The 64,963-nt window shown below is 43.4% G+C and overlaps 3 protein-coding genes across 3 annotated transcripts; 1 reads left to right on the top strand and 2 right to left on the bottom strand.

The window, feature by feature from the left end:
- Positions 1-12,345: 12,345 nt before the first annotated feature.
- Positions 12,346-15,900, bottom strand: ZBTB2 (zinc finger and BTB domain containing 2; the record flags this gene model as incomplete). Its single annotated transcript, XM_081997646.1, has 2 exons — positions 15,695-15,900; positions 12,346-13,708 (listed from the first exon to the last, which is right to left on the bottom strand). The coding sequence occupies exons 1-2, from the start codon at positions 15,865-15,867 to the stop codon at positions 12,346-12,348; spliced, it is 1,536 nt and encodes a 511-aa protein (XP_081853772.1). The 5' UTR covers positions 15,868-15,900.
- A 12,785-nt stretch (positions 15,901-28,685) lies between these two features.
- On the bottom strand, positions 28,686-48,508 carry RMND1 (required for meiotic nuclear division 1 homolog; the record flags this gene model as incomplete). The annotated part of the gene is made up of 11 exons (XM_081998284.1): positions 28,686-29,183; positions 29,432-29,548; positions 30,331-30,451; positions 31,613-31,689; positions 32,581-32,645; positions 34,745-34,851; positions 36,106-36,206; positions 39,696-39,735; positions 40,084-40,159; positions 43,136-43,244; positions 47,966-48,508. 11 exons carry the CDS (start codon positions 48,506-48,508, stop codon positions 29,151-29,153), a joined length of 1,389 nt encoding a protein of 462 aa, XP_081854410.1. The 3' UTR covers positions 28,686-29,150.
- Positions 48,509-51,533: 3,025 nt separating this feature from the next.
- ARMT1 (acidic residue methyltransferase 1) lies at positions 51,534-57,505 on the top strand (the record flags this gene model as incomplete). The annotated part of the gene is made up of 5 exons (XM_081998096.1): positions 51,534-51,583; positions 52,585-52,690; positions 53,331-53,572; positions 55,064-55,229; positions 56,738-57,505. 5 exons carry the CDS (start codon positions 51,534-51,536, stop codon positions 57,503-57,505), a joined length of 1,332 nt encoding a protein of 443 aa, XP_081854222.1.
- Positions 57,506-64,963: the final 7,458 nt, after the last annotated feature.

The raw sequence follows: 64,963 nt of genomic DNA, 5'->3' as shown, positions 1-64,963 counted from the left end.
CCACATTGTAAGTTCCCTCCTGATGCCATCCATCCTCTTACTGAATTGACAAAACAGGCAAAAAACCAGGAATCATTGGCAGGTGTCCTCCCCCTACAAGTCTCCTCTATGGCCTCAAAAGAAGCCTAATGGCAAGTGGCGACTAACAGCAGATCATGGAAGCCTAACCGTTGCTGCCAAACCACTCACTGCGGCTGTTCCCAGTACACCTGATACAGTCAATCTTCTTAATGATGGATGGCAGCTATCAAAAAACCGAAAGATGCGTTTTTTATGATCTCAGCACCGGAGGCAGAGAGGATGAGGTTTGCTTTCATCTGGCAGGGACTCCAGTATACATTTACTTGCCTATCGCAAGGCTTAAACCATAGTCCCACCACCCGTGTAGCTCATGCTACACTGGCTAAAGAGTGGTAATGTTAAAATTTCCACAAGAGGTCACTGTGGGGCAGCGCATCGGTGATGTCTTAAAAGGTGGCCACTTGGCAAAATCTGTAAAGCGCTACGGACACTTGCTGCAACACACCCACAGTCAACTGGGGTAGAGATACCAGCAGAACAGGAACAAGGGCCCAGTCCCTAATTATTCTTTTGGGGAGTCAGATGAATAGGTGGGAGAAAAACAGCCCCCGACGAGGTGCTACAAGAATCCAATGGTTAGCCCTGACCCAGATATAAGGAAGAAGTTACGTGCCGTGCTGGGGACTTTAGGATCTCAAAGGGCACATACTCCAGGTTTTAGTATAATACCCTAACCATTCCATAAGTTACTAAAGGAAAATGCAATTTGGGAATGGACCACACAACATAACAAAGTCCCCAGAGCTGTTAAAGAAAACCATAAACGTCTACCAGGTCACTGGGACTCATCCACCCTATGTGGCCCCTCACTATAGGTCCAGGTGGGAGAGGAGGGATATTGGTGGGGACTAGAGCAACAGGGACTGCCTGGATCCACAGAAGACCCCATCGCTTTGGGCTCCAAATCACAGCAGAATTTTGTGTAAGAATGCGGTCATATATATAACAATAAGACTACTATTAAACAACTATGAAAAGAAAACCTAGTTTTGAATAGGAAACCAGAGATTACATATTTGCAGGAAGAGGGTGAAATTGGGCAGCGGCATCATCATGAGGGCAAATACATGTCCCCGCTAGTAAAGCTTTCTGAAAATCCGAAAGAGCGTGTGTGTTTCTTGGTAAGCATGGAGTGCTTCAATCACAAGGCTTTTTGCACTTCAGTGAAATCTGAATCAGAAAAGATGACAGGTATAGTCTTTCTCTAGACTGTTTACTGCACTTGCTTAACTGAGACCTTCATTATCTCCGTCTCTGAGAACTGCTTGGGAAAATAAGATGGTCTTGAAAGCTGTCATTAATAAGGCTTTTTAAATTGTCTTCTTTCTGACAGATGCGCTAAGCATTTGTGTGCCATTTGGAGAGATGACAGTCTTAGAGAACAACCAGCAAGGCTGCGGCAGAGCCAGGAGCTTTCTCCATGAGGATTAATTCAGGGATGCTGACAGTTGCTCTTCTGAAGACTTCATCTTTTTGTCACGGTCATTAAAAACCAATGCCTTTAATGCTCAGTGTAGCTACATGCGTGCTCCATGCAAAGGCCTGCACAACTGCCCCAAGATCCTGGCAGGTGTGCACAACCCGCTCCCCTCATGAAGTGGATAGCAAGGACTCCACTGCCTCCTTCTCCCCTTTCCTATGAGGAGACAGGGACAGAAATAGGGGTGCCTCCTGCACATGCTCTCAGGTGAAAGGGAAAACTGAAACTGAAATTAGGGAAGAAGGGGAGAAAAATGCCTTCTGTTTGGTGCTGCAAGGCTTGAAAGACTCGTTCCAGCTGAACAGGCAGCGTCCTGTGCCCGCACTCTCCACCAGTTGTTACACAGACTTTTTGCAGTTTCCCCCTTCCTTCAGCAGCTCCTTTGCAGCCCCACTCCAGTGAGAGGCTCCCACTCTGTTTCTCTCCCAATCCTAACCCTAATCCTAAACCTACACCCTGGTTACCAGTTGACCCTTGTCCAAAACCTCCAGCCCTGGCGCAAGGTAAAAACCTCTTTGTGAGGGCTGACTGTGGGCCCTCAGTCACACTGAGATTACTTGTTCCGAGTTGTGGCTTTTCCACATCAAAACTGCAGTCTAAGAGAGCACTGGAGTTGTGGCCTTCTTGGCAGGTCCAGGGTAGCTGGCTGCAGTGTGGGCCTTTGCCACAAACACCCCTGTCAGCTGGAGAGGCAGTGTCCTTCCTGGGCCTGTCTCTTCAGCAGGCGTTTGACTCGCTCGGGTTTTTCCCTGGAGCCTCTCTTGGGTTTCTGAATAGCCGGAGCAACTCGCTTGTGCAATCTTAATACATTCCTTACTGCAGAATGATACCAAGAAATGCACCCTCTTGGTCCTATCAGATATTGAAGAAGGATTTTAAAGACAAACTGAGGAACTGTCCTCTTCTATAGTGCTTGCAAGCTCCCGCTGCTGCAAAACTGCCTGCTTTAGTCAGAGCAATTGGGGTGCCTGGGGTGTTACTGTTTTGCAAATGACCTCTCTCCCTTATGCTCAGTGGCAGAGACATCAGTGCTAAGTGCCATGAGTATTGAATCCCTATTTCTTGATCCTCAGAGCCATGTTTAGTTGCGTTCCTGGACAGCAATAGGAAATAAATGTGCTCATTTTTCACATAAGACTCACCGCTGAGGTGTGGCACCACATGTGAGTACCGCTACCAGCAGCTACATGCCAGAGCAAATAAATCCTCTTGGCAGCAGCAGCTGTGCTTCTTTCCTCTCACCGTGCAAAATCTCAGCTCCTGTAAGCACTCTGGTGGAGAACATCAGCAGGGTATGCCCAGGCGCAGAGTAAGCCATCACCTCACACCCCCTTGCAGGAACATCAGAAGCAGCAAAATGCTTTCTATGACATTGCAACACTAGGTGACTTTCTCATGGATCTACCAAGGACTTGTGCTGAGACACAAATACAGGTCATGAGAACTTCTAATTTCTGTAGGACGACTTCTTTTTGGAGCAGAACGCAACTCCCTCAGGAGCAAGAGGATCCACCTCTCACAGTTTCTGAGGGGGGAAAAAGCATCAATACAACCATTGTCTCCAAATTCCTAGTATGGTCTTCTCTTTAAAGACATAGATACAAATCCCATGCGAAGAGATTTCTCACCCTTGAGCTAACGAGAACTAAAGGTGGCGCTCTTATTCTCTAGGGCAAGTAAATTGCATTTGGTAGCACCTTCTCTTGCCCAGCTGGCAGGGGCAAGGGGAAAGCACCAGCCCTAAGAGGAGCACTGTCACTGGAGTGCTGCTACCCCTACACTGGCAGAGCAGAAGCAGAAGAGTAATTCCATCTGTGAAAGACGTTCAAAGGCAGAAGCTCCTGCTTCCACTCTTGCTTTAAGAGGGGGGCATGGTCCAACTGCATAGTGGAAACTGTTGTCATTGCAGGCTGCCCAAGTGGCATACCTGCTTTGCAAGGTTATCGCAGAAACCTCTGCAATGTCAAAATCCTCTGTGAAATACCTCAGTGTTACTTCTGTGCCTTGTATGTTGTTCCCACCCTCTTAAAAGGAAACAGTTAATAGAATGTAAAAAAAACCCAAACCAAAACAGAAAACCACACCCCACCCCAAAACAGGAAAGGTGGTGTCCTTAGAGGCACGGTCACAGTTTAGGTGGCTGCTTCCTGAGTAACTGCTTCGCTGTCTTTCAGTCTCTCCCCGCTTAGCTTGAGCTGCTGTTCCACCACGGGCCGGCTCTCCCCTCTGGGCGGCACAGCTCTGCACGCAGCTGAAAACGGGTTCCAGATTCCAGCCGCTTCCTGCGGCTGATCTCTGCGTTTGTTTCGCTTGCGGCAGGTGGAGCTCAAGGGAAGACCGGTAACATCGCGGCCCTTTGCGCCGAGGCACACCTTTACCCCTAGGGACCCCCCAGGGCAGCTGTACTCTGGCCTCAAAACCACTCTGGCCTGTGGGAAGGATGATACATTGCCCCACTCAGTCCAGTTTTAACTAAAATCACGGTGTTACTAAACCAACTGGGAGGACTCAATTTCTGCTACCCGCGCCAGTAGCGAGCTTCGGGTGGGGCAAGCCCACGAAGCTCCTGAGACGCCCAGCGCCGGTGAACACACGTCCCTGCACTCACGCAAGCTGTGACACTGGCAGAAGGGGGGAACTCGCGTCAGGCGGCATGCGACTAACGGCCGCCGGCCACCGGCGCCAATGCCACAACCTCCAGCGGCTACCTCCCGCCCCGCGCATGCGCAGCGCGCTCGCCCCGCGGCTCCGCCCCGCTCGCGCGCTACCCCGGAGGCGGTTGCCGCGGCTCTGACGGCCGTTACCGCCCCCCCTACCTACCCCCCCCGGACCCGCCCGGCGGCCGCGGGCCAGAGCCGCCTGCGACCTGACGGTCCGCATCGCTCCCTACGGCTACTGCGGCGGCCCCACGTCCTGCCCGCCCGCGGTACCGAGCGCCGCCGGACGCCGCCGAGCCGTGAGTGCCAACTTCCCTCCCGGGCCCGCCGCTGCCCGTTGTGCCTCGCCCCCCGCTCCCGGGCGGCGGTTCTCGCTGCCCTTCCCGGGGGAGGGGGGTCCCCGTCGCCTTGCCGGCAGGTGGGACGCGCCGTCTTCACTGGCCGTTGTTTCGGGTGAACCCGGACGCTCTGGCCTCTCGGAGCTGAAATTGCTGCTCTGTCACCACAACTACCGGTGCTTGTCGCTGCAGGGAGAAGGAACGTGTTCCTTACACAGACCTCATGTGTGACGGGAGAGCGGTGCGCGGCGACGCTTAGAACCCTTCAAGTCATACCTGTGGTATGTTTTTTTAAAAATGCAGATTGTAATACAGCTTTATTGAAAAAACAATGAGTAGGACAGGAAACCTTTTAACTTTAATAAACTCAGCAAACAAGGGTGAAGTTTCTCCGAAGGTTCTTTTTCAGTTCTTCTATGCAAATCAGGACTTGTCCTGGGTCTCTTTCCTTTATCAATATTGCCAAAGATGTCTCATGTATGCCTCAAAATGAGATTAAAAAAAAAATTCTGCGTAAGAATGCAGTCATAGCAAAGAATAAGATTACTGTTGAACAATTATGACTCGGTATTGTGTGTACATGTCTCTGTGTGGAAGCCTCGGTGCCAGCAACTGGAGCGGTGGTGGTCTGCTGATGGGTCGTCACCTTCCTTTCCTCATCAGTGCATGCAATCACATGCTTTGAGTGACTATTTCCCTTCATATCACCCAAGTACTGCAGCTGGGGTGGGAGAACCTGACCCAGTGTATGTGTAGCCCTCCCTGTTTTACAGGCTTTACCCTTTCGTAGGGCAGTCAGGAAAGACCTGCTACAGGTGGGATGGGAGGCTCACGCTGGCGGTTTAACACCAGCACAGAGGCTGTGACCAGTGTCAAGTGATCAGCACGTGCGTCTCCTCATCCAGGGCTGCACCTGCAGATACTGACTAACTATGGCACTGCAAAAGTGGCCCAATTTGGCATAAACGCCTTTTGAGGGGAAGTGGTCTTGGTCAGTCCTGAATGGCAGATGCGATGGTATAATAATATATTTATGAAAAATGTAAAATGAAATTATAGGTGCGAAAAGGTCCCCCCTTTTGTACTTGAAGCTGCAAGCCTGGGGGCTTCGTGCTTTGGAGAGCTCTGCAGCCCCCTGTGCAAAGGGCTCTGCTCCGTGCTGCAGGGCAGGGCTGCGAGGGTTCTTCTGCCCCCTTTGGCTTCCAGCGCAGCCCCTTGGTGATGCATGTGCACAAAATGCACACAGAATCATAGACTCATAGATTGGTCTGGGTTGAAAGGGACCTTTGAAGGCCATCTAGTCTAACCCCCCTGCCATGAGCAGGGACATCTTCAGCTAGACCAGGTTGCTCAGAGCCCCGTCCAACCTGATCTTGAATGTTTCCAAGGATGGGGCATCTACCACCTCTCTGGGCAGCCTGTGCCAGGGTTTCACCACCCTCACTGTGAAACATTTCTTCCTTAGATCTAGTCTAATCTACCCTCATTTAGTATAAAACCATTACCCCTTGTCCTATAGCTACAGGCCCTGCTAAAATGTCTGTCCCCATCTTCTAAGCCCCCTTTAAGTACTGGAAGGCTGCAGTAAGGTCTCCCTGGAGCCTCCTCTTCTCCAGGCTGCACAACCCCAACTCTCTCAGCCTGTCCTCACAGGAGAGGTGTTCTGATCATTTTGGCGGCCCTCCTCTGGACCTGCTCCGACAGGTCCATGTCTTTCCTGTGCGGAGGACTCCAGAGCTGGATGCAGCACTGTAGGTGGGGTCTTACCAGAGCAGAGTAGAGGGGCGAAATGCTAAGATGCTTTAGTGGGCTCCAAAGGGAAAATGCAGACTCTGCTCTAGGTCGCTAGCTGTGTGCAGTGCCAACCTGAAGCAAGCCAGGAAACGAGATGGCAGCAGCGGAAACAGGGCCCAGGCTGACAGCAGCTGCTCACTCTGCTCTTGCCCAGGTGCTGCCCTCGGGCATGGCCCCCGCCCCGGCCTGATGTGCGCAGGCAGCAGCACCGGGCAGCTGCAGGCAGAGCGGCGCGGGCGCTGGCTGCCCTGGCCAGGGAGAGATAAGGCCTGCTGTCTCTGCGGCCTTGCAGAAGTAACTGGTAGTTTCTGATAAGCCCGACAGTCTTCAGAACTAACTGCAACAAGCCACAGGAGAGGTGTAGACCAAACTTCCAAGCTGGAAGGCAGGATTATGCCAGCTCACCCCAAAATTCCCTTGAGCAGCGGATCCAGCAGCAGCCTGGGCTGCTGCGTCTCCCCAGCTTCCTGGGGCGATAGAGGGGACAGCTGCAGCGTGATGGAGGAGGAAGGATGAGCACCCTCGCCCTTGGCCAGGCAACTCCTTTGCTCATATGCATGTGGGTTAGTGACTTTGTGAGTTAATGAGCATGTGAATTGTTGAAGCAATATATTAGAGAATTGAGAATTTAAACTAGTTTGTCGAAAGGGGATTGAGCCCTCATTTGATTTTTACCTAATGAGCTCATCAAATAAAGCTTGTTTCATGGAGTACATTGCTCTGTGAATTTGAGAGACCCAAATGAATGGTGACAATCCACAAAATAATTCACTGCTGAAACTGGAATTATACAATACGCTAGTAACAAAACGGAAAATGCTTTAGCCATGTGGTTGAGATATTAAGGAACACGATTGAAGGAAACATGCGATTTATCAGGAAGGTCTCTTAGAAAGCGTAGGGATTGCTTCAAAGCCAGGCCTGACAGAATCAGCATGTTGGAGACACGCTGTGGATCTGTGTTGAGGCATGCTGCAGCGGTGGGGTACCTCCTCCACACGCCACAGAACAGTACAGTAAGTGTATGTTTGCGTTAACTTGCCTTTTGTGGCTCTGCTTCTCTCTGGGTCGATTTCCTAAGGTTTCAGGAGAGCTTCGGTTTTGGCCGAGGCAACAGACATGGACTGAATAGGAGAGAGTCCTGCTGGCAGCTCCTTTGGCACAAAGGCTAAAACAGTGGCACTGCACGGAGTGGGGACAGTTACTGACAGCTGCTCAAAGACCATGCCAAGCTCTGCATCTTGGCACCCATGATCTGTTCAAAAGCCTGGGATGCATAGACAGCATGGCAGCAAGGCTGTACTGCGGGCAAAGTATGTTTTATGGTTTTAGCTAAATTTCATTAAAATATGTCCTTTTTAATGGCAGGCTTGATAGAACCCATATTTAAGGAGAGTGAGTTTCTCTTCTTGGAGATGATCTTGGATCATCTGGCAAATACACTTTAACAAAGTGTGCTGCAAAAGACTTATTGCTTCTTTCTGTGTTTTGTTCTGGTTTTGGTATGAGTGGGATCTCATTATCCAGTGACAACAACAGACATTTTTACAAACAAAAACAAATAAACAAAACAAGAGCTGTAGAAATGGAAACATACCACCTGAGGCAGGACAACAGCTGGCCATTTTAAACAGCCAGGCTTTATCACCGCTGGTAGTGTATCACCTAGATTTCATTATGAAGGTATGCTGCTCTAACTAACAGTGTAATATTTACAGCGTTGAAGTCGGAACGTTAAATGGAATTTGTTTTCAGTAGCCTAAATACTCCTAATCATTCACAGCTATGAAGTCTCTTGCCACATGGAAACATTTGTTGACTTTTAGGAAGCAATAAATAAGAGTCAATGACAGACCTCTGAAAGGTACTCTCCCTTAGTTCTGTTTACCTTTTAAGGTTAAAAGGTGTGGAAATACAGCCAAGGAAAAATACTTTTAACTTGGTTGAGAATGAATTGATTTGGTCTTCAATTGTTTGGGCTGAACATAACTGAAGAACTATATTACTCCCCAGAAAGGCAAAGTATCTAAAAAAAGGTAATCCTGCTGTTAAGCAGATTGGGAGAAAACAGTGCAAGGGATTGTGATGCCACCAGGCACCACAGAACATGCTCTTGTCTAACCAGGTTTCCTTTAATTAATGTTAAAAGTTTCTGTAATGTCAAAGAAGTTGCTTAAAGCAAACAAAGAGAAATCTACTTTTTTTTTCTTGTGACTGAAGCTATTATTTTATGGGATTTGGAGCTGAAGAGCCAGAAAGCAGATTTTCTAAACATCAAGATAGCAACTTAAGGTTCTGCAGTGTAAACAGCAGCACAGTTTCAACTATTCAATGTTTCTAACACTAGCATCTTCTAATAAATTCTACCCCAGCAGAAGCAGAATGATTGCCAGACCAGTGACCAAGAAAATACTTGATACAAAGTTGACAAAAAATATTGGTTGCCTGCAGAGAACTTCAGTCTTCACTTTGAGAAGTGATAATGCACTATTATTTCTATTGAGCAGATAGATTTGTAGGCGTTTGGTATTTCTGAAGTCAAGGCAGAGGTGTCCTGTCAAGTGATGGGCCAGGGAAATTAACTTTGCAGATACTCCTTTGGAAAAATCCTGGGACTGAAGGTCCAGCCCACAGCCTTGAATGATGGCAGATTTTCGCTGATCATTCAGTCGTTCCTGCAAAGCTGTCTTCTGTGATTTGGTGGAAAATTCACAACTTCAGCAGGTGAGCAGACTGAAGGAGTAACGAGCAACTTGGTCACAAACTTGAGTCAAAAGTTTAACGACAAAACGTGAAGTTATCCCTAACTGTAATAATAATTCAGATGGGATTTAACAAAGAAGCTTGAACAAAACTGTGCTGTAATTACCCAAATTCTTGATGCAGCTCTTAATAACCAGAATATACTGTTTCTAATTTGTTGCAGAGGAACAAAACTGCTCAGTGAGAGGCAATGACTTAAACATCACTATGGAGTGTCAGACAATAAAGGGTATTTAAAATAAACCATTATGATAGTTGAACACATATAAAAATAATCTCTTTATTGTGATTTTTTTTCTCTTTACCTGACAGTGTTATTTCTCAAGAATAAATATTAACAGGTGAAAGTATCTCTGCTGAGCCTGCCATTTCATGTTTCTTGCAGCAGCAGTGCTGTCATAACCAACTTCTTCCCCTGGCTGCTTGTCCCCTGCCCTACACCCCCCCTTCTTCCTGGGCCGTACATCAGCTGGCGAGGCCGCACCACACACCAGATGAGGGACCTGCCCAAGCAGGAGTCACCGCTTCCCACCCTCTTCACCCTGGATGTTGCCAGCAGGCCTCCTCCCTGCTCACTTCTGCCCTTGCACAATCCGTGAGTCATCTGAAACCCTCTGCAGAGCTAAAATAGGCAACAGGTTTGACAGAAAAATAGCATTTTTTAGGACCGGTTGTTTTTCAGTGGAATCAGTTTATGTGAGCTCATTCAACAGGTAACTGAGCAAACATCATGTTCTCCAAACAGTGGAGAAGGAGAGTTGGGGGCAGGAATAAGGTAAAGACCTGGGGCTGCTGAATGTCTCACAAAAACTGGTGTGGCTGTGCATACCCTTCTGATACAGCCAGCTACCTGAGGAGTTGAGCTAAACTGTTGTACTCTGCACTGGAGCAGAGCTGGAGCTCTGAAAAAAAAAAAGAGCACCTGACTAAGCAGTAACTAACAGCTGAGGTGGCAGCACCTTTAGCAGCTGTCGTCATTTTGGAAATGAACTTGTGACTATCCCTGAAACCACAGCTACCTCAAAAGCTGACCTTACCCTGAATTAGGAAAGATTTATTCTTTTTTTTTTCCTGCTCTGAGAGCATTTCAGATTAAGTGAGATGAAATAAAACACACATTTAAAGAAATTACATTGGTAGATGAAGATCCTAAAGAAGTTTTAAAATGGGCAACACTAAAATAATTCTGTAAGCTGTTACTTCTTTTTTAACCTCAAAACACTTTTATACTTTGAAGTAAAATCAATTGACTTTAGATCTATTACTCTAATACAAGAGAGATAATAAACTCAACACCACTCACAATAAACTTTACAATAATTGTCATGTTACAATAAACCGGAAAAAAAGGGCTACGTAGTGACCCTTTGTGCCAAATCCACTGTTTCAAGCTTTAGTAAGCCATTTGTTCATCTGCATGACGGAGGTTTTAGTCTGACACACAGAACACATTCCTTGGCTTTTAAACCGACTCAGTAAGAGCTCTTTCAGGAAGATCGAAACCCAACAACCTTTCACCTTCAACTCAATAAATCATATCCCATTTAATTCAGTTTTTATTCAATGAAATGATGTATAAAAACTTACAAATCTGAGAACTTAACTATACACAAAAAGATGATACTCAGTTTAAACGTATACACAGAGAAGAGCTGTGGTTTGTGACTTGCCCTCTCCCACCCCTCCCCCCCAAAACACACACTGTCTCCATTTACGATGGGGCACTTACTCTGTCCGCTTATGCCTTCTGTTGGCCCAGCCATTGCTCGGCGGGCTTCATTGCTGCTGTCAGTTTAGGTTTTTAGGCTACCAGAAAAAAATCTGGGCATCTATATAAAAGAATAAGAATCAGCAACTTGATTTTTAACACAAAGATGCAGTGCTACCATCAGCAGTAACTAAAACTACAGAATTCACCCTTTCAGTTTTTGCAGACTTTGGGCTTTGAAAATAACGGGACTCTCACAGAGCAGAATTGCCAGCCAGCACTACAGATTCACTTTAGAACAACCATGATCCCCTGTTGCTAGAACGTCTCTGCACCGCTCTTTCTTCCTCTTAACTCATGCCATCAGACCAAATGAAATCATGGACACTCCTTGCCTAAGCAAGGCAGTAAAGCTTTTCTCTCTCCCTTTGTCCAGAATGACCCAAACCTATAGCTAGTAACACATGCCTGTGCTGCACTAATGATGGTACAGTGCTCACCAGTATGCCACTTCTCTAGTTTCCTTTGTAGCTTGGGTGACAACACTTACCTATTGGCTTCTCTTCAACAGGCCAATAAAAATGCACACAGCTCAGGACGTTTTAAATTTGATTAAAAATAACCTGTGCAATGACTAGTTTTGTCAAACAACTAAAAGGCTTTCTGGGCTGAATCTGAGAGTAGACGGCCAGTTACTTAAAAAGGATGTGTGCATTTATTTACCTGTACCAAATATACACACAAACACTTTCTATATATATATATATAAAAATCTTTATACATATACGGTATTTTTTATATATATATATATATAAAGATTGCCATCACATTATTATTACAGCTACTTAAGTCAAAATTTGACTAAGTAACTACTTTGCTTGACTCAATGATGCTATCTGAAACAGATACCCAAAGGCATACTTGAAGGAAAACGTAAGGCTAAAAGAAACCCAACACCCTCAGCTCTTTTTAACTCGATGAACAGAGATTTTTGCATTCTTTGAGAAAAGTTCTGAGGGTTTTAAGTTAGAACCTTAATCAACTTGCATGTGGACTTCTAAAAAGCATGGTGTTTAATTTGCCAGATCTTCTCGAAATGCCTTTTACCAGGGAAACTAATATATATATATATTCTTTGCTTACCAAACTGATACTCTGTTTCTCATTACACTCATCATTTTATCTAAATACACTTTTAAGCAATCTAAATTTTGTTTAAAATCTATTAAATTTGGATTAACTAATACTATCAACATAGCTGGATTATTTTTTTCACACGTTCCTTTGTATTAAAATCAATTATGTTGTGGTTTGATGCAAGAGCTTTTTGTTTGTTTTGGTGGGAGAGGCAAAGTCCAATTTCCTAACATGCCAGTACAGTTCTGGTTGCTGAAGACAAAGGGCGGGAAGGAGGCTGGTGGGAAAGGTGGCAGGGGTAAGTGAAGTAAGAGGTGGGGGGAGGAAAAAATTGATTTAATAAAAAATGAGTAAAGAAACTTTAAAAAATTGATATAGGTTTCACATTCAGTCTAACAACACTGCTTCCTGCTCCTTTTTGATGGAGGCTAACACTGCGTTATCAGTCTCTGTGGCTTCTGTGTCCCCACCGCCTAGCAGAATGGAGCGATCTTCTTCTAGTGTAAAGACAGAGTTTTGATTTTGGCACGAATGTTTGACTACTTCATTGGGAGTTGAAAACGTTTTGTCGCACAAGTTGCATTTGTAGGGCTTGTTGGTCTGTACTAGCATGTTGTCCATTTGACTGCCTTCCTCAAAAGTACAGAGTTCCAGAGTCTGTTTGTCCACCATCGTGTACGTGTCCATGCTCTGGTTTAGGCACACATGTCTGGCAGCCTGGTTAGCCCTACAAAAGCTTTTGTCACAAGTGCTGCACTTGAAGGGCTTGCCAGTGTGTATGTACATGTGCTCCCTCCAGTGGCTTTTCTGAATAAATTTGCGACCACAGATGGAACATTCGTATTTCCGTCTTTTTACTTCCCTCTCTTGATCTGCCTGCTCCAGGTTGTCTATGTCTGCAATATCGGAGGGGGGCGGTGTCTCTGACTGCTGCTGCCCATCAATTATGGGGGAGTCTGAGATCTGCTGCAGCTCGCTGTCGCTAATCATCCCTGCTTCAGGCACTTCCACGGCATCTTTATCAGCTGTGTTGTTACAGAGAGACAAAGAAATATTACTTTCTCCCTGCTGGCTGGATGTGAAGGGAACTCCCGTGTGGATCTGCAGGTGCTCACGCAAACTACTTCGCAAATTGAACCGGCGACCACAGAGGTGGCAGGCATAGTACTTTGGGAAGCTTCCATTCCTTTTCATAATGCTTGGCTTGACATGCGCTATTGTGAGTGAGGCAGGCTGTTCATCTGAAGAAGATGCTTCCATATTGGCCTCTTCTCCTGCAGGTGAATTATTACCAGCAGCAGATACCAATTCTGGAGATAAAGAAGATGGCAACGGGTCAGAAGTGGACATATTTGTCCGGGTCACTTGTGGCAGAGTTGTAGCTAACTGTGAGAGCTGTGAGCCTTCAGAAACCTGCTCTTGGTTCATCCGTGATGTCTGTGGCCTTGGTTCTCGCCCAAGTTTGTCGGTCGCTGATGGAACCTTAGTGGGATGTCTTATCTGGTGATCTGCAATTTGAATGCCATATAATGAAGATGCTAATGGAAAAACTTGATCCGGGTGAGAAAAAGTTCCCTGACTTGCAAGGCTGGCCTCTTGAATTAGTGGATATGCATGCAGAAACTTTATTCCCTGTTCTAGTCGAACTGGGTCAATGAGTTGCGGTGCCATCTTCCCAGTGTACATCAAATGCAAGAGATAACTGAAGATATCTGGCTGTATGTCTGTCGCTTTCAAACGAACACATTCGCTGAAAGGTGAAACACAATGATGAATGAGAGATAAGGAAAATCTTTTTTACCAGATATAGGTTATTCAAGCATTGATAAAAATCAGAGGCATCTACTTAAATTCAAAAGACAGAATCTGGAATAAATATAGAGAAACCCTTCAACGTAAAACAGCTAATCTTATTGGCCACTTCAAAGATGCCTTTTTCTTCCTCAGGAAAGTAACCGGCTTGGAAGACAAAGCTGTCACATTGCTGTCTACACCTTTCTAAATTGCTGTTATGTTATAGATTTGTGGTCATGTATTAATACATTTTTGTAAACTGCAAACATATTTTCCCCCTTTTTTTTGGTTGAATTCAAACATGTCTGTAAGCTAAATGAAAACCTGCTCGCACTGGTGTCTAATTCACAGTCCATTAAACTTTTCTCGGTACATAGCTCCGAAAACACGTAAAATTCACCTGCCACTTGCCTGTTTGGCTTCTATGGCTTACTACTGTTTGCAGCTGCAGTTCTGCAAATGTGTGGTATCACCTTGTCTCAACTGCATTACGATCCAGAAACCATGCAGGACAGGGTGTAAATCCCCTGAGGATCTGATGCAACAGGTGTAGCCTGGGCACATCTAACTTGTAGCGGCCAGGCTCCTTACAGAGCAGAACGGTAGCTTCTTTCCTTGAATAGGGAGGAGGAAACGGCAGCACCAGTGGTATGCCTGGTCAGCCTAACAGTCCCTCAGTTAGAGCACTCAACAAAGGGAGACTATCTGGCTGTGATTCCCTCTTCCGCCTAACGGGACTGAAACCAAGACCATCCTCCAGCTGACAACACGTCCTATGCATCAACCTTTAGGATACTCTGGACTGAAACACCCACCACTCCTCCGGTTGAAGCTGGATCTCTGTGCAGAAAGAGAGGCAAGGTTCACAGAAGAAGAAAATCAGGAACATCTCGGTTAGGCCAGTTAGCTAACAGGAGAGGATCTGGGATTCTAATCATTTTTCAGAGTTACATGTAGCTCTTTTGTTAAACAAACATTAAATAAAAGACAGAAATCCAGAAATCGACATGACTGTGCATGGTGGTCTGAATGCTCTAACCACAGTAGGCCACCAAGCTGAGGAGGAAATGATAGCCAGTTCTTCCATTTCTTGAGATGCACCCTTCTTGAGCTCTCTCTCTGACTGCTTTTGAATTCAGAGAGATTACTCAACAGTAAACTTTGCAACACTTCTTCTGAAGATGACTGTGTGCTCTTGATGGAGTATCAAGACCGATACATCTGCCTGCAGTCCTGTCTCAGGAGTGCAAATGCACATCTGTCCTCGATGTTTACTTCTGGCTAAGAACTCTTAGCCAAAGACTTAAGAGTTTCACTCACTTAACATAAACTTTTTGAACAGTTCACATAATTGGGATAAAGAAAAGACCAAAAAAACCTTTAAAACAGTCTTACACTTCTGTTGTCTTTTCAATGCCTTCCATATAAGGCTGCCCCCCTGCCCCTCAAAAAAAGAAACACAAACTCCCTTATTTTCCACCACTACGTAGTATTTTAGTATTTAACTGACTTCGGTAAACTGTAAAAAAAGAAACATATTAACCTCTTTTACAAGTCCATTTCTCAAAATCTCAGCAAATATTTATTGGTTCATACATAATGTTATGGAAATGTCAAGAACAGTGCCAAGACAGAGTAGAGGATAGTGAGTGGGAGAAGGAAAGTGCAAGAGTGAAGGCAGGATCCTTTAAATATACAATTCTGGGAATTCTGTGCTTTTTTAAGGATAAAGAACTTAACACTACATTATAACATTAGTGTTAATGAATCAGAGTTCAACTTTAGTTAAACTGAGATTCTAGTTTGCAGTCAAGACCAGATTCCATATTCCTTATGTCATAGCAAGAAGCAAAAAGAACATTTACAGGTTTCAAAATGTTGCTAGACTTCCTTACCTCAGCTAACTGAACAACATTTAAACAGTGAACCTTTTTATAGTTACCTGGTTTGATGAACAAACAACATCTTGAAGTAGTTGGAGAAAGAAGCAAGGACTGATTTGTGGGCCTTGAAGTAGACATCACCAATGGCAACTGTGCAGTCACACAGGAAACCGAACTCTCTCTGAGCATTTAGTTGCTGCAGCAGAATAAGTCCATGGTTGGCCAAATCCATTTTTTAACACTCTGAAAAGCAAATGACTTCCATGTAAAACTTAACAGTAGATGTCTCTTAACAGGTATTTTCCTCTAATGTCCATATATCATGCTCCAGTAACACCTCTTAATCCCAAGCTACTGTATAGACGACACCTTACACGGAGGCAAGGATCTCTGTTTTGTGACGGGCAATGCGATTCACAAAGGTGCAGGCGATTTGCTGAGGCTTAAACAGCAAAGCAGAGCCAGGACTATAGAGTTCTGAAAAGGCACAGAAACATAAATAGCTAAAGGCGAGGAAGAAAACTTACTAAGTAGTAAAAACATCTATTTGTAATGGGAAGAACGAAGTATTTTGGCTAACCACTTGCCTGTTCAAACAGGAAAAATCAATATCCCTTCCAGTATCAGATACCCTCACCTAAGTGGGTGGTAGAGGCAAGAGCAGAATCCAATAAAAGATGTTAGAGAACTTTTATGTAAAAGACATATAAAGATACTGAAAATTCAGGTTAAAAGCATGCATCTATCCAGCTGAATCCAAACCCAACATTAAATAATGAGCATTTCCAATGGTTATGTCTTCCCCTAGGAAATACCAGATCCATACCCGAGTTTTCCCAGGCTGAAACAATTGATTAATTCCAGGTATTGACAAGCCCTCTGGACTATCGGAACAGGAGGGGCCAATCTTTTCACTCAACAACTATTTGTTTATTTATTGAGATCAGCTACAACAGCATTCTGTAAGGAGCCTGTGTGCCAGAGTGCCTTACGCTCGCCTAGCAAATGAAGAAACCCGAGCGGCAGGGGGTGCGGCTCCGTCCATCGGTGGCTGTCAGTGCAAGGCTGGATAACTAATGGAGAAACGTGGCACCGACCCGAGCCCCCCACAACCTCCCTGCACTTCCTTGTACCAGCTGCTGGAGGCTGCCCTCAAAGCACTACCTAAGGGCTACCAACTTTTTCCTCAAGGATTCGGGGGCAGCCTTGGAAACAAGAATTGGTAACTTTGGGAAAAAAATAGCCAGGGAAACACATTAGGGCAGTTGCATACGGTTGGATGGATGACTATATGGCTAGTAAGATCAACAAGTGGATATAAACTTATTCAAAACAAATAGAGCTTTGAAGTATGAAGTATGAAGTAATGTAGGTCTATATGTAGCCAGGTAAAACAGCAAGAGAAGTCAACAAAATCCCTGGGCACATTATGCCCAGAACAGTGCAGATGCTCTATGAACAGAAAAGAAACAGAAGTGGGTCAAAAGTGGTAGATTCACAAAAAGTCCTGGGTTTTTTACCTTCCAAAATTAATAGGAAGTTATTGTAATTTTAGGTAAGGTACAAACAACTTGTTTCTTCTATACAATAAGAGTGTGGCTTTTTGAGAAAGAGAATAAAAGTGTATTCCACATATGCCAATATATTTAGTCATTGGAGAAACAAGTATTTCTACTTGTTGGAGAGTAAAGAATTGCCCTCATATTAAACCAATAACCAGGCTGACCAAATGCATTCCTTTGCACTCACATGAGAACAGAACTTGTTTGAGTCAGGGGTGTAAGGGCAAAGAAAGAAATACAATTTAAGATACAGTTGATTATTTTCTTACAGTTAATAAGAGAAAAAAAAAAATAACCAGCCAGGTTCCAACCCTCTTCAGGTCCATCCTCTCCTCCCTAAATTACTGTTTGGATAATTGTGCTTGTACAAACAACATGCTAAAATCCTCTCCCTCTCACCAAAAGAGGGAATACTTGCTGTATTTGCTGTGATAAAAATCATGTTCATCATTATTTAATCCTGCAAGATGTTCCATGCAGGTAGACTTTGTGATGTTACAGAAAACATGCTAATTTTTTTTTTTTTTGTAGCTTTAATTTAGATTTTTCTGTGTGTGCTACATTTTTTAATGCATCAGCATTGAGTCTGGTTTGTACTTGGACAGTGAAGCTTGTTGGGCAGAGCAAACCATCGATGTGAGGCAACTGCAAGCCAGAAAGGCATTCTTTCTAGTTATTATCATCCCAAGTTTGTTTAGCTTATAGTTTCACCCTTATCCAAACACCAGTCACTGAGGCAGTTGAAGTGTGGCCCTTCAGAGACCTGAATTAATCTTTTCACAAAACAATACGGTGTTCTTACACGTGCGCAACACCAGGTTTTTGAGTGTATTTAAAAGATATTTAAATGCTTTGAACTGAAAGCGCGAGAAGAATTATGCTCTCAGGTAATTACATGGCAGAGAGTCAGGAAAGCACTTTATCTCATATATATGGAAGGGTACGCCACAGGTACGTGTGTATGTTCAGGAGGTTCACCCTTAGCTGAATAAAATGATGATTAACACCACCAAGGCCGTACTTTAGTAGTGTTGACCGATTCAACAACTATGTGAAATGTTTCTCATGCCCCGAAGCCCTGTCGGGACAGTCCCCAGTACGGCTGACAGGCTGGTCTGGCTCACAAGCTGTATCGCAACTTTTGAAATTACCTGATTTGCTCAGCGGTGGGTGAAAAACCACACGAGGCTGAGTCCTTTCGGAAAACGTACGTTTATTTCGGAGACCACAACGGGAAAAGCGGTGGGCACAAGCCACGGGCGAGACCCAGAAAGAGCCGGTCCCGCACCACGGAGGAGGAGAAACAGGCCGAGGGAGACCTGGGAGCGACGGGGAGGAGGAAGAGAGCGGAGACTGGGAGGCGTCCGGGCTGGGGAGGTCGGCCGCCTTGACAGGAAGGAGCTGCTGGCCCAGCTCAAGCGCGGACCGGCGCTTCCCGGCCTGCCCGCCCACCCCTCAGCGGACACCGGAGCTCCCACCCAGCCCCGACCCGCTGCAGCGGCCCAGGGCACCAGCCCGGCCCCAGCCGCTCACAAACGCGCGCCACCGCCTGCGAGATCCCGCGCCTCCGTAGCAACGGCCGCCGGCCGGCCGGCACAAGGCTCCCCTCGCCCCCAGCCCCGGGCGGCGGGCAGGCGGCTGCCGGAGATCCGCGCTGGGGCCCCGCCCGCCCCAACGGGCCCGGGCGCGCGCGCTGGCAGTGGAGGGGGTTGGGGGGGGGAGGGAAGGGGCGCGCGCCGCTATGGCGCTCCCGCCGCCTGCCGGCGCCGTAGCGCGCGGCGCGGAGGGGGCGTGGCCTGCCGCCCGCCCTCTCCCCCGCCCTCCTCCTCCCCGGAGTCACGCTCGGCCTCTGTGGCACAGGTGACGGCGCCCTCCCATTGGCCGCCGGGGCGGAAGGCCGGGTGGCCGCGCGCCGCTCTGACTGGCTGCGCCCCGCCCCTCCTCCCCTCTCTCCGCCCGCCTCCCCCCGGCGCCCCCCCCCCCGCGCACGCCACGCGCGCACGGACGGACGGAGACGGCGCGAGACGCTGCGCGAGCGGAGCCGCCAGGGCGCGCGAGACGGGAACCGCCGCCGCCGCCGCCGCCGCCAGGGCCGCCCAGCCTGCCGAGGAGAGACAGGCGGGGCCGCCCCCTCCCGCTCCGCGCGGCGCCCTCCTCCCCCGCCCTTCCCTGCGCCGGATGCCGCCGGAGGGGGGGCCACCCCGCCGCGGGCGGGCGGGCGCGCGGGTCCCAACCGGCCGAACCGAGCCCGGCGCCGGGCGACACCGGCCCCCCCCGCCCCCTGCCCCTGCCCCCTCCCCCCTCCCTCCCAGGCGCGGCCCACCCTCCCGGCTCGGCCCTCCCCTCCCCTCGGGCCCATCCCCCCCCGGGCTGTGTCCCGGATGGAGCCGCCCGGCCCGGCCCGGCCCGGCGGGGGTTTGTCAGGAGGCCAGGCAGCCCCGGCGGCGCCAGGCGCGGCCGTCCTTCGCGCCCCCCCCTCCCCCGCGGACCCGCCGCGGCGAGGCCGGACCCCGCGGCCGGGTACCCCTCGCACACAATGAGGAGGCTGGGCCGAGCAGGCCCCGCCGCGCCCCCGCGCCCGCCCGCCGCCGCCTCAGCCCGGGCCGCGGCCGGTGCGGCGGGGCCGGGCGCACGTGCGGGCGGCGCCGGGATCCCCCGCGGGGTGCGGCGCGGCCGGTGCTCACCTGGAGGGCGCGGGCCGCCGAGGCGCCTGGTGCCGCGCGGGCCGCCGCCGTCTCCGCGCCCAGCAGCAGCAGCAGCAGCAACAACGGAGTCAGCGCGGCGGCGGCGGCGGCGGCTTTTCCTGTCCGGTTACGTTAGGGTCACATGACCGAGAGCGGAGCACAGAGGCTGCAGCGAGGAGCCCCCGCCGGGGGGGAGGGGAGGCGGCGAGCGCTGTGGCGGCAGCAGCAGCAGCAGGAGCCACCCAGCCCCCGCCCGCCCCTCCCTCCCCCGCCCGCCGCGCGCAGCGCGGGCCGCACCGGCGGCACCGGCCCCGCCGCCCTTCTGCCGGGTACCCCGGCCGAAAGCGTCCGGCGGAGCGGGGCGCGGGGCCTGCGGCGGGCGCGCTGCACCTTTAAAACTCCCGGGGGTGGGGGCTGGTGCAGCCCCCTCTACCCCGCGCCGCTAGCCGCCGGGCGGGGGCGGCCCCTCCGCCGCCCGGGCTGCGGCATAACGGGCCGGGGCGCTGCCGGCTCCCCGGCGGGCCCAGCTGGGGGCCGCGGAGGCCTGCGGGGACGGGGCGGGGCGGTGCTGCTCTCGCCGCCGCCTTCCCGGCGCCCCGCCGGCCTCGCCGGTGCCGCCGGGGGCAGCGGGCGGCTCCCGCTGGGCAGCCAAGCGAGGCTGGGGGCGGCGGGCTGCCCTCGGCTTCCCCCACCGAGCCATTGGGGACAAACCGGCGGCTGTAGCAGACGGGACGCCGTGTCCCGCGTCCCCCCGGGGCTCCCGGGCGCGAACTTCGCGAGTGGGTGTGCTCCTCCGCGTCCCTCCGGCTTCTCTCCAGCTGTCACGTACAGCCGGGCCTTGGTCGGGTGCCCCGGTGAGGGGGCGCGCGGGGGTTTGGAGGGCCGGTCCCCGCGAAACGCTCCCGGGTTCGCTGGGGTCGAACTGTCAGAGGGGATGTTGCGACTTGGCTTGTCAGAAAGAGCAGTTCCGAGTACTGGCATCGGAAGTTTGGCTCCGCTTTTCGTCTGTTCGGGTGGTTGGTTGAACCACGTATTTTTAACTCGGCTTTTTAAGGGGGACATATAGTAGTCTGCCCCGAAAATCCCATCGGCAACTTTGCGCAGCGGCGGGTTTGGTTGTGGTGGCGTGCAGAGGGAAGGTGGCTGTAGCCAGGCCTCGTTTTAGCCAAATCTAAGGCGTGCTATAGAATTCATGGGTGCTTATAAAACTGCACAAATAAATGCACCAAAGGACGCTGCGATACACAGGAAAATTGTCAGTCTTGCGAAAGTTACTAACTCCGAGATGTGAGTGTGGAGCAGGGAGGCTGGGAGGTCCCTGAAGGAGTGGAAGGGTGAGCTCTGCATCCGGCTTGAGCGTGATTTCTCCGAGTTGGAGAATCGTCTGGGCACAGTCCGGATCTGCACCTTGTTGTAAGGGGGCATCTGCTGACTGGAGCAGTGGTGCAGGCAAAACCGTTTTTGGAGAGAAACTTTGTGGTTGTTGAAAAACTTGTAGGAAGTATTTGGCCAGCGGTGGTTAAAGAGGGCTCCTCTGCATGCATTCTTTTCCTTAGGAGCAGCATATACTACTGTGTCAATGATTTGAATGAGGTCCAGATTATTATTACCTTTTTTAAGGTAGTTACCTAAGCAAGCTTATAGAGGGCTAGCTGTAGCTGCGGTGATGTTTGCAACCATCATTAAATAAGATGGGCTGTGGAAAAAAGGCCCAGACTCTTTCAATTTAGTGTCTTGACAGCAAATGTGCTGAGAGAGGGAGGAGGAGCCTTGTATCTTGCCTGGATTGTAGATCAACAGATGATTTCAGTCATCCCAGGCTGTTGTTATTTTCACAGGATCTAGATTGATCAAGGTCTAGACCAGTTTTACGTGAGTCTGACTCTGCCATCTCCCAGTGAAGTTAATGGCAGTCCTGATAGACACAGCTTGAGTCAGTTTGCATTGTATAGCTCATGAATACTAATTTATTTATCTGAGTTAAGCTGTCCTTGAAAACTTAACTAGTTAAGTCCTAAAAAATAATAAAAAAAAAAACCAAAACCAACCTCAATTAATTTTAGTGGAGCTGACAGCTGATAGTCTGTTTGCTGCTGTTGCAGTATTTTACATAAAGCAACTGAACAGAACTGCAGCTTTGGGACCAGCTTTGAGTACCTGTGATGTGCTGAACTACAAGGGACGTGTTTTTAACAGCTCTCTGAGCGCATGGCAAAAGTTATATTTGTATTTAACCAGTCTACTTGACAGATTTTTTCCCTGTACATTTCACTTGCATTTCAGCTCCGCAAACTAAATACAACGGAGAGTAGATGGACATTTGAACTTAAGTTGTTTAGTAGCGGATGATTTGTCTCATTCTCATGGAAGATGGTGAAAGTGATGTAATTTTTAATTAAATTGAGTGGGCTACTTAGGAAAACCAGTGTGTTTCTGGCAGATATCTGGCAGGCTTTGTGGCCTGTTTTCTCTCTTCTGTGTTGTACTTGAGTACTTCTGTGTCGGCATTTGTGTGGGATTCTCCTCCGTGCTATCTCTGAAACTGGAGAACAAAATAACTTAGTTATGGTTTTGTTGGGATTTTTTTTATTAATAGCTCATACTTCAGCTTTAAAGTATGTTTGTTTGGACTGCAATACCTTAATCCAGCAATACCGCAATTCTTAATTTAAAAGTATCCCATCTGAAATCTGTAGGGAGATTTCTGTGTTGAGTTTAATGCTGATGAGCTTCACACCTTTGATGCTTACACCTGAGATATATCATCGTGTCACAGGGAATGATAAGCAGCTCATCTGTTGCATTTTGGAGACCTGACTGAAGATGTGAATCTAAAATTTTACTTCCATCTCATCTTTTGAGTTTGTTTTTTTTTTTTGACATGATTGCAACCCATGCAGCTGAAATGGTAATTAAAATGTATCCTTGTCTCATTAAGTGGTATTATTGTGATTTTAGGTTTTATATGCTGGTTCCCCCCCCTCCCCCCACCCTGTTTGTTGAGGTATTTGTTTAGGACTCCTTTCCTAGTTTTATGTCTTTTTGAAAGAACGGTTCAGACTGATTTAGATACTGCTGCACACCTGAGAGCATTCTCAGTTGTGTTGCTGTCAATGATATGATCAGTCCCTAGGTTTTTAGTATTGTTTTTGTCTGTGTGTACCCAGATTAAAGGCAGAATTTTGTCTGATTGCAAGATCATATTTTGCACTGTAAATGAGCATACTGCTGATGATTTAAGTGTTAATAGGATGGCAAAGCTGTCTGCTAATCTGAGTAAAAATTCACTTGAGCAGTGGGAGGAACTTGATCCAGAGAGACCCAAGTCCTGTTAATGTGTCTTTTTGGTAGAGTTCAGTTGAAATCTGACATGGAATAGTAGATTTTTATTGTTATAGTCAAAACCTCAACAGCTCGAGTGATGTTAATCAAGCTCAAACTGCTAAGATTTTCAGTAAGTTTTCAAACTTCTCAGCATCTTTGAAAAATCAAGAGAGCAGAATCCCTGTTCGCAGAACTCTTTGCTCGCCGCTCTCTGCGGCACTGCTGACCCGCTCCTGCAGGACCGCTGCTGGCTCTGCCGAAGCCGTGGGGTGCTGGGAGCGTGCGTCTGAGGCGATGGGTGGGAAGCCTTCCCTGAAGGTGTGGGGCACCACTTCCACGCTAGTACTACTCTAGTAGAAGGCGAGCTTGTATCAATGCTGTAAATCCATTTTATTAGCAGAGCTGCCATTTCTAACACTTCCACTTCTGATTTACATTGGTGGGAAGCGCAACAGCTGCAGGAGCTTCTTGCTAGATGAGTAAATATTGTACCTCTGATAGTCTTCAACCTTTTCATCCAGAGATATCCTCCCTCCCCCTTAGAATTTTTCACACACTCTGTCCAAATTTCGCTCGTCTTTGACACAGCGTTGGAAGCACGACGCATGTAAAAGCGAGCCCCAGGAAGAGCCCTGACGTACGGGTACAGCAGCAGTTGTGGAACCGCTCTGCTTGTCCTCGTGTTGGCTTCCTTGGCATGGGGAGGCTGTTGGGGTGGGTACCTTTGCGATAGGTGAGTGGCCAGCCCCCAGGTGGATCTGAGCTTGCACGTTTTTGTTGTGAGCAGGTCTGGCTGTCCTGGAGGCGAAGGAGGACTGTGGTGTGTAAGATACTTTTTGTGTATGCTGTACAAGGTGGAAAAATGAAGAAATAGACCTTTGTCATTCTGTGGGCTGAACTGTTTCTCTGGTATCAATATGTTAATTAGAAATTGTTTCTACACCCAGTGAACAAAGCTTTATCAACAGCTAGTGAGTAGCTACTGGTGGGGGGAGAATAATAAAAATAATCCTTTTGCTAGTACAACGTATGTCATCTAAAGAAATGGTTTAACTGTGAGTATAGAATTTTTCGTGTTAGGAGTCTCTTCTCCATCAGGAGTTGGTGTAACCAAGCTGACACAGCTTCTGCAGTGTAGATTAGCCCTCTACTTTCTGGCTTTGCCTTAGTCCCGGATTAGCTTGTGACATGGGCCCTGCCTGCTTTTAACTGGAAAAGTTCAAACATGACTATACATTCTTGGCTGGAGTGACATTTTTAGCGGGGCATGACTATGAAGTTACAGTAATATATGTACTTGCATTTCTTGTTTTCCTTGGAAAAAAGGATTCAAACTACGACTGTAGTGAGTGCATTTTTAAAGCCCATGCAGCTGCAGTATGCTGTAGAGAAAGATGCTCTAAGGGAAATAGCGTTTATACTATGTCTATCTTACTATGTAATGTCATCTAAATGCTGACTTTAAGCTCATGAGATACTTAATAAATAGTTTGTCGGTATTGACTCAAGCTTAGTTAGGAGAGTACGTGAGGGACAATCATAATTAGTGGTTACCATCGTTTAGTAATCATATCTCACCAGTTTGAAAAATCTATTTCTTGAATGGCTGGAGCCTGAAGACGGACATAAACATGCAATGACTGAGCACTAACGGAGAGAAACGGTGGTACCAGCTGTAGCTGCGATGCCTTCAACCGCTCAAAACAGAGTGAAGGAAAAAAATGCTTGTCCTTCTTTTAGGTTTGTTTAAAGAATCAGAAATAGGGGTCATTGTCATGCTATATGTGCGAGGAGAGGGGATTTTTTATTCTGCTTCCCCAGTGTGACTAGGTCTGTCCAACTCTTACTCTGTCAAAAACTTCAGAAGGCCCCAAAGTGTTTGGTTTGCTTAGTTTTCTGAGATTCAGCCACCTGATAGTACAGAGTACACAGGTGATGCCAAGATGTATGTCACTGGCAGGCACTTGGGGGATCGGGAGAAAGAGGCTACCTCACACTGTGTATAGCTACAGCAAAGTAATTTTCTAAGGCTAACAAAGATCTGTGCTTTCCTTCTGATTGTGCTTTCCTTCAGTCTCTTTAAAAATCCTTTTCTCAGCTGGCACTTTTTCTCCCTCCTAGATAGTTAAGATGGGTAGTTAAGCTTTCTTTCCCCCCGCCCAAGATGACAAGTGTTTGGGCAGTGGTTTTGGTTTTTAAACCCTGTGCATGTCACTTACTGCATCGAAGTACCCCAGACTCTGCCTTTCTTTTTGGTAGCTGCCACGCTAGCGTCATAAACCGGTCTGTAGACAAGGATAGTGAGACACGTGGCAGATGTTAAATGCCATCCGGTGCAGGAAGGTAGCACATCACGTATCGGTGGTTTCCAGCCTGTGGACTTCCCTTGGACAGTATCTTGAGGGTGTAGGGAAAGTGACTGAGAAAAGTAAACTGGCAAACTCAGTACACCCAGTGCCCTTTGCAGTTTCTAAATCAGGCTACAAATGAAGGGTCCGTAAATAGGAAAAGGTTCACCACAACCATTACCACTACCAAGGACCTCCATCTGTGTCTTAATGTCTGGTAAGTTCCTTTACAAGGCAACTTTGTTACTTAGCTATCAGTAAACAAACTCGCTTAGGTGGGCACAAAGTATCTGGCTTTTTCCCCTCCCTTAGGCAATTTCCAGCTGAGGTTTGTTCCGTTCCTAGGACTAAGGTGGGATGAGGAAGGAGAGGCTCCTTCTTACATGCCTGAGTGTTCTTGCATTTTTGTTTCAGGCAGGCGCTTGAAGTTGGCGAGAACGTCATCCCTCTCAGAGAAGCTGGTATGTGCTGGCTGGACTGGACTTACCTTATTTTTGCAGAGAGATACTCGAGGTGTTTGCAGGGAGGTGTCAGGTACGTGCAGCTGCTCATCCAGCCAGCAGGGCTGGTGTGCTGAACACTGCGACTGAGAAGAGGGACTGACTCTGCAGCCGGTACAGCTATGGTACAGCTATTACCCCACAAAAACGGGGCTGGAAGTCAGGCGTCCTGACCTGCAGCGTTCTGTGGCATTTTACAAATAGCTAGTCTTCTGACAACTTTCTGGCTGATCTGCCAAAGCCAATCATTTGTAGGTTGTCCTTTACCTCATCTGGTAGGGAAAAAAGCACAGACAGAAGCAGTCTGCACAGCTGGGATCCTTATTAAGGATGGTCTGACAAGGTTCCGTATGAACAGAATTTTGCCATTCAGTCCTAATTTCGTTAAAAAGGTTAACATTTTAGAGTTCTGGATATACCATGATTCCTCTCTGGTTTTGCTTGTATATTCTGTATTTATTGCTATTGCATCTTTACTTTTTTTCCCCCAGGTGGCCCTTACTGGTTAGAATAGACCCATTTTGTTGGAGGCTCGAACTGTGCAAACTGGGTAGTAAAGATGGTTCTTTTCAGTTACACTATGAAGGCGTGTGGTAGGCGAGGCAGACGAAAGACGGGTGTGTTCTTTGTAGCTAAGGCAGTTTTGTGTTGCTTCTGGAACTGGAGTCTCATCTTGCCTCTGCCATAAAACTTCCTCAAGTCAGGCCATGCGTACACTTGCACAGGGTCCCCGTGAGATCTCCAGGTTCAAGCAGAAACGAAGACTGCAGGCGGGGAGAGTCTCACAAGTGCTGTCTGGTCGCAGGAGGGCTCTGCTCTGTGCATATCATGCTGTGAAAGCTCAGGTTAGGTTCTTGAGGCACTCAATGTCCCAGCTTGGTGTTGGTTCTCCATGTTGAATATAGTGAGAATATTCTCACTTTGCAAGCGGCTGCAGGATTAGTTGTTAGAATAAAACCTGCTCACACTTTGATGCAGCTGCCACCGGGTACATTGTGAAAAAGATGGATACAAAGTTTTAATGTACAGTTAAGCATTAACTGAAGCTGCAAAACTGTGAACAGCCACTAACACAGTCAGTGGGGTCAGGGGCTTGGCAGGAAGAAGTGTATGATTTCATGGCTATGATTCTTTGTGCCAATATAAACGGATTCAGGGTTTCAAAAGTAACCATGCTTCTCTTGTTTTGAGGTGTTTGACTTGGTAACTCTTGAATATGGTCCCAAGACAGAACACTTGAGGTAATCAAGCCTAGACACTTTATGCTTTTAAAGAACAGGTCTAGGAGTCCTCAAATAACTTTGTTAAAAACACTCTTCCCAACAGATGCAGTTGGCCTGCAAATTAACATTTTAGCAATTTAGCTGAAATATTGAAACATTAAATATAAGATGAATGGGAACTTGTGTTCTTGAGCGTGTTATGCTCAAATGGGGGGGGGAGCCTATTTGTCTAAAGGGGTGAATAATGTTTGCTAGAAAAATTACAATTAAAATGTAACCTAAGGATCTCTGATACTGGAATTACGTGGTGCTTGGTAAATTTTTCTACTGCATAAAGGATCCAATGTACCATTTCTGTGATAACCCTGTGTCAGGCAGGAGAGTGGTGCTGGGGAGCAGTTCTGCAGTGTACTGTAAGGCTTTGTCACCAAGCCGTTCTGCTGACCGATTCGCTTCTGTGAGTGGGGCCGATGGTTCAGACCAGTGGTAGTTGAGCTGTTCCAGAACCAAGACCTCCAGGTGTGACCTGTTCTGAGGAGCAAGCCTACTCTTACGAGGAGCTTGCTGCTGCTTAAGAGGCTCCTGTGGCACTGATAACATAATTTATGGCAAAAGGAAGGGTTTGTTGTCAGATGTTTTTCCTAGGTCTGCCTGACTCTATTCGCTTTGCCGTTTATGTGTTTGATACGTTCAACAGAAGTCTGATATCACACTCTGAAATGGTACTGTTTTCAGGTGAAGAGAGAACAGTAAGCTACTGCAAACATAATCACACTTCTAGCCTGAGTTTAGTCATCATGGCTTGTTAATGATGCTTCAGGAGCTTTTAACAAAATTCTTAGGTTATGTTCCTGAGGCAATACACTGGACTAACCAGATTTTGAAGGAGGTGATAAAATAGCAGTTGTGTAGTAGTTCCTGAAAACATGTTTAGAAAGAGAAGTTGCCAGGGAAGAAACCCCCTCATCCTCTTGTAAGAGTAAGTGATAATGTTCTGGAGATAGGAATCTGCAGACTGTAGCTAGGAATAGATTAAAAAAAAAAACACCTTAGAGGAGTGCTAATTCACTCCTTGCAATTTGTACTGGCAAGAATGAGGTAACAGGATAAGGTGGACAGTCTAGTAATAAAGAAACTTTGTGACCCCTACTTTAGTTTCTCTTTCTGCTATGCTTCCTATGACCTCAGATGAAGTTCAGCTAGTTCCCCTTTCATATAAATACCTTCTAAATAAATGTATTCCCATACAAGTATGTAAATACCTTTTTGTTATGGGGTAGAACACAGCAGTAAATATAACTGCCAGATATATTAAAATCATACCAGCTAACTTAAGCAGAACAAACAGTAGTGCTTGTTTGTTTTCCAAGCTTGGGACAGTGTCATGGCTATCCAAGAAGGAGCTGGGGAAAATGAGGGAGGACTTCATCATCAGTCCAAAATGCACAAAGTAGGTAACTACTGAGCATCAGGGCACAGGGCAGTAGAGACCTTCACTAAATGACTACAGTGGGCACAGAAGGGATCCATCCTTCTGTCCTTGCTTATTAAGGAGACGCAGCTCCTTAGGAGACATCAGCCCTGCATGCATCTGGGCCTACTCCCTAGGAAGCTTCCCCCACAAATGCATCATTAGTATCCCAGCTAGTTACACTAACACAGCCATAGATTAAGACTTCTCTAACATCACTAGTACAGCAGTTGGGAATAAAGTTCACAAAGTGATTTTTTTTTTTATTTGAGTAAGAGATGTACATATTTATCAACAGACACAATTCCACTATTTTCCAGAAGTGTATGATAGACAGGAATTTTCTGGGCCATATGGTCTTTATGGTTTTATCAATCATCTTCTTCCTGAGTTTATTCTGTCATCAGAAAACTACCCTTGCAAGTTCAAACAGAACCTGTGGAATAGCAAACACATTGATATGAATTTTTATTTGATTTAATAATCCTTAAAACAGCTTACACTGTAAACAAGATAATCTGAAAAATAACTATAGCTGCAGTTCAAAAGTTTCTTGCTAAGAACTGAAGCCTAATCCCCTTGTACAGTACATTAATAAAATAATCTTGATTCTCAAAGTATGAAGCATATAAATTGTACTTGTTATTACATTTTCAGTGTGATAGTGGAAAAAAACCCACCAACCTCTATGGTAATGAGTATTACTATCATCCACTCGAGGCGCAGAGCATGCTTTTCATTCAGGTGATTTCGCATTAGGTCCGTCAACTCCATGCAGTGCTGAAGCTTTTCATTCATTACCTGCAAGAGATTCCAAATATGTGGCAAATCTGGATTCCATAAGGGGAATGAGATCACTAAATAAGGAAGACAATCCACAGAAGGGCTCACTGAACAGAACTAGAAAGGTGTTAACACTTCTGCAAAAGAATAGAACAGAAAGTCCTGTAAGGCAACATGCACAAGCAACAGAAGTTTCAATATAAATGAGTTTGTTATTCCAGTAGGTTCACAAAAATAATAGAAATTTAGATATGCATCTGCAGGTATTAAACCACCTCTGGGTGATAATCTACTCATGAAAACAGGCACAAGCAAAAGAAGATGCAGCTTATTGGAATGCCTCAAAAGTAACTAAATATTTAAGGTTGCTGTACCACCAGAAGAGGTAGTTTTTGTGCTTCTTATATTGGTTCAGCAGTAAGCATTGTGTCACCCTTCGACAAACTGACCTGAATGATCATGTCAATAAGAAGGCTGCTTCACATCTCAGTTTTTTTAAGTTGTTTTCTTGCATTTCAGAATAAGAATAAAATCTCCTCTTCTTATAACTATTTAAAGCCTAATTTAGTGGCTCAGGAAATATGCAATCCATTCATGTGAGGCAGAGTTGTTAACCTAAACTGGGTAAAAGAGGCGAGTGGGTTACGAACACGTAGAAAAGGGGATAGCGTACAGGAGCCTATTGTTCTGTGTTCAGTTTCTACAATTAAAACAGATATTCATGGAGCAGTCTGTAACCCTGCTGAGCCAAAGACAGCTGATCTGAGTGTGGAAAATTCTTATAACAGTAAGACACCTACCTTAACTCTACGATTAATGTTGAGGAACTGACAAGTCTTGTCATAAAGCTCTTCCAGTTTTTCTCTATCCCAGTAGAAGTCGGGTGTTATTAGCAGGTCTGAACTTAGATTTATACGGTGTCTAAAAGAATGGGTACAACAGTAGTTCAAACTTCCTTTTGGTGAATATAGGAGCAAATATTTACATAGCAGTTAAAAGAAACAGGAAAATTTTCCTACAATTTTAAGTAAAATATGAAAGTCTCCTTTCATAATAAAAATATGACTGTAATGATTGCATAAAATCAGTCGTATCTCCTTCAACTTTTCTGAGAATACCATACTGTGTAACAGTTTTGAGCATAAATGACTTTTGCCTTATGGCAACGTTGCCGCCTCGGCTAGTGACCTTCCTTAACTTTGGCATCTGCAGGGAAGTCCTTGACTAAGCTGCTAGCTTGCTGAAGCTGAAGTAGTTATTGGGGAGCTCCCCGACAGCTTGTTTCTCTCTCAGCACCGCCAAGCATGACTGGTACTGCATGCTGGCTGTGTGAGCATAGCACACCTTTCAGAACTAGGCTACTGTCTCGACATTATAAAAGCTAAGAGCTAAAATCTCCCACCCTCAACCTACTGCTCACATAAGTCTTTGGACACTTAAAACATCGTTGTTCATTACTGAGTAGTCCTTCAAGTAATGATATAAAATCCAATGTTTAAAACAGGAATTGCTTTTTTATTTACTTTTTTCTTCACTGATTTGGAGTTGTTTTGGTTTTTTGTAAGAGTATGTGTAATGCTCTGTATTCCCAATGGCCAAATTTCAATTGACAGGGACACCCCCCCCCCCCCCCTTAAATTCTTACAATGTAGCATTAGTTTCTGAATAAGTCAAGGGAAGAACAGAACTCAGAGAAAGTTTTACTAACTCTAGGCCATAGTTAACAGTTCTACCTATGCCTGTGCTTCCTCCTGGTATCCTTTGCATGTATCTACTATAATTACTGGTTACGAGACGTGTGCTGCTGGACCTAGGGAGGGAAAAGGGTGTGGAATTCGGCCATTTACAGTATGCTGCTTAATGCCTGTCTATAGTTGAGATGCCAGTGGTGAGATGGTGAGCCAGTGGGTCCTCTGACTAACGTAACAGTACACACAGTCTCCAGCCAAAAGAAGATTGAAGGAATCCCACACCCCAACCCACCCCCCGCCATTTAGCGTGTATTCTGGTCTTTGTATCATGTGTAACTTAAAAATTAAGTTCTGTGTAATACAATGTCTTGGTGTAAACAAAAAAAGTTACCTTAATGCAAAGAGTTCTCCAATTTTCTGCATTACATCTGCATGAGACAATTTCACCTTCCTTCGTGACTTCAGTATCTGTGAAGTAACAAGTTTTTCACTGCTTTGGTCAAGTAGCATGTACTAGGAGTTAAGAAGTCTGAAGTTCTACAGGCTGAAGTATATATATGAGTTAAAATCTGAATGCATATCATTCTCACTAACATTTGAGTTTTGTTTGCTGAGTGCCTTGCTTATCTAGCATTGTATGAGCATGCAACCGTTCATCCAGGTTTTTCAATAAATCACTGAGTATGCAATCAGTATCAATACAAAATCCTGGAGTGTTTTCTATGAATGATTTCCTGAACAAGAGATCATTTGTTTTTTTCTTCCTACTATTGTTATATTTAAGTCATGACAGTGTTCTTTTACCTTGCCACTACTTAGAGCATATTTATAGACTTTTTTTTCTTACTACAATGTATTACCATTTATTTCCTTCATTAAAAGAAATAAAATAAAAATTATTATTTCTCTTTTGAACCCTATGAACCTCATCTTTATATATGATGTCAGATGGACTCTGTAGTTTGTCTCATGAAAAACTGTGGTTTAAGTAATTCGCTCAAACTCTTCATTATATTCAAGTTAAAGCACATGATTTTCAGCCCAAGCTGCCACACACTGTGTTTGGCCAGGTTTTTAAGTGCTGCTTGTCCTGTTACACATACACATTCAACAGTGGCAGGTGACAGTGGCACAACATGGGACGCGTTATCCCAGTGCAGAACCCCATGCCCAAGCCTTTAAAGGCTGATGATTTCTTGTCTCACCACTTTGCAGGTGTTCTGAGCTTCTCTGTGTCAGTGGCTTTACCATCAATGTGTTAAGCATTCAGTTGCTTTTTCCATTTCCTTAGCTGTATCTGGACCGATCTTTTGTAAAGTACAGGAGGAAAGAAGGAGAGAGATACAAACAAGACCTCACCTCAGGAATTGACTGGATAGATTCCACAAAGTTATCCAATAATGATTCCCAAATAGCCAGCTTCACTGCAACACAGAGGTGACAGAGTGGAACACTGTGAGAGAGATATATGCTTTCTAGTAATCATAACTTTAAATCTGCCAACGTGCTGCTTGAAGACACGTTGACACATACAAACATTATTTGTAGCAAGTTACCGTTAGTATTGTACAATCCATGTTCGCACATCTACGGACAAACATGGGTTGGACACTGACACAGCTCTGCATGCAGAACCACCCTGAGTGCAGCACTCTCCTCCCAGTGATCAGTTCGGATCCTGGAGAGCTTTTGCTTCAGCTCAAAAGTTGTATGTTTCAGTGGTCTACTGTATGTATGAAGCCTGTGCAAACTACATTCCAAGGAGGCTGGAGACAATGAGCCGTGCTGGAGTCAGGCTGACATCATGTGGTGCCACTCCAGAGTCTCCACTGCATTTCTAGTGTCCTGTAGAACACTCATTCTCCATTTGTCCAGTATTTGATGCAGCATACTCAAACCATGGAGAGTTAGCTTGGATACGTTACAAGTACGCTGCCTGTACTTGCTGAAGCTAAATGCAGACTTAAGCAATCTCCCATTTTGTTTCTAGGTGAATATACTATTCACTAAAGATACAACTTCTCTTCTATGGAAGCTGTTCAACATAGGCAATGGCAACACAAATTCTACTATGCCTCAGCTCGAGCCTGGGAAGATGCTTCTACACAAAGATGATATAGCGCAGGTGGTGTTCTGTAGTCTGCAGATTCCCAGACAAGAATGAAGTAGTAACAGATGAAAAATTAACCCTATTCACTGAGAAAAATTAATCAGGGAAGATTTAATTGTCAAAATGAACTCTTTCATGGTAGTAATCGATAGTATCACCTAGTCAGGACCGGATAGTAAATCCAATGCTGAGCATTTTTCACGCTCATCTTTTGAATAGAGGCCTCATCCAAGTCAGTGACTTAAACGACATTTAATTTAGCCCCTGAAAAAAAGCCAATAGGCATTTCAGCTGTCACTGATTATTTGAAAGAGGTTGGTTTCTGCTGTGTCATAAATTTGACTCAAGACTAGACTTGCATCCTTTATTTTTATTGAACGTTATTGAACTGTTTTCCTTTATGAGGTGCATGTCTCACACTAACATAAATTGGTACCAATTACCTCCTGGGAATAAATCTCTTACCCCACTGTATGTGGCATCACTCTTCCATGCAGTGGCTTTATGAATAAGAAAACTACAGAGCACTAAAGGCTTTGTTTTCCTCAACAGCCCTTCCTTCGACAGTCAAGAACCATTTAGTTATACTGTACCCCTTGATCAAATGACGTATCAGTTCAAAAACATGCTTCTGTTTCTTGATGTCCCTTCTCTTTAAAGGTGCACTTCCCCAAGTGCTACAGGAATCCTGCAATTTACCCTAAAAGCAGTAGGGGTAGACAGACTAGATTTCCTCTGAAGGTCTTTTTGAGGACGGCCTTACTGCTGCTTACTTCTACTCTCACTTCCTACCTTGTTTGAGGTCTGAAGCAGCAGAGATGGGTATTTCCTCAAGCAGCAGCACCACTGCTGAGACTGACTCCTTCCCAGTGCCTCCCACTGCCTCCTGACAGAGATACCACCTGTGACACACAGCCAGGGCTAATAAGCCTGGAAAATCTTATCTGTGACTCTGGTCCACACCTTTGATACTGGTCTACCTCCCCAGCTGGGAATCCCTTCTTTAGCTGGCATCTAGCTTTTTCTGTTAGAGGAAATGATTTCAGGATGAATTCCCTAAGATTACTGCCAGGTTTCTAATACTGGACTCTATGCTCACTGCTATCCTAGAATAGTTCTCAAGGGTGGGGAACAGGATGGTCAGTAGAATGTGCATCTTTTGCAAAGTATGTTTCTTAACGTGCTTTGTTCATCTTTAAGAAGATTTACATTGGATAAGGTAATTCCAATTTACAGAAAAGGAGGCAAGAGCTTTGAAAATGAATCTTCCCACTAAAGCACAATCAATCCTTACACAGTTCACCTAAACCAGACACTGAGTCTGCTCCAACCTGTCACTGTACAAGTCCCACTTATAATGACATGTCACAAAATCTGTAGGATAGGCTGATTGTACAAACAATATTAACTCACCAGAAAGACAAAGGGCATTTGAAAAGGCAAATTTCTGCAGAACAACTTCATTGCTATCCAGCTCAGAATTTAACAAGATTTCTCCTTTATGAAGCTTTGACTGACCTCTGTTAAAACAGGATTGAAGCATCTTCATTGATTAAGCCACTAGCAAAGGCACATTTAAAGAACAATCAACAATGCAAGAAAGGCTGGTTGATTATTTTCATAAAGCATGCCATATCTATATGGATATCGCCCCCATTGTTGCATTTTACTCATGTTGAACCTGACAATAACCAAAACGAATCACAGAAAATTAGTTCCTCAGTCTAAGACTAATATTATGACCAAATTTTCTAGGTTGAAATGAAACTGCAGCAAGCTGTGATGGTAACTACAGCATTACTATATACACACAGATAATTCAGGGTAAGCAGGATGCTGGCCTCTCTCCTGCTCTCTATCTCCTGTATTATCTTTCTGTTTCCCTTTTCTTCTGTCACTTTTCTCAGTATCACTCCCTCCCTGCTATGCTGGTAACTTCCCTGAAACCTCTACTGCATAGAGTGCCAGCAGCAAGGAACAGGGGCCATGAGAGTCATTCAATTTATCATGTCAATCTCAATACGAAACTTGCATAAACACAAGGGAATATGTCAGGAATCACAAAATACACAACTGGATAGTACATACAGTTTTCAAATGGCCAGGAAAAATCAAAACCAAACCCCTGTCCTTTTATTAGGTTACCTTAAATATGCTCAACCTCATTAGCTCAGCTCCTAGTGTTATAGTGTTTTAGTTGTTTTATGGTGCTGTTGGAAAATTACAGATAATTTTTATAATCATTTACATTAAGAAATATTTCTGTAGAGATCATTTGCTCCCCATGATGAAAAAACATTATTTAACAAGGCAAGACAACTTGCCAAGTTTATCACTACACAGTATTCAAGCTACAACCTTCCTAGGAAGTGAAGTAGGTGCAGAATTACATCTTTATATATGAACCTAGATGGTACTAAGGAAAGCTTACACAGAAAATCCTTTCTAAGCTCAGATTTGTCTCAATAATGCATATTTTTTTTTTTTTCTATGAGCTACACAGTTTCTGTTTGAGATTGCTGAAGAACACGTTCACTTATGTGGGCATAGAGCTTCGTGATTTACAAAATCTAGTGCATAACCAAGTCACAAAGGCCATTACTTGCAAATTCAGCTGTTCAGGAAAATTTGTCAGTTTAGATTTACTGTTTTCTCCTTTCCTTATTTTACTCGTTTGAAAAAGAGTAAGAAGTATATTTCTACTAGCTGCTTTTGCTTGAATTTGTTTTAGATGTCTGTTAGCTTTTATATCAAGAGTGCCTGAAGATACTTACTCTCCTATTCTATAGTTCATCTCTTCATTCTCCCAGTGGACTAGTGCAACTTCATACGGCTGAATTTCATGCTGTTCTAGCACTTGCATGACATTCTTCATCTAAGAAAAAGACAATTGCATGCATAGGGACAATTACCATGCAGCATACTATCACTCTGCAAAGATCTAGCCTATAATAGGTTGATGAATGCAACTTTCATGCTGAAGTTATTTAAATAACAATGAATAGGTGTCCTAAGTAATGAAGTGATTATTAACAGTTTATTTCTGAAGCTATCTGTAGCTGTGTGGAAAAATTTGTGGCTATGAACAACTGCAAGGAATCTGTGACGAATAAAATGTCATTTAATGTCTGCATATATAAAACAAGGTAAGGATTAACCACAGCAGCAGTAAAGACAATGTGGATGTATTCAGTATTACAACAATACACTGTACAAGATTTTGGCACATGTCTGAGTGTGGGAACAAATCTTTAGGGTGAGCACATCGGGTGTCTGTTTCTGCCAAAATTACTAGTTTGCTGCTAAAATCAATAGTTTTGTTTCAGCTGCCAGAGGTTGGGTTATATTACAGAAATCCTTTACCACTACAGAAATCTGTAAAATTGGTTTCAGCTGCCCACATTCAACCCTGTAAACAGTTAAATGTGCAATTTAACTTGCGGAAGTAATCTCACTGTCATTTTATTCTCAAGTACCCTAAAACCTGATGCAGGAAGAAAGAGCCCTTTTCTCTCAAAACACTTTCTCCTCTGACATCTGACTTAGGATCCCTCATCCTTGTTCCTTTCTATGTGCTACAAGGCTCCCCTCAAAAATAATTCTGCAATTGGAACAAATTCTGAGCTAAAAAGAGCACTCACCTAGAGGTTTTTAAACGGCATTTAGCTACACAACAGCCAATAAAACAAAAATCCACCACAATACACTTTTGATGCCTAAATTCTTTAAAGGGATGAATCTTCTATTAAGTCATACTTAAACCACTCTCTTCAAAATAATAGATAAGTTAATGTTTTAGTGCAAAACTATATGCTAGCAAATTGTTCATGAAGCATATTCTCCAGGTTAAGTACTCTAAAAACAATCTGTTGGATCACCTGCAAGAGGGATTTTCTTTGCAGTGCTAGCTTTCCTCATGGCTTTCAAGAATTTTGGTGATACCATCTATTACATAAGAAATGGTAGCATTTTTCACTAAAAAACCCCCAGCCCTACAGCTGCAACTGCTTGTTTTACAACCCTGAATTTAATATTAGCATGACTAGTACCTGCTATATATTCCAAGAATTGTGGTAAAAAAGGGTATGAAAAACTATTTTCATTTTTTAAGGAAGGAAGCATCTGCTGTTAGGCCAGTCAGCTTGGCCACCCAGCTATGCTGTGTCCAGGGACAGTTCAGCAATGCAAACCTTGCTAAAACAATGCCAGAGTTAACAGCCAATCCACAATGTAGAATGCCAGATTTCAAGAGTATGTTCACTTGGATCCAGGTGCTCTAGCTGGCTTTGTGAAGTCACTGCTAATACAGTAATAATTATGCTGTTTATAATAGACTAACAGTCCCTTCCAGAACTACGACCGGCTCAGGCTTCCCAGGGCCAGTACAGAGCAAGATTTAACACAGCTTTACAGACCACAACCAATTCTGTGAAATTGATGTCTTGTAATATGCATACTTCCAAAGTTCTTCCATTGCTCTGGATAACGAGAAATTGTATTTCAGTGGCAGCTTTCTTTTATCTATTCAGAGTAATACAAAGGCTTCCACTGACTGATGTGATTCTTCTAGGCCCAGCCTAATTTTACGGAAGGGACTACCTGTGACACAGTACATTTAATGAGATGTTCTGGATTCACTGAATGCAAACTCTTGCTATTACAGGCACTCATGTCACACAATTTCCTCTTAAAAAAAGCAGATGAAACTCCACCTCAAAACTAGTTTTGCTTTTTGCCCTTGCTATTTTTGGTGGGGAAGCTGTTACACAACCTCCCTACTCAGGTATTTGAAAACGGTATTTTACATTTTAAATTTCTATTCATGATCAGTCTGTAGTTATTGCTGCTTCTGCTAAGCGTCCATTAATGTAAAGTAGTTTTTCTTCTCCTAATAGTCCTTCTGGAGTACTTTTAAAAAGCACTTTTGTCCATTCACAGAGATTCTCTACATTCTGTTTTACTGAATTACTTTCAGTTTCTGTTCTACAGACCAATCTGGCTGGTGGTTTTTTTGTGTGTGTTTCAGTTCATTAAAACATGTGCATAAAAATACCTCCTCTATTTGAGCAAGTTGCTTGGAAGTTAAAACTTTTACTATGATTTCAATAAGCAGAAAGAGGCAGTTTTCCTCTTCTGTTATAAATAAAGATAGCAAAGGACCAAATAAAGTTACTAATGCTGACAAGAAAAATGTGATATCAAATCTTCAATGGTACTTAAGCATGTACAACAAAACAAGATTTTTCAGAGTACTCCAGTACTCATAAAATCAACAGGAGTTAGTCAGCTAGTCTTCTGTAATACCTGTGAATCAGTAGCGTAGTTACAGCCATAGCATCCCAAGTGTGCTACAGGCAAGGTTTGAAGGGAGAACTAGTATCTTTTTGTAGGCCAGCTGATATACTGAAACCCCGCAAAACAGGCAGGGAATCAGGAACATTTCAGGTCCAAAACAGAAAAAGTGAACTCAAATCCAGAAAATGTTCACATCTGGAAACAACTGCTCTGTCTTTTCATTTACCTTAATGAAAATCCTCCTGTGAACTTCTGTGTGTCTCAGTATCATCTATTTAATACACCACGATTTCACATACTCTGCCTACAGGTAATATAGGTACTTTTTCTCTTTGCATGTAGAATCCAGTTTTATTTAACCACAGCAATAAAAATAAATATATTAAAAATTAAAATAACCATAAACATATTCATAAAAATAGATATGCCTGTGGCATACCCCTCTTGGTCAGCAAAGAGCACCAAATTATCATAAGGGGTATGTCATTTCAATATCAACATATTTTAACAATTATACCAATAAAAATATTCCTTCAAAAATTGCTAACAGTTAGAAACACAAAAGAGTATTAAAAAATTGCTTACCGATTTTATCTCTTTCAAAGTTATCCAAAAGTAAGTTTTGAATAGTTTTGACTTAAATGGCTCTAGAATGATCCTTTTCTTCTAACACCTTTTCTATTACATTAGTGCCTTTCAAACAACCATTCACAGGTCGATTTTTCTGATCTACTTCTTCAGTATGTATTGCTGCAAGAATTTTCTTTTTGTCAGTCTTACTAGATTAATGTTTCAGAATTTTGGCCTTAAGTAGAAAATGTAATCCACTTTGTATGTTACACATGTATTTGCTCCTTTTGTGCAGAAAGTCAAGTTTCAAAGGTGATGTATCAGCAACCCACACACTGGAGAGCAGCAGCAGGCAAGCACCTGCACTCATCAGAAGAATCAGTCCTTCTCTTTCATGGAGAGATCCAAGGTCCCAAACAAAGCCCAAGCATGCTGGGCTTTGTGGGATTGACAAAACATCCGTTTACAACATTTTAACAAACAGTTTCGCTTTACTTACACTTTTCTCTTCCACATTCCAAAACACAACAGCCCCTTCCCTGTGAATTCAAGGAGAAATGGAAGTGTAATTATACTGTTTCGAATGTATTTTGATGCAATACTCAAATTGTACAGTGGCAATTTTTGTCACTGTGAATCAAGAAACTTAATACCATCTTCAAGAACCTACATAATACTTGCTTTTTAACCATACTTTAATTAAAAAGAGAAGATAAGTTATTTTTTAACCATTTAAATAATTCTGATTTTTTTTTAATTGTTCTGATTTGACAGTTATTCCTTGAGTTTCATGAGGTGTTATGATGCAATGATTTAGCAAGCTGCACTACTTCTTTCACACCATTGCTTTTAATAAAATAATGTTTGGCGCATGTTTTATAACTTACCTGAAGAAAAAAATCATGCCAGGATCATCTTCTTTTGCAGACTTCTCAGTACCAATCACCAAAACGTTTGCAGCATCTAGTTTGAAAGAAATTAAAAAATTGAAGAATTATTCAAACTTCTAAACATGATAGCTATAAGCATAGAATTCCAGTTTAACAGTTACATGCTAACACATCAGTCAGTCCTGTATTTAATTTTTCTGATGGAAATGCCAGGAAGCAACCACAATATCAGACTACACTGATTCTCTGAAGCATCACACTCTAGACAGACTCAGACTCTATGTTGAACCTCACTGGAATCTTCAGTTAATGAAATGTAACAGTTTTGAGTAACAAAAGACTTAAGGGAAAGCTGATGCAGGGCATAGTAAATAACCAGAAACAGAATACAGCAGTGGACGGGCAATGTGAGGGAACGATGGAAGTTCACCCACAGTTGCAGAGAAATTACCCTTTAAATCTGCTTGCCCAGAAGATCTTTCTTTTTTCTATACAGCAAGGGACTAATCTGCACTCAAATTTTGCTGACTTTGCTTTGATAGTCAGAAACTTGACCGAGCGTACACCCAAGACAGGAGAGGGTACATCTGCATTCTCCTTCGGATCAGAAGGGTGCCTTTGAAACAAATCTTCCAGCCACCCTCATTTACCACACTTCTGGTGTACACTGCAGAACGGTGTCAGAGTACACAAAATGGATTTTGTTTTTTGGTTTTTTTGTTTTTTTTGCATTAAATGAAACTGGAAGAGGAGCTCCAAAAAATGCACCTATGGTACTCCCAACCACCTGCAGGACATTTGTTACAAAGGACTGGACTTGAGCTAATGTTAAGTAGAATGCCCCAAAACTTAAAAGATGCGGATGCTGGGTTCTCAAAACAGGGTTTTGGTTTTTCCCCATGCAGATCTGCTCCACTGTACTACTCACTAATATAGATAAAGTTTGAGAAGGCCTGATGTGGTTTTGACACGAAGAAGGTTACTTTCCAGCATGAGTCATTTTGTTGCAGAACTACTGGAAGCTAGACCAGCAAACCCCCTACTTCTATTATAAAGTGAGACTCCAGAAAGAGAAATTTGCAGGGCCTAATATAACACCTAAGCCTTAAAAAGTTCAACCCCTTTGCAGAAAGATCACAAGCCAAGCGACAAGGCATCAAATTCCACCTGTGTACGAATTCCACTCTCTGCTTTACTGCTCAAGCCACAGAGGCCAGGTAGACTAAGGCAGCAGAGAGAGATAACCAAGATACACTTTTGCTAATACCTGAGTTGAGACCACAGTTGGTCTGTACTAACTCTTTGAAAGACTTATCTTTCACTTGCTATTCCAGTTCAGAAGCACATGATTTGATGAATCGCTACAGCAAGTTTTGGGTGTGAAGTCTGAATTTACCATAGAGGAAACATTTGTCTGCATTTTCTCATTTGCCTTTTCAAATATCACCCTTATCTTTATTTATCCACTCCAGCCAAAACATGCACAATTGAAGATAATTTGGTCCATTGTAAGTGGAGGTACGGGATCTGCCTCTAAAATGTTTTTAAAGAGATTGAAAACAAGAGTAATGCTTAGGAGAACACTACAAAGCAACAAATCCACACAATAATTGCTGATTTAGATTTCTATGTGCTAATATTTTTCGATTTTCAAAGATTCAATGTTTGAGTTGGTGACCAACCACTGCTACATGCACAAGCCAACCACCACAAAACATCAGATCTGCTGGCACAATCCAACATCCTTTCATCATGACTTCCTCCAAATTTTTGATAAACAGAGTATCTATTGTGAGGAGTCAAAAACACACCATGAAAAAATGAAAGAACTGGCAAAACCCACGCTCCCAGGGTAAAGTACCAGCAACAGCAACACTTACCCTGCAATAACTCACAGTTATGCTGGGGATTGTACAAAGTTTCTATCATGAAGCTGTGAAACCTGTGCTGGTTTTAATACAAAGAAACTACAAACAAACACGAAGCCTATACTCTACAGCACCTTGTCTTTCCATGTTTGTCATTCTGTGCAACACAATCATTAGTAAAACTTGTGTTTAAAAGAGACCCACCAGAGTATTACTGCACTTGGATTATTAAGTGTTTGAGAGGCAGCCAGATATTTGATAACCTCTACTGAAATGCCCATAAACACTATCTGTCATTCTCTTAGCTTCATATAATCTCTTCCTTCAAAGAAGGAAAAAAAAAAAGCATACTACTGCCAACATATGAAAATCACAGCTGTTCTAGGGCATAAGGTTCCTTCAGCTATAAAAAGCTCCATTTGTTTTTCTCTTGTAGTATATTTCAGCTATTTCCAAGCCATACTTTCCCAAATCTTCAGAGATAATTGATTCTGGTTTCCATACAAAGTATTTTGCTGAAGTCTAAGTGAAGCATTCAACAATTGCTAGCATATATTTGGCCCAAGTAAAAAAAAAAAAAAAAAAAAAAAAAAAAAAAGTACCAATGCATTCTCTTTACTAGAACTAAGCATTTATGTGTAGATATTTTCATTTCACTTAGCTGGATTCTCTCTTGCATGCCTTCCCCTCCAACCCTCAGTGTTTTACATTAATAGAAGTGTGGGTATGGAAAGAAGATGCAAGACTTCAAATTACAAAATTACAAAATTGTTTTGACAGCTGAACCACTATGGTATCACCTTACTGAAAGATGAATTAAAATAAAGACAACTTCCAGAATTTTTTCAGTTAGCAAATTTCTATGGAAATTCTTTGTATCAGAAAATTTCCAAATTTATTTTTCTTGCATGCATCTAATTTTTCAATACTTTTAGTGTAATTGTAATTGTGCGGAAAAAAATTATCAAGAGGTAACAGCAAGTGCTAGTTATATTGCTATTTTGAAAGGTTGAGTTGTGGTTTTTTTAAGCAAAGCAGTATTTTTATAGGGAGTCTGATATATTCTAGGGTATTACACCAGAATAAGAATACACGAGTTATAAAAAAAAAAAACCATATACCTCACCCATATTTAGTTTCCCAAGGTGTAACATTGCTTTTAATACGTTTCAAAAATCTACCTCTAGGCAAACTTGTTATTTCAACATATCCATGTGAAGTCAGGTCATGACACAGATTACCAAGATGATACTCATCTGCTGTTGCAAAGGCTGTGCACTGCATCAGATTCTGTGCCAAAGGAATAAAGATTTGAGTTAGGGAAAGGCTAAAGCAAGATGTTCATAACAAAATCGTTTGCCTCAAATTTATCATGAGAGTGACATTTTTCCTTTATTCACTCCTTTCCACAATATCATTGCCATGCTGTCCACCTGGTATACAAACACTCACGAGATTACTTGCTCCCTCTGAGTGGGAAAGCAAATCACAGACTGAGATCAAACCAGCTGACCTGAGTAAGTCGCACCACAAAACTCTGTGATAGAGCCAAAACATGAACCCTTCTTCCCTGAATGCCAATCAAATGCTTTAACAGTAGAGCTACACTTGCTACTGCTCTCCCATCCTACAGCTTATGACATGCTCGGCTGACCACCGAAATAAAAAGCAAGACACTCCCAATATCAGCTTTAAGATCTATACTTTAAAGACAAATGGAATTCAACTGCGCCAGCCTGCTTATCAAACAGAAGCTCCAATGGCAAACATCATGTTCCTCCAAGCAGAAAGCTCACTGCCCAGGTAACCCACTGCCCAGGTAACCCCCAGGGTATGAGCCACTGTGGCACAGAAAGCCACAGCTCTTCAGGCCAGTTGTAGGTGCTGCAGATCTGCAGCGTCCCCCCGAGCTGAATCTGGCACTAACACCACGGTCTCTACTGACACTGCTGTCGAACAGTATACAACAGCCAGAGCTTGTCTCGATATTCCACAGTCGTAAATAACTAAAATGCCAAATTGAAATAAATGACTGGAAAAATCATACTGACTTGCAATGAGACTGACTCACGCATGGCAAAGAAATCTGTGTAAAGATTTTCTTGATTAATCAAACAAGGCACAATAAACCAATTTATGAATTCTACTACTCATTTTAAGTGGATTTCTTTGTTCTGATACCATGTATGTCCCATGATAATGTTTTTCAGTACAATGTAGTGGAAGATATCCAGAAAGCAACATGTCTCATTGTGGATCAGTCACTTTCCAGCTTTTTGTAACTAATACAAATGAGGATGTAACTAACAACAAATGAACAAAAGAACTGTACTCATCTGTAAGCATTTATACCCACAATACACTTCAACTTAAAATCCAAATTACATTCTTGCAGCATTCATACACTATCAAACAGCAAGGCTTAAAAAGGTGTTCTACTCCTTGGGGGGCCTGTTACCAGCCATCAGAATCACGGCCACACATTTAAACCTTCTTCACTTTTTTGATGTTAACATTCCGTTATCATTTCCAAAGCTTTGCTTTCACATCATCTTAATTCAGTTATCACTAGCAGAAAATAAACTTTAAAAGTAATTACAATGTTCAGTGAGCAATTTTGTAGGCTTATTTCCATGACTATGCTACGAGGTTGAGTTAACAGTGGAACAGAATTGTGTTTTCAGTCCCCTCGTTGCAGTACCTTTGAAAAGTTGCATTATCACAATTTCATCTGTATAGATCCATTCTCAATCTCTAAACTGCCAGTGCAAATTATATATTTCAGATTCTTCCAGAAAGCTCTGGTTATTAGAAGTACACATACTCTGCCACAAAACTCTTCTGTCAAGAGTTAAGGGAGCAAACTCTTCTAGCTAGTCTATAATCTGAAAACCTCTATCCTGCTCTATGCTTCCCACAGTTTATGACTTGTGCTATTGTTCATTTAAAGACAGATGCACTACAGGATAGACTTTCTGTCTTACTGCTGCAATTTTAGTTGCAACGTAAAGACTTTACACCAGAAGTTTGCTGGTAAGACTACATGCCTGAAATAGTACTTTGGATATGCACTAGTTTGTTTTCTTACAATGCACTGTTTCACTTAAATTTCCATTAAAATCTTGTTTGATGTGGAACATTCAGATTGGGTGTAATTTGAGACCAAGACACCTAAAATATATGTGTTCACAGGCTCTCTAGATGTCTACGGTCCCATGATAGTTGGAAATATAGCCAAAAAATCTGTACTCTAATGAGTGATGCAGCTAATCCTAAAATAGATGTGTTAACTGGCCGGTTGACCTTAATCCCACGGTTTCTACTATGTCACTTTCACCTGCAAACTTCAAAACAACAGAATACAATATCTGTACTGGTGCTAGAAAGAAACTCCAGCTACTCACCTCCCTCCTTTCTGCCTACAGCTGGGCCTTCATTGAGATTCTATTCAGAGCACAACAACCATCCGAGCAGCCATCCTAAGTACCTTAACAAGCCCTTTTCCATATCATCATGCCCTCAACAACTGCACAGGCTCATGGAACCATAATTCTCCTTAGCCCATCCCTTCTGCTTTTAAGTATAGAAAAATTTTTAAGAAAGAAAACTTGTAGGATGAACCTAAATCCTCACATCACCATAGGAATCAGTCTTTACCTTAAGGATAGTAAATACTACACCTTTACTTGATTTTCAAGCTTTTTCTAGGCTATGTGGCTATAGCATTAAAATTAGCTCAGTGGCTTTTCATGCTGCCACAGCATAAGTCATTGATATTGGGCACAATTTTATATGCTCTTGACTTGTAGCTTTTTGCCCAATTTGTAAGCCTGTTATTTGCATACTGATTAGAATAAACTAATTCTTATTTTCATTTAAAACTTGTCCTGTATTTAAAAAGCAACCCAGAAGACTTGACTTTACGAGATTAACTAAACTGAGCAGTGACTTAGTCACTAAGCCAGTTAAGCGCTTTCAAGTAACTCCTCCATCTACCCTGAAAAACTGGTCCTACGACCCTTTATCACTGCTGGTGCTCAGCACTCTGCCTGTAAACCACACAAGAAGACCAGTGCTGAGGAGAGGTGGGAAGGACATCATCCATGGACTGTTCTGCAAAACAAAGGTGGCAACTGTCAGGCCCTTCCAGACAGAGACCACCAGAGATCCTCCAGGTTCTTCATGATAACCTTAGGAGTGGGCCTAGAGCTAGTGTCTCAAGGGGCAGATGGGGACGGAGAAGAGGCAGCAACCTGCCCCTGCGTAACTGCCTGGGCAATAGAACCTGTGTTACTGGAGGGTTCTTGGTGACCTCCACCCACAAACAAGAAGGCAAGGTCAGCTTTTTCATGACACCAGGATTTAGGGAAAACCAATGGCATGCTGAGAAAACCCTCAAGAGTTCTCCATTTGCTCTACTTCTACTAGTCATCTTGCATAAATCAGCCACGTCTTTAAGTTATTTCTCTGTACTACATATCTATAAGGAAATACACAAACAGGTTAAAAAAAAAAGCTTATTCCCAAAATACTGTCAGCCTGCAGTCAAGGCAACAGCCTCTCCATACTGCTGTAGATGCGGCTATATATCTGACCAAACTGCATGGAGTTTATTCAAAAATAGCAGAAGTTTTTGTTAGGTCTGACTTTATGTGATTTCTGGCACAGCATTTTGCCATGTGGAAGCTTCCTCAGAAAGCATATTATTATTTCAGTATATCAGGCAGGATTTTCTCCATTTCTTAACAATGGAAAAATAGCAGTGCCTATTACTTGCATACATACATACAAAAATGTCAAACAAAGAAACTGTTTGCATTCTATGCTGCCATTTAAAAGCCTCAAGAATCTAAAAAAAAAAAAAATCACTTCACCCAAAAACAAAAAGAAGCAACCTCTGAATGTAATGTCATAGCATGAATAACAAGCTTGAAAGATTACATGGTGTTCCAGGACTAATAGTCTTTACTTTCTTTTTTCAAAGCAATGGGAAAATACGAGTGGGAACGAACTTGTCTATAATGGAGTCATTACGTTACGTTAAAGCATACTCCTGCTCATCATACAAAATATTAAATGGAGGCTTAGATGACCAGAAGGCAAGCATTACAACTTCAGCTTCTTTGCTCACATTCAGTAGATCATATCGTAGCCATATTTTGCAATGTGGAAGCTATTTCTGAAAGCACAATATTTGTTTCAGTCTCATCTACAATACTATTTTATTAACAATACTCTGGAACTCAGTTGTTGTAGCTTGAGAACAGTAACACTTCTGACACCAGGATTTTCCGTGGAGATCTTATATTACAGTATGCTTGAGGTCTGCCTTGGCTAGTATTGAGGCTTGCAAAGAACCATCTTAAAGAGAAACAGCCACAAGTAGGCACTGTTCCACTTAATCATACCTCACTTTAACCAAAATAGTTTGTTGCTGCAGTTACTCTGCAGATCTAGGAGTCTGGAGATCAAGGTGCTATTTCTACACATGGAATAATCTTCCTCAAGCAACATAGGCTACGTCTGCACCTCAGTTTCCCATCTGAAACTTAATCTGAATATAAACTTTATACTATTTACTTTCATCTTGATTTCTGTCTGAGTGAAGCCTTAAAACTGGGTAGAATTGGACAAGCAAGGATATCTAGGGAAAGTTAAATTATTCTGAAAGTCAGACTTTGTTTCTCAATATTGAATGTGATTTGAGAGCACTGGTTAAAATTATTTGTAATGGATTTCCTCTTTCTGCTTTAATGACTACTTACCTTCCCTCCACTTTGTTTAGACATTGCTAGTAAATCATCATTTTATCTTCAGAATACCAGACACACTAGTTTCTATCGAGCTTGTTTCTGTTTGCAGAGTTCCAACACTAGGCTAAATAATGAAATCCTCCTCAACAAATAAACATGTTAATTTCATTAAAAAGTTAGTCTAAACCCAAATCTGATTCTGAATTAAATTGATGAAGTTCCCTTAATGTTATACCAACTGTAAATTTTATACTTTACCTCCATATCTGACAGTAGTGGCTGGTTAGTTCTGGATGGCTGCTTGGTCCTTGGTGCCTTTGGTGGCCTCTTCACTGGCTGGTTACTGTGTTTTGGAATAATTTTACCAGCTGAAACAACCGAGTAAAATCGTGATGATATGTTCCAAAGCTTTTTAATATGCTCTGTATTGAGCTTGTAGTTTTCCGTCATCGCCACACCAAAATATTTCCAGGATGGAAAAAAAACCTCCCCACTCTGATAATAAACATTTTTTCCCAAAGCCAATACATTTCCTTGGAGCAATTGCCAATTCTTGACTTGCACACATTGACTTGTTAAACAAGGGGAAGCAGTTTTCAAATCATACAAATTCCAAGATTTCGTTGTTCTGTGAGCGGTTCTGTCAACTTCATTATCCTGCTGTAATAGTGGACGTCCAGTTTTATTAAAGCTTTGGCATCGGCATATTGTTGTTAAAGCGTGGAAAGATCTAGTCCAAAGGCGCAGAAGTTTCAGTCTCATTGCTTCCCTCAGAACTGTATTTAAAACAAACAAAATCATCCATAACCTTTTGGAAACAAATAGTATTATTTCCCCCTTATCTAAAAAGCGACCCATACTCTTTTGCATGTGTTACTACTCCTAAACACATAAACATTGGTGGGATTAAGCAGCTTTTTTTTCAGTGCTGTGGAGATACTCTAATTAAGATCAAAACACATTATTGAGCTGTATGCTTGCAACTCACAGTGAAAAAGCAGAATTGGCTGCTATGTCGATATGTAAGCAGGCATCTTTTCCCTCTGTGGCTCATTCTGTGTAGCAGTCTGCGCTCTCAGTTAACCCCACTGACGAAATTACTCACGGGCAAGCACACACCTTAAAGAGGACATCAGACTCCATGAATCATTATTTTATATATAATAAAAACAACAATTAGATTACTATGTGCTTGTTTGGGAATGTCACCTAAGGAATACACACACCAATCAGCATCAGCTGAAACTGCTGCATCGCAAACAGCCAAGCACAGCTCCAGCTCCATTCGTCTGCCATGACTGGGGCGAGAGCTGAGTTAATCAGGTTACGGTCCTGATCCTGCCAGTACACAGAGCTGCAGCAGGGGCCGCAAGGCCTGCTGGCAGATCTACCTGTGCTGAACGGAACAAGGACAGTGTCCATACCCTGTTATTCCAGAATAAGAGCAAGCTTATTATATTTGCGCTACGTTGCATAAGCCAATCCAATAAACTTTAAAAGTATTCACAGACAGTAGACTGAATACCTCAGTGGGTGTGTTTCACTTGCTGAAAAATCGCAGCGTCAAGTCCCTGCCCCCATCTGCCTTTACTAACCAAGAATATTTCCCTCGTGACACAAAATCCATCTTCAGCAAGTTATTAAAGAGTCATTAAGTTGTGTCCTTTGAAAGAACTGCCAATTTCAGAATATTTTTTTAAAACTGTGTAAAGAAGGATCTTCAACACCATCCACACATTTAGCATAACAGTTCAAATAAGCACTTTCTTGTGAGAACAAATCAGTGGTGCAAGCCCTCCATCCTGACAGGGATACCCAATGCTGGCACAACACATGCAAAAAAATTGAAAAAAAACCCAAACCACAAACCCAAACCTCACCCTGCCATAACTTAATGGGAGTACACTAATTCTGGTGAGAGAGGCATATAATGCTACAAAAAAAAAAGGACATAATACACCTTTAGGCTGCCACAGAATAAGTAATTGATATTGGGCATAATTTTACACGCTCTTCCCTTGTAGCTTTTTTGCCCAATTTGTACGCCTGTTATTTGCATACTGATTAGAATTAACTAATTCTTACTTTCATTTGAAACTTGTCGTGTATTTAACAAGCGATCCAGAAGGCTCTGCCCAGGACAAGACACACTTTTTTAAAGGCCTGTTACCTCTGGATACCCAAAGAGAGCTGAAAAACTCAGCAACTGCAACCCAAGGGGGCTGAGAGCCAGGACAAGGGGAGCAGCCTCCGGCAGCGGCGGGTCGCTAGCAGGGACTGACAAACGCCAGGCAGACCCGCCCTTTCCTGGCCAGTACGACCTCGTTGTCGAACCACAGCCATCCCGGGGGGGATTCTGAGCTGTACGGGCTTACAGCGAAGCTTACGGGGAAGCAGCGACCATATAAATCCCAGCGAGGAGCCCTTACGCCACCCCAGCAGCAGCGGAGGCTCCCAGCCAGGAGGTGCCGAACGGAAGCGGCGTGACGGGCCGCCACCACGCGGCCGCGGGTGGCGAGCGGCAGAAACAGGGCTGCGCCGCAGTGTCCAGCGCCCCTTTGGCACCGGACGCGCTTTATTCGCGCCCGTTGCCTCTTCCAGCCGCGGGGCCAAGCTCACGGCCGTACGGCCGGCAAAACATGCAAAATAAACCGGGCCCTGCCCCCCTCCCCCCCGGCGCCGCTCTCCCGCGCCGCGCTGCCGGCACGCCCTGCTCCCGCCCAGCCCCCACCCGGCGTCAGCAGGCCCCCTTCCCCCCGCCCCGCGGGAAATCAACGGCAGCGGCAAGCAGCCCCGCCCCCACCCCCGGGGCGCGGGCGCCCCCACCGGTATGCGCGGGGGGGAGGGGAGCGGCCCCGCTCCCACTGGCTGACTGCCGGAGCGGGCGGGAAGCAGGCCGCCAGGGAGCCAATCGGAACGAGAGGACGCCCCGCCCCCGCAGGAAGAGCGAGGCCAGCACCGCCCCCGCCCGAGGCGGCAGCCGAAGTGCTTGGGCGCGCGCCCCGCGGTGGCTGACGGGCGCCCCTGGCGGGCGCCGGGAGACACCAGCGCCAGGCCCAGCGTCACCGCCCGGGGGGCCCGGCCCCCTGTTCCGTCACGGCTACGCCACCGCCGGGGAGCGTACCCGAGCGCGAGGGGGCAGACAGGGCAGCCTGCCTGCCCCGGCTCCGGCGGGGGAAACGATGGGGCAGGAAATCACCCTCCCCCCCCGTGGGCAGGGCGCTGTCACACCCCTGAAACTGCCTCCCCTCGTTCGGCCTACGGCCGTGCCCGCGGGGAACGCGGGGCCCTCGCACTCGCGACAGGATCGCAGTCGGTGGGAAGGGCGGGCGAGGCCGGCCCGTCTCGCCCGCGTCCCCCCGCGGGCGCTGTGGTAGGCCCAGCCCGCAGGCGTCCGTGCCGCCGCCCACCCGCGCTGCTCGGGGGGCTCCCAGCAGGGGCTACGCAGCTCCACTCCCCCCGGCACGAGCTCCCGGCGCCGCCCCGACCGGCGGCGGGGAGCCGCCCTAGGCAGCTCCCCCGCCGTCCCCTCCCTACCCCTCCCCCGCCCCGCGGCGCCCGCCCGCCGCCGCCGCCGCGGGAGGGGCCAGGCGGTTCCCGTCGCGCGCCAGCACTGACCTGGGGGAGGGGGCGAACCGCTCTCCGCCGCGCGAGCCGCGGCCCCGCCCACCGCCCGCCGAGCTCCGCCAGCGCGCGCGGGCCGCCAGGCTCCGCCCGCCCGCCCGTCGCCGTGCCGCGCGGCGGGCGCGGCTGACTCACCAATAACGTCCGGCTGCCTCGCCCCACTTCCGGGGGGCGGTCCGCCGGCTCGCGGGGGCGGAGCAAGATGGCGGCAGTAACGGCGTTACCGGTCTCCCTCTCGGGCAGGTTTAAGGGGTCTGTCACAGCCTGGCGCGCTCGTGGCCGGCAGCGGGGTAGGGGACGGGAGGGAGCTGAGGGTCCGGCCGGTGCCCCCCACCCCTGACTGGGGAGGGGCTGCTTTCGGGCTCTGGGCATCTCGGTCGGGGCCTCCGGCCTAGCGCCGGGCGGGGCCGGGCCGGGGACCGTCTCTCGGCCTACTCGTGCGGGCGGGGACAGCGCCAGCGTAGCGTCGAGGACGGGCCTGCTCGGCCGGGGACGTTGTCGCCGGGAGGTGGCGCTGTGGGCACTATGCTACCGGCTCCGCATCCGCAGGGGCGGGCGCCGCTTGGGGCCGGCCTTTCCTCGCCTCGCCCGCGCTTCCCGTTGTGGCTGCCCCTGCCTGTTAGCTGGCCGGAATAGGTCTTGGGAGGGTGTCGGGCACATTGTTGTTTTTCCCGAGTTTCTTCTCAGTAGCGGGTATGTGTTCGGCTCTGAGTCTGTGAGGCTGGGGCTCCGACTCACACGGTAGAACTCTTCAAATAAAAATCATTCTTCAAGCTCACTCTGAGGGCTGGTCACCTTTTTTGCTCATTGTCCTATATAAACAGTGTCTGGGGAAAATGTAAATCAAGTATGTAGTTGAGAGCAAGTAGTGTGGATTTTCTTGTTGATACAAGATACACTTAAACTTTGAACAAATCTCTATGCTTTTAAACTTATTTCCTTGACTTTACACCTGGGTAACTGAGCAATTAGAGAATGCATTTTAGCCTAGAATTAACTGCAGTTTCCACTGTCTTAGCAGGGTAGGTCTCTTAGCATTTTCTTCCCTGAAAAGACTGACGGTTATCTTTTTCTTCAAAAGTAGACTGAGGAACCAGACCAATTTAAGGTTTTTTGTTTGTTTCGTATTGGTGTCCACATAAGCTTTTTTGAGACCTTGCATTTATTTAAACAACTAGAAGATATGTCATCATTTCCTCTCAATAAAAGTTTGATCATTTTCTCCAGTGAAAGTTTGATGTTCTCCTTTTTAGATCCTTTGCATATTTTACAATTAAAGACAGACTGCCCCAGATTCTCACAAGAGTTATTGATACTCTGCATCGACATAAAAATGAGTTTTTTGAAGAACATGGTGAGGTAAGAGTAAGGTCTCTTTTTGTCTGAGGTTTTCCCCCCACCCCTAACTGTTGAGTCTCCTTCTCTGCCTTGTTTTTACCGGTTTCTTACTACAGTCATTATTTGTCTGTCTTAATCTTTTGTCTGTTGTTTTTTTTCCTTGACTGTCATCTCTTTCTTGTAGCTATTTTTCATTAATTATGTAACTCACCTTTTGTCTAACCTTTTTCTGATCTATCTGTTCTGCAGCTGCTTCACTTTCTCAGGGTTTTTGTGTTGATGTAGTGTTTAATAGACTGTAGCGTCTTCTGAACATGGCAATGGTTCAAATACTCTGTTCCCCGCTAATAAGCAAGAAGTTCAATGTAAAAAGTCCCATGTGCAATTCTTGTTAGGATGTTAGGTGCAAAATGAGCTTCATTCACCAGAATGTGACTGGTTGAATCAAGCTCTGATTTGTCAGGGGCTCGTATTTGGCACTTAAAACTTTACTTAAACTTAAAACTTTACTTAAAAAAAGTAAGTTTAAAAAAAAAACTTTACTTTTTACTTATGTAAAACTTTTGGCACTTTATCACTTACATTTTTCACAAGAAATTGATCTGTGTCTCTACAGGAATAAATGTTCAGAATAGGATCTTTTGTTCTCTGCTTGTTTCAGAAGGGTGTTGAAGCAGAGAAGAGAGCTATATCTTTCCTCTCCAAGCTGCGGAATGAATTGCAAACAGACAAACCAGTGACCCCGTTAGAAGATGAGCTGCCTGATGCTGCACTGTGGAACCAATACCTAGACTACCAACGAAATTTATCAAATGGAAATGGAGAACCGAGTTGGTTTCAGTCCCCTTGGTTATATGTAGAGTGTTATATGTATCGAAGAATTCATGCAGCATTAGCACAGAAGTAAGTATTTACTAGCTTGGTATACTACTCTGCAAAAGATTGTTCCTTCCCGTTTTTATTTTAGGAGAAAGGAAGACAGCTGAGGGGTAAGATAAAGGAAAATCTTAAGCTTTTAGCATATTCCTCTTCCCTTGTCTCAAACCTCAGATTTAAAATTAATACTTCTTCCATGCAGCAGAATTTGAAGCTCATTAGGTTTTTTTTATGCTTCAGTTTCTGTGACTTGGTATACATGAAAACTTGTAAGCTTGACTGTATAACTTGACCTTCTTGCAATATGCATTGAGATATTAAAGTTATTTAGCATTTCTAAAAGGTTTGCTAGTCTAGAATTATCTCTTAAGACGTATGTTAGCCTAAAACACAACATGCGAGAGCCAGTAATCTGTTGGGCATTCTAACTTGTTTTGCTGCTCAAAATCTGAAGTTACCATTTGGGAACTGTTTCTTACAGCAATAGACCCACCTTATGCAGCTACATCCCCTGTTCATTCTATACCATCTTCTTAGTTACAGCAGTGTTTGCAGACCATATGTTGCATTGAACTTTGGCAGCTGATCCTGGTTAAAAATAACTTGGCAGGAAAAACTTGTTGTGCTGGTACTGTGGAGAGGTGCCAGCACAATGTAGTGGGGTAGGAGTGAGCAGTTTAAGTTTCTGTTGCTGCCAAAAAAAAAAGCAAAAGCTCCATGCGTACTGGATTTGCCCTTAGTGTTACAGAAACATAGTAATGGGACTCTTGTTTGTACTGGTATATTGCGTAATTTGAACTCTTGTAGCAAAAACTTCAAATACAAGATGGATCTGCTGGATTGCACTTAAAAAACTGAGCAGATACTTTTCATTAGTAAGCTTTAAGTTTCTTGATCTCCATTATTTAGCGGCTCTTAAGCACATGCGTGGGTGGAAGTTCAGTCATTTGTCAAAAGGTGTATGTGCAAATATGTCTCAATAGATGAGTCTGTATTATATATTACAAGAACTGAATTCTTTTGTCATCACTCTCATGTTAATTTTCTAGGGTCCTAGTTAAAAACTTCTCACACGAATAACTTCATGTCACTGTAAGAGACTTCGCTGTGGGAAGTACACTTCAGCACACACAAACACACTTAAAATTGGTCCAGCAATTAGTTACATTAGTTCACTTGTAGGTTACAGTTTTAATTCTCCGTGTCTGAAGACTGGAGTTCAAAACTGTCACTGTATATGCAGATGTGTTGTGACTGAACACTTGTTCACTTTCAGAATGTATTGCTAGAAAGACAAAGATGTCTTCAGTACTGTCTGTTTCAGTGTAAAACAGGTAACAGGCTGTTATTGCAATGTGTGAAAATCTAATATGACAAATCAGAAGTGGAAAAATCTTATTAGGGCCTGTAGTACAGCCTAAAAAAGCTGAACTTCAAGCTTGCATTTTCAGGTGTGCTTCATGTGCTGTCATGGAAAATGTGGCAAGTATGTTAATATATTTGTTCTCCAATTTTTAGCCCACCTATTGACAACTTTGATGTATTTAAAGAAGGAAAAGCTCAAAATTTCTTTGAATCCCAAGAGGCTGTTATTGCCTTATGCACTTACTTTCAGGAACTTCTTAAAAACATCAAGGATCTAGATGAAAAGCAACTTCAGGAGGAACTTTTTAAGCTATTGCAGGTAAGTCAGTAGTGGTTAACATAAGAATTTAAAATATCTCTTATGTAACAAACAAAACCTTGAGGTTATAACCAATCTGAACTTCATATGGAAACAAAAATATGGTTCTCTTGTTTGTAAAAATGCGATGAAATCCTGACAGCCATACTGCATTGCTGCTCCTCTGGAAATAGTTAGATTTTGGTTACTTGTATTAAATGTGATATTTTCATTATACTGCTGGTCTTCATTGCGTATTTGAAAACTCAGCTTTTTTCAAAAACCTCCTCAAATCTCAAGTCTCAAAACCCCTCAAAACCAGTATCTCTAAAACATTTTATGTCAAGTTCCAGATGGCCTTTTTGTTGTTTAACTATAAAATTTTAAAACAGTTCATTTTATTGACACTCTAAACATTTTTAGGCTTCTTTGGAAAAAAGTTAGAAGTCAGTCTGGGCCAGAAGTGGTTTAAAAGCTTTATAACTGCATTATTAGTGGAAAATAATGCCTTTGGGTAGAATACAAAGTATCGTAGGACTGCAAATAAGTCCATTAGCTGACAAGTATTGATGAATCTTTATAAAGACCTCATTAGTGTGTACTTAAAATACACGTTCTTACTTGGCTGCATGTAATACTAAAATAAACCTGCTTTTATTACTTCTTTTTCTGTGTTACCACTCACATTTTCTGGGTTTACGATATGGAGAATGTTTGTGTTTTGTGATCAGTGTATTTATGTTGATCTAAATCTTCTGGGCCCCTCACTACAAGAAGGATGTTGAGGTGCTGGAGCGTGTCCAGAGAAGGGCAACGAAGCTGGTGAGGGGTCTGGAGCACATGTCTTATGAGGAGCGGCTGAGGGAACTGGGGTTGTTTAGTCTGGAGAAGAGGAGGCTGAGGGGAGACCTTATCGCTCTCTACAACTACCTGAAAGGGGGTTGTGGCGATGAGGGTGTTGGCCTCTTCTCCCAAGTAACTAGTGATAGGACAAGAGGAAATGGCCTCAAGTTGCGCCAGGGGAGGTTTAGATTGGATATTAGGAAAAATTTCTTCACTGAGAGGGTGGTCAGGCATTGGAACAGGCTGCCCAGGGAGGTGGTGGAGTCGCCATCCCTGGAAGTGTTCAAAAAACGTGTGGATGTGGCGCTTCAGGACATGGTTTAGGGGACATGGTGGTTCTGGATTAATGGTTGGACTTGATGATCTTAAAGGTCCTTTCCAACCTAGTGATTCTGTGTGTGTGATTCTGTGTGTGATTCTGTCTGTGTCACTTCTCATGCATGTTTCTGCTGTCTTCATAAATACAGAACATTGTTTGGTTTCTTCCACAAAATCTTGTCTATATTAAGATTTCTGTACAAGAAGTTGGGTTTTATTAAAACTTGGAGGAAAATGTGGAGTTAGAGACTTCATGCGCCTAAAATAAAAACAAAGAAACAAAATCTTTAGTGTATGTGAAGTTTAGAATGTAACGACAGTGAGACTTAGTGAATGTTTTTGTTTTTGTTTTTTTTTCCTCCTTCTAGGTGTCATTGTGGGGCAATAAGTGTGACCTTTCTTTTTCAGCTGGTGAAGACAGCTCTCAGAAATCTAGTCTTTTACAATCCCTGGAAAACATGATACCTTACATCTTAGTGAATGATATGGAAAAACTTTGGTCACTACTTGTAAATGCCAAAAAAAGAAATACAGAAGAAAGTAGTGTTAGAGTTGACATAATCCTGGATAATGCTGGATTTGAACTTGTAAGTGATCTTGTGTTGGCTGACTTCCTGTTATCATCAAAGCTAGCTGATGAAGTCCATTTCCATGGAAAAAGTATTCCATGGTATGTGTCAGATACCACAAAGCGTGATTTTAACTGGACTATTAAACAGCTGCAGTCAGCTAATCATATGTGGATGTCTAGATGTGGGATAAACTGGGAGGGCAATTTGAAAAAGGGAGTTTGGGTTTATCATGATCACATGTTTTGGACTTTGCCGCATGACTTTTCCAGTATGGCTGAAGTTGCTCCTGACTTGTATGCTGATCTGCAGAAGTCAAACTTGCTTCTTTTCAAAGGTGACCTGAACTACAGAAAATTAACAGGAGATAGAAAATGGGAGTATACTCTTCCATTTCATCAAGCCTTGAACAAGTTTCATCCTGCGCCTCTCTGTAGTTTGAGAACACTCAAATCTGACACTCAGGTTGGCCTGAAACCTGGACAAGGTGAACAAATTCAGGCTTCTGAACCTGAATGGATGGTAAATGGAAAATATGGGGTAGTTCAGTTTGATGCTGCTCTCTAGGTAAATGATTCTTAATATTCTGAAAGAGAGATTCAGTCTGAGTTTTAACTACTTTCTCTGTTTCATGCTTGGCTTCAGCAAAGGTCATTTTTTGTTTTGCACTTTTTACTGCCAAGTGATTTGTTGTTGTTGTTCCACAAGAGACTTTAATGTTGTGCAAAAGTTTACAAACTGTCTTGGTATACATAAATTAATCTGTATTTCAATATATTTTGTTTTCATAATGTCCAATGTCAGCAGACGTTTAAGATGAACATTTAGTTGTCCATAATATTTTCTTTCCTCATCACTGGGTATAAGAGTTTATTTCTATCAAGTGAAAAATCTGCTTCAGAAAACATTTCCTCAATCCCACATTAGCATGGGACTTAATTATTTCAGGATAATTTGTGCTGCACATGCCATGCATTGCATGAAAATTAGTATTTTGGAGAATGTCCAAATTAATTCCAGATAGATTCTTTGCAACCCATTGCAGCATCATATTTTAAAACTGTTGAAAATTGAGTTGACTTCTACCAAGACTGTATTACATAAATTGTTCTTTGCATGCTTCTTGTGTCTGTGGACAAATAACTTTTGATGTTTTGACTATAGTTCACTGTACATTAAGAGAAGAGTTCTTGGGCAATACCTTGTGAACATTAATTTAGAATTGGAAAATTTTAATTTTAAAATGCAAGTGGATGCTCCTAGCCAGTTTGCCTGTAGGAGGGGAGTTGTCCCATCTGGTAGGAAGATTAGTGGGAGAAAGGACAATCTCATTTTAAGAATATGGAAGATATTGTTTATCTAAGAACCTCTACCAAAAAAAACCCCACACACAGAAAAAACCTCAAACAAACCAACCAACCCAACCAGTTACATTAACTGGATTTTAGATTTAATACAGATTTGAATTAAAGGTGGCCTGTCAGCAGTGTTTGTGGCTCAAGCACTGCTGCCTCTTTTCATTGTGATAACTCTTTTTATTTGTCAATGTATTTGTTTAAGAAGGATCGTGTAATTTTCATGGAGGAAGTACAACCCCAGTTGCACTGAGAAGTGTATGCTAGAGAAGCATATGCCATACAGGTTGCTGCTAATTGGAGTTTAGATGCCCATTTCTTCTAGTCTGGTCTCAAATTACTCAGAATTTCTGGGAAAATTTAGGGATATTTTAGTGGGGTTTCAGAGTGAAGTGAAATGAAAGTAGAAATGCATTATCCATTTAGAAAGGAAAAAATAAAAATAGATTCTGTCAAGTCTTAAAGTACTTATATGGTTTGAAATAGAGCCTTTGATAGGGGACTGATGTAATGCCAGTGATAACTGCAGGTTTGTTAGAAAATGGTGCCAGAATTACTCACAGTGTCTGACGGGGTTATGCTCTTGTCTACAGCTGCTAAAATGAGGTGAACTTGCTCCTGGTAGCCAAGGTGGCTATGTTATAGAGAATAAGAGCCGACAGTGGAGAAACTTCCTCTTTTTTACATACATATTACACAGCAAAAAGGAGGGCACAGAAGTGGCCTTATTCGAGTACGTTGTGCAAGTGGTGCTCTGGCAAGGGAATTAGAATGACTGTGTGGTAGAAAGTGTATTTAGAAAGACTTTTGTGCTTACAGTTAAGCTAAGTCAAGGGTAAGCTTTGTCAGGCCTAAAGAAGTGGGAGGGGCAAGATGGGGCAATATTTTGTACCTATTTTAAGCTTTGAAAATGAAGCTGGATTCCCTTTCTGGTCAGTGAAATCACAGGCAAAGCACGTCTTCTAAAGTGGAGAGAATCGGCTGCTGCTGACTGTGTTCATACAATAAAGATCTGTACAGTGGATAAATATGCTGCAGCTGCTGTTGACTTTGATTGTTTGTGTTTGTGTTCTTCTTACATCTAAAAGTGTATTAATATTTTAAAGTTGCAAGATCAAGTAATCAAAAACTAAGACGCTAGGAATTTCAGGAGGCAATGTGATATTGTAGGTAGGGTTCTAGGTTTGCACCTGGATTTAAGTGTTCTCATCTCCTTTGTATCTCTGGCTTAGCACTCCTAAGCATTGCATTCAGACTCATCCTTAGGCACCTGATTAAACTGCAGATCCATTCAAGAGAACTGAAGGTGGATTGCTGAAGGTGTCTGACTGGAGAGAGCTCAGGGGGGCTCTGGCTTTGGTGCTTTGATCAAATACATAAACGCTATTATGAAGCTGGGCAGTGGAGCTGCCGTGTCTCATCTGTGAAAATGCACTTCGAAGCAACAACTTTGGGTCAAGAACAGAGGGATGGCGGTTGTGGAATATGTGCAATGAAACCTTCCTGCCTTGTTCAGGGAGAGAAAACGATTAGGGGAAGAAATCCTTTTTGCCTGTGGACAGATTGTTTGTAAGGTGCTGGCTTAATTTGCTGGAGAGGTTTAAAAATTTGTAATGGACAAGAAAAGGGACAGTTTCATTGTTGAGGCCACCCTTGAAGAGTAGATTTGCCTCTTACACAATCCTTAGGCATGCTGAGAAACTTAGTTTCATTTTTCACTGGTGGTTAATCTGTCTCTCTGTGCCCAGGTTGCTTTCAAGCTGTTACTTCTGGGAAATCACGATGCAGAGCAGTGACAATTAATATTCTGAAGTTACGACAAATAGAGTCCTCCAAAATGCAAAGTCACTTAGGAGATGCAGCAGTATTCTCTCAGGATTACTGAATCATCTCACTGAAGATTCTTCCATTAATGTTTGTAGGAAGCAGGGTGGTGATTTCATGAGTACCATAAGACATGTAATTCTGGGATTAGCATTTGAATGCTAATGTATGACACGATGTCATGCTGAAAAAAAAGAATTCTATTCTGCAGTTTATTAAGTGACCACTGTTTATCTTTTGCCCCTCACAAAGAGAAGTGTATATGGTAGTATACAGTGTGACTACATAGTTACATGGGGAATGCACAGCCATAACTTCCAAATACTTGGTTTTGCTTCTATAGCTGTAATTGCAAAGTGCTACCTATAGACAGAGCTATGCAGCATACTTTTCTGTTTGTTGGTTGGCTATATTTTTGTAAAATTTGGGTTGGTTCTATGAAAAACAAAAAAAGGCGCTGTAATGCCAGTGTTATGTTCTCCCATGCCACAGAGTAGTGAAGACAGATATTCCAGTGAGGCACTGTGCTCTGCTGTTGGGTTAAGCTACAGTTTAGTTGAAAATAGGAAACGTTTTTGTAGATACTCAGTGCTAATTACTTGTGTAATACAGTTTCATGAAATGGCAGGATGTGCCTACTGCATTTAGGTGGAATTTACTGTTATGCAACATCAAGCATATGTTATAACAATAGCATATGCTATCATATAGCATACTTTTTTTCTTGAGTATTCAAGAAAGTTGCTTCTGTACACCTGTGTTACAACCGATTGCCCAAAATGCTTGTACAGCATAACTCGGGAGTTACTGATTTGTATACCCAAATTCTTGAGATTTTCATTTTGTGTGCCATTTGAATATTTATAGCAAAAACAAGGGCATTTCCAGTAATTCTGAGGACCACAGAAGATGGATATTTTTTGACTTCTATTTTTTTTAGTCTATCTTTTGAGCAACTGTATTTGTAAATCAGTTTTTGATAGTGATGATTTTCATTTGTGATGAAAGAGGAGGAAAAGTAATGTCACAGGCACAGTGAAAGCCAGTACACACATCTGTCTGAATAATTGATAATTCATTAGATAAGATATATACAATAATCCCGTATGTATATAAGGTTTCTTAAAATAAATTGATGTGGAAAATAAGTTGATTGTATGACTGGAAACTGTTGCAAGAATATTGAAATAAATTGTATAATTTTGTGCAAGAGTCAAACATCACTATACTATTTCAGTGGCTGGGAAAGACAGCATAACTGAGGTCTTAGTTCCTGAAGTTGTGGGGTTTTTTTTCTCTGAAACAGGTTTTATACAAAAACCCGTAAAGCATACTTATCCAATGAGGTTTTGAAAGATACAGATGCAAGAGGTGGATATCATAAAATGTTCCCCTTCATCAAGACAGGGCAGTGTTAGGGAAGTTTCTACCTTTTTACTCTACCAATATTCGTGTTCAAATTTCAAAACCTTTAAAAGCATTGAGAATGTCTTAAAGTATATCTGGTAATTACTTACTAAGGTTGGTGCAGCTGATGGTGTCTAATAATCGTGATAATATCAGGATCACTTCCCAAACTGGTAGGTGCTCCATGTGTTCTCAGCAAAAATGGAAATATTTTAGTGTTACACTTGCTGTAACTAAAATATTTCCAAATGACTTTGTTTTACACACCTTACTGATGTCCCATAAACCCTAACTATTACTGTTGAAATAGTTCCTTTAAAGTTCATACTGTATTTACATTCATGGTTGAACTACTGAACTACTTGATCCATGTGAAGCATATTTATCTCCTGTACTCTGTCAGACAGCATAGGGAAAATGTTCACTCTATTACCTGAAAATTACCACATGAAATGTTTTTAATCTAAAAAACCCCAAATCATGTCTAAAATATAAATTCCAAAGTGGAATTTTGTACAGAACTGTTAAGTTGTTTTCATTAAACAGTTTGTTTTCTTACAAGCCTTCTGTTTACCCAAATTACAGAACAAAAGTTGGGGCTTATTTTTATTTAAAGCAAAAATATAAGCTCAAATTCACCTAAGACTTACCTAAGGATTTAAAAATAAAACTGTGAAAACGTGCTGGATAAAATGGTCCTTTTATTTCTTTCCAACATGGCAGTGGCAGAAAGCATGTGGGGAAAAAAATTTCCTATACCATGGACTGTTTGTTTTCTTGTTTGGTTGTGGGTTTTTTTCCTAAAACAGGTTTTCAAAACTTTTGTGAATTTTTATTCTAGCTGATACAGATGTAGTTCTATTTCTATCAGCCCTGGAAATAAAAAGGCCACTTAAGTAAATTTATGTAGATGAATTAATGAAGATTCTGTCTCAGCTTTACAGTTGTGAATTCTGCAGATACATTGTGAGAAGTGTCTTTATTTACACTTCTTTTTAAAGTCTGGCTCATTTGGCTTTGTTTCCACTGGGAAAGCTGTATGAAATGTCATATTATAATCATATACAATGAATAAATTGTATTATTTGTTTACAACATATATTGTATTACCATATACAATACTCAGTACTTTATGCTGCTTCTGCTTTATCACTTTTCAGTAAGCTAAATAATCATAGCCTTTCAAACTTCCTCTGAAAAAAAAAATCCATGCTTGTAGGAATTTCTTTTATCCTTCCTGGGATTCCACTTACTTCCAAGTCTTTAATGAAGTAAAAGATTAAGAGCTGGGCAGACTAAGGTAACTTATATCAAGGTATATACTATGGGCTTTTTTGTTTGCTTTCTTAAGGTTAACGAATTGATTACTCTCATACTGTCATGGTAAGGCTGATGCTTTGTAAGCGACTATAATTGATGAAGAGCCCGATGATAGAGTTAGTTGCATCTTTCAATGTGCAGTTCGCACTGGGTTTTGCCTGCAATTGTGGTATTTCCCTCAGGGATTGATTTTAAAGGAGGACTTGGTTGTTACCAAATGTGGAGATACGGTGCCTGACAACGAGGCAAATGGATGATGGAGTAGAGGCAGGAGGCATCCACGCCTCCTGTTCTGTGTATGGAAACAGCTGTACAGAAACCCTGTGTGTTCCGTGCAGTGCTGCTTAACACTGACACGGCACAGGAACACCTCCTGACTCTCACCTAAGAAGCTTGGGCACCTGCAGAGGGAGGCTTGCTGCCCCCTTACCTGTCAACATACAGAATACTGTGCCAGAGGTAATCACAGAGAGTTCGCTTGAAATAATTGAGGAAGGCTCAATCTTCAGAATGCTTGTGTATATTAAAGTAACACAGCAGAGAAAGACCTGCACACTGGTAAATCCATGCTTTCCTTTCAGTGGTGGTGTGCATAGAAAGGTTGTTCAGGAAACTGAGAACTGGCTTTTAGCAGCCATTCATGGCCTGGAATAGATTGCAGGTCTTCTCTCCCACTTCCCAAGAAAATACCTTAGCTGTCATAGGTCAGGAAGTGTACTGGGTTCTGGTCCTGTATGGCTTACATACATATAAAATTGTTATTTTTGTCTAGGATCTGTGTTTGTAAAATAAAAAACAATTCTGGAAAAATGGTTTAGGGTCCAGGTGTGCTCCCTCAAGCTGGTGGAAGGATCCTTTCACCTGCTCTTCCTTCTGTCCAGTGACTCTTATCGGCCTAATGGCCCTATTTCAACCCAGGGAGTGTGTGTACCCATGGCCTAAGGTTAGGGAATGAGGAGACAAATAAAGTTCAAATTCCTCCTGGTAGAGAAGGGCCTACAACATGCTGCGAGGGCTCTATTATCTATTATCTTTACATGAACAAAAATTGTCCCTGCTTCTCTAAGTGGCTTGCTCTTGATTTTGAGCAACCCTGAATTAGAGCTGCACCTGAGTGCTCCGGGACATGTTGGATATGCAGCTCTGGCTGCATCAGTGGCATGAGATTTGGCCCCAGGAGGTTTTGCTTGCTACTTTTCTGGATCATGGTGGAGCATTAGCAGCAGCTAGCTGCCCAGTGCTAATCAGGGAGTTTCCATACATACGCAGAAACCTAAGTTTCTCACACTGAGTTTCCAAAATAACTGCATGAACTGAGTTTAGACTTTCAAAGACTTTGTATCTGGTGTAAGTTCCCTGGGGTGAAAATGATGTAATATGTCAGCAGCAGCTTTCAAGGAAGAAATTCTTAGATTTGCAATGAAAATACTTTCTCATAAATTGTCCTGACTTTTTTTTTTTTTTAACCATACTTGGTGTTTTGATAGCTGCAAGTATCATTTAATGGAATTTTTAGCCTTTGCTTTCATGTAACAGTAACACTGGTGATGTCCTGAGCTGGAAAGCAGCTGTGCAATGTGTTTTATTCCGTGTCCTCTTTCTCCTATGTCTCCATACATAGGTAGAGATACGTTAGTCTGTGCATAAAGTATTTTTAACAAACTATTTGCTTACATGGCCATTATCTTAGCACTCCTCTTGTTTCTCCCTCACTAAAACATAGCTTGTATTTTGGATATAACTCTTGAATTTACAAGTAAAAAGGTTCAACTGTAACTTCCAAAACTTCAGAATATATTCTTTGGGAAATGTAAGTACAATGTTTGTTGCACCATGAAGGTTTGAATTTTCATTAATGCTGTTTGCATTGTGTTTCAGAATTAACTCTTTGTTTTCAGTCCATTGTTATTCTGCCTTTACAAGGTAAGAAGGCATCTAGTAATGCTATCATAAAAACGTTTGGTTACTGTTTTGTCATCCAAAGATATTTAATATCTGCTCATGGGCAGGCTAAACTGTTTTATTGCCACATAAGAGATCTTCAGAAAAACCTCTCCATAAGTGATTTCTTTCTTCCTGATGGTTCTGTGAAATGACTTGCTCAAACCTGAAATATGGG

This window comes from Phaethon aethereus (genome assembly GCF_964289735.1).
Source record: "Phaethon aethereus genome assembly, chromosome: 3".
NCBI lineage: Eukaryota > Metazoa > Chordata > Aves > Phaethontiformes > Phaethontidae > Phaethon > Phaethon aethereus.
Note: the sequence above shows the minus strand (reverse complement) of the source record. Positions and strands in the feature narration are given on the sequence as shown.